General features: G+C 52.9%; 2 protein-coding genes across 3 annotated transcripts; both read right to left on the reverse strand.

Annotated features, from left to right (window-relative positions):
* Positions 1-14971: 14971 nt before the first annotated feature.
* ICOSLG (inducible T cell costimulator ligand) lies at positions 14972-26421 on the reverse strand. 2 transcript variants are annotated; one of them, XM_065943225.1, is made up of 7 exons: positions 26219-26418; positions 24847-24887; positions 23571-23933; positions 22289-22570; positions 19963-20133; positions 19020-19055; positions 14972-18169 (listed from the first exon to the last, which is right to left on the reverse strand). In XM_065943225.1, the coding sequence occupies exons 1-7, from the start codon at positions 26230-26232 to the stop codon at positions 18159-18161; spliced, it is 918 nt and encodes a 305-aa protein (XP_065799297.1). In that variant the 5' UTR covers positions 26233-26418; the 3' UTR covers positions 14972-18158. The 2 variants fall into 2 exon arrangements, with proteins under 2 accessions (XP_065799297.1, XP_065799296.1); XM_065943224.1 differs by lacking the exon at positions 14972-18169 and adding an exon at positions 18189-18426 and having other exon boundaries at positions 26219-26421.
* A 7821-nt stretch (positions 26422-34242) lies between these two features.
* DNMT3L (DNA methyltransferase 3 like) lies at positions 34243-48432 on the reverse strand. Its single transcript, XM_065942098.1, has 11 exons — positions 48264-48432; positions 47924-47968; positions 46965-47044; positions 46778-46890; positions 45577-45748; positions 43582-43669; positions 42385-42473; positions 40338-40413; positions 39723-39862; positions 36177-36262; positions 34243-34408 (listed from the first exon to the last, which is right to left on the reverse strand). The coding sequence occupies exons 1-11, from the start codon at positions 48430-48432 to the stop codon at positions 34243-34245; spliced, it is 1224 nt and encodes a 407-aa protein (XP_065798170.1).
* Between the last annotated feature and the right edge of the window lie 21465 nt (positions 48433-69897).

Raw genomic sequence — 69897 nt, forward strand, 5'->3', positions numbered from 1 at the left:
ACAGTTGTGGACAGTTCTTGGAATTACTTAGCTTGAAGCCACATCGCCTCAGTCTCTGCCTTCATGGTCACATGGCATCCTCTCTGTGTCTGTTTGTGTCTCTTCTTTTTATAAGTGTTATTCAGTTGTGTCTCACTCTTTGCAACCCCACAGACTTAAGCCCACCAGGCTTCTCTGTCCATGGGATGCTCCAGGCAAGAATACTGGAGTGGGTTGCCATCCCTTTCTCCAGTGGATCTTCCTGACCCAGAGATCAAACCCAGCTCTTCTGCACTGCAGGCAGATTTTTTACTGTCTGAGCACTTAATTTGATCATATCTGCAAAGACTCTATTTCCAAATAAAGTCACAGTTTCAGGTACCAGAGGTTAGGACTTACATACATCTCTCTAGGGGACACCACCCAGCCTCTTGGGTACCCTATCAGCTCCCATGGATTTCCTTCCAGCTCCTCCAGTCTGCTCCACATTGGGCTAGCTGCTCTCCAGACCTGCTTAAAAGGCCATTTTTAACTCCCCAACACTGTCCCTGTGGGTTGGAGAGACTGTTTTAGGGACCTGTGTCGTCTTCTTTCTTGATTTGTCTCTTCATTTTGTTGAAGTATGTCCTCAAGGAGTGTCTTACCAAAGGGCGCACAGGCAGTATATACCTAAAAACGGCTTCATCCTTTCTCACACTTAATGGTTCGTCTGGTCAGTGAACGAATTCTCAGCAAGGATAACTCCTGCCAGCATCTGGAGGAACCTCCCAGCTGCCTTCCAGCATCTCAAGCTGCAGACAGTACATCCTTGCTTTCTGTGGGTGACTTGTATTCTGTTTCATGAAACTCTTTCAGGATCTTCTTTCCCCCTTGAAATTCTAAAATTCATAGTAGTGCATATAATGAAGGTTTATGATTATTGTTCATTTTTTGGACACTCAAGGGGATTCTTGCCACCTGAAAACTCATATCCCTTCAGTGGGAGAAACTCTCCCCTTACATCTCTGACAACTTCCTCACTCGCATTTTCTCTGATTTCTCTCCCTAGAATTCTTAATCATCATGCATCTGACCCCTTCTATGGATCCTCACTGTCTCCTGCCGTTTCTTAGTTCCTGTCTGCTTTTTCTGCTTTCAGAGAGACTTCTTCATCTTTATCTCTTTATTAACTTCTTGAATTTCCAGTAGTGCTTTTCTATGAATATTTTAGAAGATTTTCTTGTACTCAGTCCTGGTTTGCAGAGGCAGGGTCTCCTCTGAGCATGTGAACGGCAGGGAGGCTCTATTGTGCTAAGTCCTCCTCCTGCCATGACTTACCTGTTGCCCTCAGCATCCTTATTTCCCTCTTTATCTTGGTCACTCCTTTCTGTCACCAGGTGGCCCTTGGTTGTCTTCTCTCTCCAGGAGAGATGTTCCTTTTCATCTGGGAGCGGGGGGGGGGAGGTTGTACTGACCTCATGTTGGGGGCCTCTAACTTCCAGAATGCAGACAGACTGTGTCCAGTGTTCATTTTGCTCCTGAGACAGCCACCTGCCCCCAGGCCAGGGCTGTCATCTCCCTGCCCCCTACAGCCCACCTTGGAGCCTGGGAGGGCAGGGGTCTGGGGGTGAAGATCCCTGGCGGGGAGGTGGGTTGTGCCTGAGTCCGCTGAGTGTCTCCTATTCCATGCGGCTGTGCTCTGGGTTCTTTTAACACTTTGGCAAAATTGGACAAAGCTTCTCCCCACAGCACAGGAGGCCAAAACTAGTGAGTATTTTCAAAACTCTAGGACATGTCAGGAAGAAGAAAGAGCAGGATGAGTCTGCAGCTGAGAAACTCTCAAGCAGGTCCCTCTTCCAGGGAGCCAGGCAGGCTGCACGTAAATACATGTAGAGAACAGGGAGGAAGGGGTCGCCGTCTTGGCCAGCCCTGCCTTGCGCTGACCCTTGCAGACCCTCCTCCCCTCCTCTAAGTGTGGGCAGGTCCTCCCTCAACTCATCCTCTACCTGTGGTGGCTCCACCCCTGGGCTGCTGCCCCCTGCCCGCCTGCTGACAGGGGCTGCGTCCTGCATGTCCCCCGAGGCCGTCCACTCCCCTCCTCCTCCCGCCCTGCCCCTCTCCACCCAGACCCCTTGGGCTCCTGCACATCCGTTCACGCATCAGATGCTCCAGGAAGCTCACTCTCCCCCTGGCTAAGGTCCTGCAGGTGTTATGTGCACCTGCTTCTGTTCCCAGAGCCCCGCTGTTTGAGGGGCTTCCCTGGAGGAGGGGAGCGATGGGCTGCCGCAGGAGGCCGAGACTTGGTCCTGTCTACCTTCTGTGCCCCTAGGCTGGCGCGGAGCAGCCCTCAGAAGACAGCCCAGAGGGATAGGTGGGCAGTGGTTTGCTCACCAGGGTGAGCTGGCCGGCCTGGAAGGGGAGGAGGCCAGGCGGTTCTGCCCTTGAGATGCACCCAGGTTGTAGGTAGGGGAGGTAGGGAGGGGGCCTCTCCCTATCCCAGGTTGAGAGAAAGGGTGGGCCCTTATCCTTTGACAGATATTCATGGTGATGGTTATGGGACAGGCACTGTTCTAGGCACTGGGGACTCAGGGTGGAGAGGACAGAGTCTTGGAGCTCGGGCCTGAGGCCAGTGCAGAGCCAATGGCCCTGGGTGCTGTGGGGGAGGATAAGTGAGCCTCTCTGAGCCCAAACAACTAAAGTGGGGGAGATGTGCCTGTGACCCTGGAGGAGAGGAAGCAGCGTGGCAAAGACCCCGAGGCAGGTGCCCTCTGCCTGCCAAAGGTCCTGTGGGGAGGGGGAGGGGAGGACAGAAGATCAGGGCTGCACGGTGGTGGTTTGGGTTTTCCAGGTGGGTTCCCCGGCCCCTCAGATGCCCTGTCCACATCACAGCTTATCAGGTCCCCCAGCTTATCCTAATTCCCAAAGGGCATAGAAAGACCTACCTGTCCTTCTGGGAGCCTAGAATCATTTCTGAGAATCAAGTGAAAGGAAATTAGAACAAGCTGAACCATAAAGAAGGTTGAGTACTGAAGAACTGAGGCTTTTGAACTGTGGTGTTGGAGAAGACTCTTGAGAGTTCCTTGGACTGCAAGGAGATCCAACCAGTCAACTCTAAAGGAAATCAGTCCTGAATATCCATTGGAAGGACTGATGCTGAAGCTGAAGCTCCAGTACTTTGGCCACCTGATATGAAGAGCTGACTCCTTGGAAAAGACTCTGATGCTGGGAAAGATTGAAGGCAGGAGGAGAAGGGGATGACAGAGTATGAGATGGTTGGATGGGATCACCGACTCAATGGACATGAGTTTGAGCAAGCTCCGGGAGACTGTGAAGGACAGGGAAGCTTGGGGTGCTGCAGTCCATGGGGTCACAGAGTCGGACATGACTGAGCGACTGAACAACAATATTCAGAGACAAGAGGCAAGGACTTCTCTGGAGTTCCTAGATATACTCTCTTACTGCCTCTGAGCACTTCCACATGCTGTAAAATCAGATAACTGCTGGCTCAGTCGGTAAAGAATCTGCCTGCAACACAGGAGACCTGGGTTTGATCCCTGGTAAGGAAGATTCCCTGGAGGAGGGCATGGCAACCCACTCTAGTATTCTTGTCTGGAGAATCTCATGGATGGAGGATCCTGGTGGGCTAAAGTCCATGGGGTTGTACAGAGTTGGACACGCTGAAGCGACTTAGCATGCACGCATGCTATGTGCCACCACTGGGGTCCTTCTAAGAGAAAGGAAAGGAGATTTGAGGCCCATGAACACAGAGGAGGAAGCCACGGGAAGGTGGAAGCAGCGACTGGAGTATTTACGGGACAAGGGATGCCAGGGATTACTGGTAACCGTGGTAACCATCAGATGCTGGAAGAGGGAGAAGCCTTCAGGAGGAATTGCCCTGTGACACCTTGACAGGACTCTGTTCTCTGGAACCGAGAGAGAGGAAGTCTCCACTGTTTAAGCTGCTGATCTTGCCCCAGAGAGCCACCAGTGACCAGTCAGAGTCAATCAACTTTCCTCAGCCACACCTATGGACCACCCAGCTGTATTCTTTCACTCCCTGTAAACTGATGCTTTCTCACCTTCCCCTGAATTGGCTGGAACATCTTACCAGCTCCCTCACTAAACTGAGTTCAATAAAATCTTTAACATGCATTCATTCTTTAAAATCTGCTCCAGAGTCCTGATTTTATCTCTTTTTGAGGATTATCTTCTTACATGAGTGGTTTTAGGATGGCAAAATAGAAGCTTCTGGATGTAATATGAGTCTCTTGGCTGTTCTCCTGAGCATCTGCCCCTTGTGATTGAAGAAAATAAAAAGCTAAGAAAAAGTGGCTTGAACCCTAGGAGGCACATCAGCTTTGGAACCAGAAGGACAGGACCCCCAAGCAGGTCTGTTTGGGTCAGGTGAGGCCCCGGATGTGGGGCCCTGGGGAGGAAACGAGAGCCTCGGGAACAGGCTGGGACAGCCATCAGGAGCTGGCTTGGTGGGACGGGTTGGCCTCCTGACCAGGCAACCTGGAAGGTGAGGTTGGGGAGGGGGGTCCTTGGTCTGCACCAGGGTGAGTGCTGAGGGCAGGTCTGTGTTCCCGGCCAGAACCCGGAGGCTCTGTGTCCCCTGGGCTGCCTCAGTGGCAGTGTGGGGCTGCTACAGCCGGTCAACCCAGGCCGAGCAGGCCACGGCCACCTCCAACCACTTCTACCTGCACCCCTTTGCCTGGCTGCATCTCCTCCCCTCCTTCTGCCCCTCCCACCCATGTGCCAGCTCCCCAGCCCAGGTTGTTGAAATCAATAAAGGCACGGACAACAATTAAGGCGGTAATAGTAACTCCAGTGGGCATCAGTGGCAGGCCAGGCTCAGGATGGCTCTGTGGGCCATGGGGACCTGCAGGTGACCTCTGACTGCTCCTGAGGCTGGCTCTGGTTCTGGGCTTGCCCCACTCACGCCCCAGCTGCAGGCCGGGGGACTCGGCTGTCCAGCACAGCACCCCGGGCACTAGGCTCTGAGCACCCCACCAGAGCAGAGAACGGTCCTTTCGCTCCACCACCATCTGCAGATGGCTACCCAAGCGTGAATGCATCACCCTTGTTTCCGGTTCCTCCCGAGCATGAACGCGCACCTGCTCTTGCCCTAGGTTTTTCTGGAGGGGTTTTCCAAAGCGGATGGCGACCTCACCTGCCAGGCAGGGGGGCGGGGAACGGGGTGACACAGCATCTCCTCTGCCTCCTTCCTTCCTCTGTTCCTTCTTCTTCCACTCCTTCACTCACTGTGTGCTTGTCCCCGACCATGTCACTGGATTGGGGAGGCAGTGTGTCTGCTCCACGCAGGGAGCAACCAGCATCACCCACACCAGGGGCCTGACCCTCGGTGGCAGGCAGCTCAGACATGGTCATTGTCTGAGGATGTGGCTCTGTCTGTCGACACCAGAGTTCTCCCCTGATGTGACTTTGACCTGCAAGGTCTGGAGACATTTTGGGATGTCACTGCTGGGCCGGCACTGCTGGTGAGCTGTGCGCAGGGCCAGGATGCCCCTCGGCACCCTGCAAGGCTCAGGACAGAGTGACGTGGCCCCAGAGATCCAGGCTGCCAAATGTGAGGCCTGCTCAGGACAGGAGCTTGCTGAATTCCTTGGACTGGGTTTGTCTTGTGTCTGCTGCCCAGTTTGTGCCATGATGGCCTTGTAGCATGTCCCCTCCAGGGCCTCACTGTTCTCTCTTCCCAACTCCCACTGTGGGCCCGCCGTCTGAGTGTGCCTCCTCCCTTCCCTGCAAACACAGCTCCCAGCCCCTCTGGGGGGCTCCTGCCCTCTCTCCTGGGATGCACAGCCTCCAAGGGGACCACAGAGGGAAAAGGTGTCAGCGTCTCCATCATCGGTGCAGCCCAGATCGGTCCGAGCTCTGCAGGAGCACCAGGACTGGGTAACCATGGAGCCCAAATGGCTGTTCTTCCTCCCATCATGTCAGACCCCACTGGAGCCATGGGGGAAGGCCCTGATGGGAGATGGGGCCTAGGAGCTGAGCAGGCAGGGGGATGGAGCCCTGCAGGTTTGGGATGGGGGCTTATAACGTAGGGCTTCCCCAGTGGTTCAGTGGTAAAGAATTCACCTGCAATGCAGGAGACACAGGCAACTTGGGTTCATTCCCTGGACTGGGAAGATCCCCTGGAGGAAGGCATGGCAACCCACTCCAGCATTCTTGTCTGGAGAATCCCATGAACAGGGGGGCCTGGTGAGCTACAGTTCATGGGGTCGAAAAAGAGTTGGACACAACTGGAGGGACTTAGCAGGCATACTCATAACATAGCTGTGTGGCTGGAAGATGTGTGAAGCTGAGCCTGGGAGGCAGGGATGAAGGCCCAGGCTCGGGGGCTGACCTGGACCATGTCCCTCAAGGATGTTTATCCACACGTTCCTCCCATCTGCTCCCATGGGTGCAAATACCCTGGGCGCCCAGGGGGACTGTTCTGAAGGGGTCATCCTGGGGTCCTTATTCTGAATCTTTCTTTCTCATGGGCCGCCAGGTCAGAGGGTAAAGGTCTAGGCTATCCATCACTACGGAGCAGGGCCCTGGGGCTAGGATGAGGATCACAGAGCAGGGCCCTGGGGGGTGTCAGGACCACAGAACAGGGCCCTGAGGGGGATAAGAACCGCAGAGCAGGACCACACTACTTTCACATGGACGTCTGAGGTGGCCACTGGGACTTCTGAAAGCCAAGGGCACTGTTGAGTCATTTCCAGGCTTTTCTGTCCCTGAAGCACAGGGGTATCAGCCATGTCATGAGTCACCACCTGGGAGCAGAGTCTGGAAGAAGGTTCCCCAAGCTCCTGAGCAGCCTGGAGAGGCTCAGAGCTCCCTCCTCCCTCCGCCCCCACCACTGACTCAGGGCTGTGCTAACAGCCTGCCGCCAGCAGTGGTTAGCCAGGTTAACCCTAACCCTCTGGGAGGCAGCGGGCAGGCCTCTCCAGGGCTAGGAACCTGAGTTCTGAGACCTTTCCAGCAGCGGGCCAGGGTGTCGGGAGAAAGTAGGCACCCTGCTCGTCCTGCAGCACCCCGGGGATCCCTATGCAGCCCTCACCCCATCCACCAGTGCTGGAATTCCCAAGATTTGGAGCCCCTGCAGACAGACTGTGCTGGGGTGGGGCAAAAACACGCAGTGGGGATGGTCGGGCAACATGATGTGCCCAGTTCGGTGACCGGATGACACAGGACCCCTATGTCAGGGACAGCCCTCTGTGGGCAGTGGGCTGAGGGTTCAGAGCCAGGACAGAACCTGGGAGCACGGGGTGGCGGGGGGCCGGAGTGTTCACATTCATGACTGAGCATCCCCATCAGCATGTACCAATTCCTCAAAAGAAACTCATCTGCCTCCAGACAAGACCCAATATCCCTTATCTTGGGGAAGGGGTCAGTGAGGCCCCTGCTAACCCCTGGGCAAGAGTAGCCCCAGGGCTGCTGCTCCCCTCTCCAAAGCCCCCTCTCCACAGGCCTCCCCAACCACCATGGGAAGAACATCCCTGGTTTCTCCATCAGCCCGGATCACCCCTTTAGGAGATGATTGATAACTGACTGTCACTTCTCAGGGGTCACCGTTCCTTGGTGGGGGATGTGTCAGGGGGCCCAGAATGAATGAATGAGGGATGGAGACGGGGGATAGGTTTGGACACACACCACCCCCTCAGAAACCTCTGCAGAACGTGAAGACAGGGTCCCCCCGACCCCCTCCTCTTATTCCCCCCAGAGCCCTGCTCCCTCCATGTCATCATGATCACCTGACTTCTGTGTGTCTCACCTGTGACCTGATGCCTGCCAGTTCCCAACCTCCACCTGGCTCTCCGTGAGCACACCCCTCCTGGGGGTAGGGGCGGGGGTGGGGGCGGAATCAGTGACCGCTGGGTGGACAAGTAAGTGAACAGAACCAGTGCCTGCCTGGAGTGCACAGCACTGCAGGTGACCAGCTGCCTGAGAAGGGAAATGTCTGGGATTGTAGACCCCACCAGACAGACGTGGGGCCTCAGCTGAGAAACCTCAGTGTTAAAAATAGAGGCCGTTAAAAAAAGTGTTTTTAACGAACGGATGGAAATTCCCTTTATCAAAAGGAGCTGCTGCATAGCAAGCCACAAAAGTGATGTCCAGGGGCTGAGGACTATTTCTTGAGCAAAGAATGCCATCTCTGGGGACTTCCCGGGGAGAGTCTGTGATCGAGGGTCTGTGTTCTAACGGGGTCCTGTGACAAGGAGTCTCTCAACAGTCATTAACAAAGAAAAGACACCGACATTTGTTCCTGGATTTGGGGAGTAAATGATGGGCTCCTCGCCCAGGACTGTTACTTAGGGAAAGTGCCCTTGGCCGGCTTTGTACTGGGATTTTTTTGGACAGAACAGAACTTCACCGGGTGGGATGTTAGGACAAGAAATGCCAGGACCTGGATCATTTGGGGAGGGTCCTGAGCTGAGAGCAGGCAACAGAGAAAAGGCAACCTACCCCAACCGAGCCTTCCCGTGTGCACATGTTACCAGCGCTGTGAGAAGGGCTGCAAATTTCCTGAATATTTAGTGGCTGTTTCCCACTGCCTGGGGTCCACAGTGCCCGGAGGGCCCAGCTTCAGGTAGAAGGCACGTACAGGTTCAAGTGTGCAGCCTTGGCTTGTGGGTGAGCCTGCCTGGGTCTTTATGTCCCTAGCGCCTTGCCTGTCTGGACTGTGGGCAGCCATGGTCCTGGGCCCAACTCGATCACCGCCTTGGTCACAGCCCCCATGGGCTTTGTCTTCTTTCTGTAAAATCAGGAGTCATGAGCTTGTTCTGTGGCCGTGGCCATGACCACCCCTGTTCCCCCATCCCAGGGGCTGGGCTCCCCAGACACCAGCTGCAGGATTCCCAACCCAGACCCTCCAGTGCAATTGGCCCACTTTGGAACATTGCTGAACACTCCCAGACAGCCCTGACGGAACCTGGGGTGTGCACCCGAGATCTAAGCTCTGAGGGACACCCAGAAGCCTGGGTGGTGGGGCAGGGGCATCTTGGGCACAGCGGGAGGAGGCTGGAATCTGGCCTTGGAGGATTCTGCCATCAGCACTGAGATAGGCAGTGGGTCACGCTCAGCCCCTCCCCCCGGGAAGTGGCAATCACGCGTGTCCCACCTGCGTGACAATGTTGTTAGGAAGCAGTGACTTCCGGCCATGCAAATGCTTGCAAGTCACGGCGTGGCTTTAGGAAGACACAGGCTGGGGGTGGTGTACACAGGTGACAGAGCGTGACCGGCTCTGCCCAGCGGGTGCGCACCTGCAGAGTGGCCACCTCCCTGATGGAGGCTTGGTCCCCGGGCAGCCTGCCTTCTCAGGCAGAAGCTGGGGCGGCAGCCCGTCTTTCTGCTCTCCTGCCCGCCCCCACCCCCACCAATACAGGCTGAACCCACGGGGAGGGAAGAGCTCCTTCTGCATGGTCCCATGGCCTGGGGCCCCTCCTGTGTGCTCTTGTCCGAGCAAAGGAGCCTGATCTCCTGCACTGCCAGGTAGATTCTTTACCACTGAGTAACCTGGGAAGCCCTCGATCTCTTCTTTACATGGTGAGACCAGGAGGTCAGCCCGAGAGTCTAGTGGAGGGAGTCCAGCTAGTTTGGAATTGTTTCAGAAAAAAAACTGCAGGTGTTTTGGAATTTGACACAAACAATTTAAAAGTAGTTTGTATGTAGGGAATTCCCTGGCGGTCCAGGGGTTAGGACTTCCATTGCAGGGAATGGGCTTGATCCCTGGTCCGAGGACTGAGACCTTGCAGGCTCTGTGGCACAGCTCCCCCTACTAAAAATGGATAAACCTAGTCTGTGTATGCATCTAATCACCCCCTTCTATCCACTATCATTTCCCTCTACACCTTAATCTCCATGTCTCTTTCATACCTGTACATGCCTCCCTGACCTACCTGCCTAGGACACACGTCTGAGTTGATCAGTGACCCACCCCTGCCGACATGCCCAGGGCTCGGGACCCTGTGGCTTGAGGGGTGGACCCTGGAGCATTCCAGGCTGCATGTCCTGATGGGCGGTCCCTTGGGCCAGACGCACCTCATCTGAAGGACCTCGGTAGGGGTCTGGGAGGAACGAGCCACCCCTTCCCCCAATCTCACGGTCCACCTGCTCATCAGACACCTTGCACCCTCCCTGGGAAGCCTCCAGGAGCAACGTCAAGGGGCAGCTGGACAACTTAGAGCTGGAACTGGCAGGTCTGGGCACAGGATTCGGGCAGCACTGAACCACACCTGTGTGACTGAGCCTGCCTGGCAGACAGGCCAGCCCCAGCTCTGACCAGAGGATCTGCCTCTGTGGCTGGGCCTGGAGGTTCCACCCCCAGGCTGGGGGCTGTCACAGCCCAGCCCAAGGACAGCTGGGCTCTGGGATGGATAGGCTCCTTCTCCCCCACCTCAGTATCTGACAATCCTGTCCCCCATAGGCAGGCCACCCCGACAGTCACAAAAGCAGATCTAGCATCCTAACCACATCCTGTCCCTTCCCCAAACATTGCAAGCCCTCTCTCCTTGGTCCTCACAGAGCCGTGGGCGGGAGTGGTGGGTGCGGGGGAGGATGGGGTGGGGAGGATGTGGGGGTGAGGCAGAGCACGACACCATCCCCTGTGGAGGGGCCTGGCCGACCCGTCTCAGCCCCAGGCTGGCACCGTGGCCTCCTAGCGGCCCTCACACCTGGGGGAAGCCAGGCCCGCCATCCTCCTGGCTCTCGAAGGAGTGCCAGGCTTGCTTCAGGAGTCCTGCAAGCATGAGAGGCTTTTCTCTGACTTGGCTTCTTGACTACAAAAGTGTCACTTCCTTTTTTAGGCCCTAAAGGCAGAGAGGAAGTTTGGGAGGTGATCTTAACTGAGTTCTTTGCTTCGCCTCTACCCCAGCTCAGCTTTACTGCGATTCTCCCAGCCTGTGGGCCCGCAGTCATCAGGGATGCCTCTGGCTCCTGCAGGGGTGCCTGATGGTTAAAGCGGGTGCAGAGCCACCCTGGTGACCCCCCACCAGTCAACCCCAGAGCCCAGGCCCTGCCCAGAGCAGACACCCTCACAGCACCCACTCCCCCCATGGACAGGACCACTGTCTCCTAGAGGAACAGTGGCGAATGCACTGCCAGGCCAGGGCACCAGTAAGCAGCTGCTTCACAGAGTCCTCCCAGGAATGTCCTGCTGAAGTCACAGTCACTCATTCTGATCCTGTGTCCAGAGTCACCCCCCCTCAGTGCCTGGTGGGTCCCCTCTGACCTTGGGGTGTCCTTCTGCCCTGGGGCTTCCCTCTGGCTGTGGGGTGCCCCCGACAGTGGGCCTCTCATCTACAGCCAGGAGCTCTTTCCAGACCTGGGTCCTTGTGGTTGACAGCTTTTTCTGTGCCCTTTGTCACAGTTCTACTTTTGGCTTTATCTTATTAGAGAAGGTGAGGGATTCCCGGGTTTATCCCATCATTAAATAAAGATTTATAAATAACCCCTGAAAGCTGGGGAGATTTTACTGTCCTCCGAAGCTAAACTTCAGGTTTTCCCATCATCAGACCCTGACCCTGGCCAGCCCAACCCCCTAATCCCCTTCAACGACTTTTCCCGCCTGCCTCAACCCCTGCCTGGGGATCCATCCACGAAATCCACTTGGTGACATGAAGCCTCTTCCTTCCCAAATGGGACAGGGTGGGGGTGGGGGGTGGGGGTCTGCTTAGACTCCCAGGAACAAAGTTTCATATTCTAATGTGGAGGTTTCATTGGAAGATAAACAGGGAGCCCAATCAGTTAACTAAAGTAGAAGGTTGTAAGAGGATGCTCGCAGACATGGGTGTAAACAGAAAACGGCTCTGCGGGTCAGGTGCTTCACGCCTCCGTGCACACAGCCCGGCGTGTCCAGCGGTTGAGGGCAGAGGTGGAAAGTCCCTGGCGACTCAGGTGCGAGGCGCCCGGGCGGGCTGAGCCGTTGGGACCTGTGCCTTCCTGTGCGCCGGCCACACAATGCGCTGTCCTGTGTCCTGCCAGGCTGTCCCAGTCCTGTGGGAGCGGCCCTTGAGCTGTTGGTGAGGGCGGGAGTCCCCCATGTCTCCAGGTCTGGACACACCAGCCCCAGTTTGCTCGGTGAGGCTGGCCTCTCCTGGAGGCTAGCTGTGCCTCCTCCCCCGACCCCACCCCAACCCGGCAATGCTTCACTCACAATTAAGTGAGCATTTGGTTAGAGTCCTTCCAATTAATATTCAGGACTGATTTCCTTTAGGAATGACTGGTTGAATCTCCTTGCAGTCCAAGGGACTCTCAAGAGTCTTCTACTACACAGTTCAAAAGCATCAATTCTTCAGTGCTCAGCTTTCTTTATAGTCCAACCCTCACATCCATACATAACCACTGGAAAAACCATAGCTTTGACTAGACAGACCTTTGTTGGCAAAGTAATGTCTCTGCTTTTTAATATGCTGTCTAGGTTGGTCATAGCTTTTCTTCCAAGGAGCAAGCTGCAAAACCCTAGCTCCGGGAGTCGGTGATGGACAGGGAAGCCTGGTATGCTGCAGTCCATGGGGTCGCAGAAAGTCAGACACGATTGAGCAACTGAACGTGGTTAGAGTCCAGGCTTGCCATTTCCCATCCACTCCTGTGTTTTAGGAAGTGGTTTTGGTTTTTATTTTTAAAGTAATTTTTACCTTAAAAAACTGAACTATGTCTGTGAAGCCTCTTGGATTTGGCATCTGGAGTGAAAATTCCAATGCTGGGGTTTCCACCTGAGTCAGCGTAGGGGCTGACCTCCCTGGGCACCAGGCCTTGTAGGGTGGGTGGTCTGTAGTGACCCTGGGTCTGGCCAAGCGGGGAGGGGTGGGAGACAGTGAGGAGGCAGTGCCTGGCATTCAGGGTTAAATGGGATCTGCTGGACCTCGTCCTCCTGAGCCTGAGCCCCTCACGTCGCCCTCACAACCCCTCCCCTGCAGCCTTGGCCACAGCTGTGTCTGTCCTGTCCCTCCTCCAAGCTCAGCTGCTTCTCCTCCCAAGGAGCCCCTTGCTGGCCTGGCTTCCAGCCTTGGTCCAGTCCACATGGCCTCCTGAGACCCAAGACTCTGATTCCCAGCATTCCTTGTAGCAGGGCCACGTCTGAGTGCACGTACTTGGGGAGGGGTGCTGCCCACACCCCCAAAGGGCTCTGACCCAGCGCGCAGGGGGCATGGGTCCCAGGGAAGGCCCAGAACAAGGTGGGGGCCTGTCCCTCCCCAGGCCACACGGCCTCTTTAGCTGCCCTGTGGGCTCGGTGCTGACTGCAGGCTGACCTGAGGTCCAGAGCTGGGTACCGGCCAGGATGGGGATCACGGCGAGGAGGACACGGGGCACCAGGGCCAGCTTCCTGCAGAGGGACTTGCGGGGCCCCCTGTGACACCCCACGAGGCACTCCTGCAGGGACAGAATTCCGATCGGCACAAGAGCGGGGGCCAGTGTTCACCCACTGGGCCCAGTTCCTGCAGGTGCTCCTTGCAGGGGAGGTGTGAAGAGGGCCTACCGGGTGCGGTCATCACAGGCGGAAAGGACGGCAGTCACTGGGTCGGACCTCAGCCCTCCCTTCTGCTCAGTCTCTGCCCTCTGCCAACCCCCCTGGCGTCCCCTCCCCATTGCTCCATCTTTCTCTCTCCTCCTCCTGAGAGCTGTAGTGAGTTGCTTGGAAATGTGCAGCTGCCTCAGCGGTGTCCGACTCTGTGACCCCACGGACTGTAGTCCGTCAGGCTCCTCTGTCCATGGGACATTCCAGGCAAGAATACTGGAGAGGGTTGCCGTGCCCTCCCCCAGGGGATCTTCCCTGGAGTCGCACAGGGTCCCCCAACTTCATGTCAGGGAACCTCACTGGGAAATGGTCTCAGCCAAAGTCACTAGTAAAGATGGGGTCACCCTGGGTAGGGTGGCCCTTAATGCAGTGACCCGTGTCCTTGTAAGGAGAGGAGAGCTCCAGAGACAGGGCTGTGGGCTGTGCCAGGGGTCACCTGCAGGCTCCGGAAGCTGCAGGAGACACAGAGAGGTCAGGGAATTCAGTCCTGCCCACACCTTCATCTTGGACTCTGGCCTCTAGACTCAGAGAGAGTGGACATCTGCTGTTCAAGACGCCCAGGGCCCCTCCGGGGAGCTCACTGACTCACAGCGTGGGTGAGTCCTGCCACCTTTGCCCCAGGGGAGGCAGATCCTGCACAGAGGTCCTGCCTATCGGGTCCCCTCGGTCTGGGCCCAGCAGCCCTCCTTAGACTGCATTTTAGCCAAATCGTGGTGTCACTTTCTGGGTTCGGGTGAGGGGTCCTGCCCTGGATCTGCCGGGAGCCCATGGGGAAGTGCATGGAGTACCTGAACCACACATGCCCAGCCGTGCTCTCTGTGGATTGGCTGTGCCCCGGATCCTCCCCTGCCTCTCTGATCACAGCCCTCTGCCTTGGGGAGACCACTGCCTCCCCCAGCCTGAGCCCTGGTTTGGCATTGCCCCCCACCTTCCTGGTCGGTCCACTCCCAGCAGCCTCGGGGGGCGGGGCGGGGTGAGCTCAGGCCCCAGGACACTGGAGCACGTGAGGAGGGAGGGCAGCAGGGCAGGGGAGGAGGATCCTGGCCAGTTCCTGCCCTGGGGTCACACCCACAAGACTCAGACCTATCTGAGTCCTTAGGCGACTTTGAAGGTGGTGTGGCTGTGGTTCTGTTCCTGACACGGGGGGGCTGTCCAGGGCCTGCACAGCTCCTGGGCATTGGGGCCTGCTCATTGGGGTCTCGTGGGGACCCAAGCCCCCACCCCCAGCCCCCAGGAAGTGTGCACTATGCCCTCCCAGCAGCGGCAGTGGCAGAAGCCCCCTCCCTGGAGCTCAGGCTGAGCCTGGGAGGCACTGAGACAAGCCCCTGAATTCCTGACATTAAAGACCCTGGACATGGTCCAGCCTTCCCCACACCCTCACTCCGCTGGAGCTGCCCTACGCTGCCCCTGTGACGAAAGCCCAGCTTCTCACTTCTCCCTGATGACCACAGGATCAACACGGATTCGAGGAAAGTATGACGTGTTTACTAGTAATGAAGGAGGCTCTCCCCATGGGACTCAGGAGTCAGGAAGGAGCCCTGGGCAGCTGGGGACTGTGTGGGGGCGGGTGCTGAGTCAAGGCTGGAGAACATTCAGGAATGCAGCAGACGGGTGGTTAGTGGTGGCCGGTGGGCCTGATGAGGGTGGGAAACACAGGGCTGGCCACGTTGGGAGGGTAAGACTGTCCCCTCCAGCCCCAGACCATCTTCGGGCTGACTGAGCCAGTGTGGGGATGGGGCATCAGTCACCAAGAACAGAATGGTCCCAGGTCAGTGCCTTCTGACTGGAAGCGGCCTCTTTCTGAGAAGCCAGGGCTTGGAAGGAGATGCAGACAGGATATGCCTGCTTGGCCCAGGCACTGTCCTGAGCCCCCTGCCAGCTTCCGGCCCAACCAGCGGCCAGCATCATAGCACCGGGGCCTCACGGGCACTGGCAGAGCAGGGTGGCCCTCTCCTGAGGGTCTCCAATGCCCCAGCTGCCCTCCCCAGGGTGGGGGCTGCAGTCATGGGAAGCGTCCGAGCTGCCGGGCCCAGGGAGGCAGAACCAGGCTCTAGCTGCCTACCTTCTGGGAAGGGAAACTGGGGCATGCTGGTGACGTGGCTTCCCTTCTGCCTCCTGCCCTCTCGATGAGCCTCCCCCTGCCAGCGGGCTCCACCTCCTTGACAGGTGTTCACTGCGCACCCACTGTGTGCAGGGAAGAGGGGGCAGGGGCCACAGGCTTCCAGAGACAGACTCCTGCAGCCTGTGGTCTCCACCCACGGCAACGCCAGCACCCTGGACTCTTGCCCAGCTCCTGACTTGGAATGTTCCCCGGTGAACCGTCAGTCACCTCTCCTGGACCCAGTGCAGGTAGGGACCCCGACAGCAGCTCTGCTGCCCTGCCATCCAGGGAAAGGTGACACGGGGATCCTCAATCTTGGCTACTGACCTCTGGGCAGGACCCCATCTGTGTGGGACGTTTAGAAGTGTCCCACCGTCAGTAGGAACCCCCAAGAGTGACCAAATGCCTCCACATTGATCCATGTTCCCCGGGAGATGGGGCCACTCTGGAGAGGCAGGGGCCGGGTCCCCCACCACAATCAGGACGGGCCAAGCAGACTGAGTCGGTCCAGATGCTGACCAAAGTGACTGAACCCAGGCATGCCAATAGCTTATATTCTCTGGAACCAGGCTTCCAAAAATGTCAAAACTCGGCACTCACATGCTATCCATAACACAGCATGAGACGCAAGCAAAGGCCCCAGGGTGAACTGGCCGGGGGTGACCTGTGCGAGCTGGACAGAGCAGGCACTGCTGTAGCCCCAGAGGTCCGGAAGAGGTCCAGCAGGAAGAGGACGACTCTGGCACGGAGCCTGGAGGGTGTGGCCTCAGCTTCGGGAAGGCCAGGGCCAAGGCAGAGCTCACAAGCAAGTCTCCCGGGCCAGGGTGTCAAGGGGGCCTGAGCCAGAGAGCCAGCCCTGCCGCTTCCCTGAGAAGGAAACTGCTTCTGATTGGAAAGCTGGAACCAGACTCGGTCCCCCTGCAGCTGCTGAGACAGCACCCCCACCCCCACCCCCAACCAGGAGCTGCTCAGGGTCTGCAGGCCGGGCCTCCGGCAGGGTGGTGGAGCAGCCCTCCTGGGTACCTGTCCTGGCATCATAGCACAGTCACTGCGGACGGGCCACGCCCACCTGCCCATATCCATTTGGCTGCTCCCACCTGCCCGCCCCCACCTGCCACTCGGGCTTCCTGCTCGAGATGTCATGAGTCACCTTTCTGTCATTCTCTGAGGAACCACACATGTCTTCTAATGCTTTCATATTAAAAGTCTGTGTGGATCCCACATCACACTCATATACAGGCCATGTGAGGGCTTTTGGTACAAACACACGCAGGATCCTTGAAACACTGTTGGCTCAGGATCCACCCCAAGCCGCCTTGTTGAGTTTTCTTCGAGTCTGGGTCTGGGAGGTGCAGGTCTCACATGCCCGTGGGTGCTGAATGATCACAGGGCGACAGGCCCGTTTCTTGTGGTGGGGGGAGGTGGCGCCCACCAGGCGATCTGGCAGACTCCATCACAGAACCTGCTGGGAACACTGAACTGCTGGATGCAATCCCGGAATTAACGTGGAAACCACGTGGGTGTGGGCAGGGCATCGGGCCACCCAGCAGGCCTGGTGGGCTCGGGGGACCCCCTGGGTGAGGCAAGGTTGCTGTCACGACCCTGCAGGTCCTCAGGGGAGGCAGGTGGGGGCACAGGTAATGGTGTGAGGCTGGCAGGGGTTGCCCAGCAAGATCTGAGGGAACCTGCTGTGTTTGAAGAAAAGCTGCCGTGGCCGGGAGGTCACCCTCTGTCCACTCGTGGCCCCACTGTGAAGGACCATGATGGTCACCTGTCCACACTGGTGTTCACCAGAAATGCTTATCCCAGATCTGCCCACGTGTCCCCTGCAGCAGAGTTCAAGCCCTGGGCAGCCGTGTCCAGCTGCTCCACTCAACACAGAGCTTCTAAAATTCCACGTGTTTTTGAGGAGGGAAACCTAGCTTCTGACCAAAACAAAGAAGGTCAGGTTTTCCTCCCAGTGAGCATCCTGGAGAGACGTGAATTCGGGTTTCCAGTGTTTCCTGTTTTGTGCTTCAGGACACGCACACAGATACGAGGCCATTGGGCTGGGAGCCTCACACGCAGACCCAGAGAGTGGCCACTGCACCTGGAGCGACCACTGCCCAGCACGGGACATCCGGAAGAGAGGACACCTGCACACCTCTTCCTGAACCAGACATTCTTCCTCCAGCCTCAGGAGTTCATCCCACAGCGAGTCGGGTCCAAGACTGGTGGCAGGAAGGAGCTGTCACGGCCCTTCTCTTATTCTGTGTTTGGCGGCAAAGGTGGGGGCCCCACCTACTTGGGGGCATGTGTAACCCCAGGGAGTCACCATGCCAAACTTGTGAAAGGTTCGTTGGGATCGGGTCAGCAGCTGGCACATGTTCCCGGGATCAGTGTGGTCCTTCCAGGAGTGCCTTTCATGTCCCCCCTATGCCAGGAGGCCAGCGTCCATGCAGCTCCGAGCTTCTGGCGCAGATGGTCCCCTCTGCCTGGCCTGTCCGAGTCAGTTCTCAAGCTGCCATCTGACATCCCAGCTGGGCATCTCCTGGGAGCCCTGGCCTCGTCCTGGGGTGGAGGGGTCCCTCATCACACGTGCTCTTGGAAGGAAAGAAGGGAGAGGGCATGAGCATGGAGTCCACTCATTCTCATTTTGGTGGCAGAGACTGGTCTTCTCAGGGCCCAGCACAGTGAAAACAGGGTTGAGAACGCCTGCAGGCAGTGCACACCGGACTCTCAGGTCTGCGGGCCCGGATTCCTTAGCAAGCTGTGTCCCGCATCCTCCAGGATGGGCCTCGGGGACAGGCCTCGGGAGTGAATCTGCTGCGGCACCAGGCAGCCGCGGGCCGGGAATCACCTGGGTGAACAGGTGGGCAGGCATGTCGTGTGGGTCATGGTCACCCTCCCCTGACAACCCTTCTCAAGGGCGGTGGGGGCAATGGGGTTCAGAGAGGTGAGGACACTGGCTTCAGGCATGGAGCTGGCTGGCGGGACCCCAAAGGCCCTGGCAGCCTGAGGCATCTGCCAGTGGGAAACCTAAACCAAAGGCCCTGTGTGTGATACTTTCCCAAAGTGGGGAGGGAATCATGTGACGTTTGCATGGGAACTGTAAGGTGTTCGTCTGCGCAAAGGGTCTGGACTTGCTGGAGAGCCCCACCCCGAGGGCTGTGATGGAGGGAGATCAGGGGAATGGAGACAGGGTGTGTGGGGGTGGGCATCATGCTCCAGGCTCTCTGCTTCTGCGGACATTTGGAAAATCCCAGAGTCAGCAGAGGGCAGGGCAGCACACCAGGAGGGAAGGCCTCCACTCGGGGTTTCACCAGCTGTGTGCTGGAAGCACCTGTTTCCTGGTCATTGAGCCACGCTCGTGCAGAGAGCCAAGTGCCCAGCCACCCTGCCTGCGTGACCCGAGCTTCCTCCATGCTTCTCCTTCCCTCCCGGCAAACTCACCCGTGAGCGCCAGCTCCGGCCTTGCAACCTGGGCACCTGTGGGAATTAATCATAAATGCTCAGGTTGGGGTAGTGAAGCAAAGCCTCTTTGAAGACTCCAGGGGGCCCATGCTCAGCAGCCCACAACTCAACCCTCCTCCGGCTTCCTGAGGGGCTCCTCAGGCCACCCTGAGTCCCAGGACGAGACTTTGTAGGAGGTCAGGTGGGAAGCACCTGGAGAGGCTTGAGGGCTTTCCTGGCCTGGGTTCCAGGGCGCCAGGCGACGTCTCTAGGAGCTGGAAGGTGGCAGTCGGGGGGACACCCAAGGGCCGCAGGTGGAAACCCCTCTCGTCAGGCGGGCCTCCCACCATGGGCTGGGTCCTGAGTCCAGCCACGCTCCCCTTCCTCACTCTCCTGGGGGGTCTCGGCGAGTCCCAACTCTTAATAGGACCTTAGGGGATGTCCGCTGACCTCCACCTCCAGGCTGCCCTGGGGAGACTGTGCTGCGCCTAGGCCAGCCTTCAGCCCCTCTCTGACCCCTGGGTTCTTCCAAGGTCCACACTCTTGGCTTTCCTGCTCCCACTGTGAGCTCTGCTTCTTTGTTTTATGTAGTCAAACCCCAGACTTTCTGTATCTGTCTGAGTTTGGCCAGAATTGGACAGAAGGCCTTGAAGGGACTGGAAGGCAGTTCCTTCCACCTGACCTCCACATTAGTAGAGTCCACCATCCTCCCCCAAACCCAGGAGACTGGCCTTCTCTTCGGGGGTGGGCAGTGTCAGGATCTCAGAGGCTGAGATCACACCCAGGAGCGTGCTGCGGTTACCATGCTCACGCTCGTTAGCAAGGTTAAACTGCATGTTCCGTGAAAGTGACACCTCTCGGAGCTTGTAAACATCTTGGGAAAGGCGGCCCCACACCCCAACAACACAAATGTGCGCTGTCCACAGCACAGGCTTCCCCATACCTGTGTAGCTTCTGGGCGGACACCTGCTCCTACACAGCCAGCCTATGGCTAGAGCCAGGGCCACGATCACGGCCAGCACGACAAGGACGCTAAGAACCGGCCGGGGCTCCCCCCCGTGGCTGCCATCGATTGGGTCTTCTGTGATGCTGTCCTTGGTTCCCGTGAACGTTTCTGCAGGAGAGGAAAATCACGCAGGGCTTATAGATGGGGAGGAAAAGGGCGTTTTTTCATCCTGAAGGACTGGGCTCCATCCAGAAGCACTGATCCAATAAGACTTCCTAGAGGTACTTCGTGGTTTTTAAGCTATAAAGCTGATGGAGACAAAGGTTTCCTCTTTCAAGTGAGTCTTCATCTCTTCTTGGGATGCCCCTTCTCCTCAGCCCATCTGTGAGACCTGTAACCCCAGTGATTCTAGAGGTTCACACCTGCAGATGGTGTGGAGGGAAGCATAATCTTCCTGGCTTTTTAAACTTTAATTCTTTCTAGCTTAATTGCTGGCTTAAAAAAAAGATGGTGAAATTCACATAACATAAAATTAACCATTTTATAACCATTCAGTAGTGTTTACTAATTTACAAGTTCATGAAGCCATGACTGTTATCTGATTCCAGAACTTTTCACGCCACAAAGGGAAACCCTCTGCCCACCAGCAGTCACTCCCCACCCCCTCCCCTGGGCACACATGCGTGTTCAGTCACTAATTGTGTCTGACTTTTTGCAACCCCGTGGACTATAGCCTGCAGGCTCCTCTGTCCATGAAATTCTCTAGGCAAGAATACCGGAGTGGGTTGCCATTTCCTTTTTCAAGGGATCTTCCTGACCCAGGGGTTGAACCTGAGTCTTCTGGGTCTGTAGCATTAGCACTGCACCACCTGGGAAGCCCTTCCCTCCCCCAGCCCCTGGCAAACTCTAATCTACTTCCTGTCCATTTGGGTTTACCTACTCTGGACATTTTGTATTAGTGGAATCATTCGCTATAAGGACTGTCGTGTGTGACTTCTCCCACTGAGCATCATTTGCATGGCTTATCCATGCTGTAGCATGCTCAGAGCTTCACTCCTTTTCATGGCTAAGTAACACTATATCTTGTGGTTGGACACTCTGTGCTCACCCCTTTGCCACCTATGGACTCTTGGGCGTCCCCACCTTTTGGTTACTGTGAATAAACTCCTGTGAACATTCACGTACAACTATTTGTTTGAGTCTCGCTTCCAGAGCTCTTGGAACTGCTGGGTCACATTCTAATCCTGTGTTTAGCTTCTTGAGGAACCAACAGACTGTTTTCCATGGCGGTTGGACCACTCTGAATCTGCTGGAAGTGCAGGAGGGGACCAGTCCCCTGTCCCAGTGTCCCACCATGGTGCCTCCTGGGGAGCGGTTCTCAGGGGCAGACAAGCAACACCCTCCCCAGGCAGCTTGTGACTAGTGCCCCGTGTTTCCCCAAACCTGGAGAAGCTACAAACCCAGACGGTGGCGAGGCCCCCCATGTGCCTTAGAACTACCCAGAAGCTTTTCGACACATCCTGACGCCCAGTTAGCCCAGAGATGCTGATTCAGTGGTTGTGGGCAAGCGGTGAGGGGGGACAGGGGTTCCCAGGTGTTCCCCAGAGCAGCCAGGCTGAGACCACGACCCCAGGAGACCCTCCTGCTCTCCTCCCATCCCCCCTCCCCTGCCTCCGACTATCCTGCTGGGACGCAGAGTCAGAGGAGGCCTTTGGTGCAGCCAGAGGACCGTGACTGCTGAGTCACAGGGCTGCACCTGTATTCCAGGAGAATGCCCGGGCCAGACCCTCCCGGCAGCCAGGGTGCTTCTCGGTACCAGGCAGGCCTGGACCCCATCCCCCAGCTCCCGCCGTCCTTCTCCAGTATCTCAACCCTGCTGACAGGGACTCACAGACCCAGAGAGCCTATGGCTTCTACAAAGGAGTCACCCTCCCTCACCCTTCCACGGTGGGCTGTGTGTGGTGGCTGGGCCCAGCCGGACCCGCTGGTGGAGGAGTTGTTCTTGCTTCTTAGGGGGCACACGTCCAAAGAGTGTGGAAGGGGGCCATGCTGGATGGGGCTCCCATCCCAGTGCTGCTGCTGCCTCATTCTGAGATTTTCAGAGCCTCAGTCCCCTATCTGTGACATGGGTCACCAACACTGACCCCGAGCACCAGCCAGCTCCTGCCCTCAGCGTGGTGACACTCTCACCTCCCCTCCCTGCCCCACCTCTGACGCCGCTGCCCAACCTCCTCACAGGGGCTCTGTCTCCTGCCCAGTCACTCCCGGCCCGGACTTAGGGTGGGGTCAGCATGCAGCCCCGTGGGGGCCCCTGGGACCTCACCTGTCTGGCCGCTCGTCAGGTTCTGGTGCAGCAGCACATTCTCAATGCAGCAGCCCACGTTGACATGGGGGGTTCGCCCGATTCTCAGGACACTGACCACATCATACAGGCCCCGTGCATTCAGGGACACTGTGCTGTTGTGCAGGGCGTCATCCAGCACGCTGTTGTCCGTCTTGTTAATCCAGTACACATTGGGCCGCGGGTAGCCATTGGTGGACGTGCACGTGAAGGTGAGCTCCTCGTCCTGGGATGGGCCACTGACCACAGGCATGCTGTAGTTTGCTGCAGGGAGAGAAATGGGCTGAGGGGTGCCAGGTCCTGAAGGTCAGAAAAGGGGGGACACATGCCAAGGGCCAGGGCAGGGAGGAGGCAGCCATTGAGCCTGTGATGCTGGAGCAGGGGCAGTACCAAAACTGTGGTCTCGTCAGCAGCAAGGCTTCGTTCTGCCCAAGAGCCACCCCCCAGGTCAGTAAGAGGGCTACTGAGTCTGGTGAGCAGTGACCGGTGCCCACTTCCTGCCCCAATAGGGCTGGCCTCGTTTGGGTCCTGATCCCCCATGTCCACTGAATGATGCCCCGAGCAGCCTGCTGAAGACGCTTTCATCTTCTGGCTCTCCTGACCTCATTTAGTGCCTTACAGCACTGGTTCATCAAAAAACCTAGTTTGGGGGGCTTCCTTGGCAGCTCAGTGGTAAAGAATCTGCCTGCCATTGCAGGAGACGCAGGCTCAATCCCTGATCAGGGAGGATCCCACATGCTGCACAGTAACTCAGCCTGTGAACCACAGCTACTAAGCCTGTGCTCGCGAGCTTGAAGCCTCAACTACTGAGCCCACCATTGAGCTGCAACTACTGGGCCCACATGCCCTAGAACCCGTGTTCCACAACAGGAGAAGCCACCAAAATGAGAAGCTGCATACCGCATCTAGAGAGTACGCTGTTTGCCACAACTACAGAAAGTTTGCATGCAGCGATGGAGACCTAGTGCAGCCAAAAACAAAATAAGTGAATAATGTAAGAGTCTAGATTGGATTGAGCTAGAGAGTTCAAGGCAAAGACAGCAAGATGGGGAGCTCCCGTTGGATACTGGAAAACAGTCTCAGGAGTTGAATGATCTTTGCTCCCCTCAGCTGTACACACAGTTACACACCAGACCACAGAGGGATCAGGGTTTTCTTTAAGGGAACACACAGGTGAAAGAGTCACAGGAAACAGGTCTCACTGGCACTTCTTCCTGGACATAAGGCTGGGATGAAATCAGCTCGGCAGCCTCTTCTGTCTTACCTGCCACGTGCAGCGTGACCGTAACTTCCAAAATCTTTTTTAATTGCAAGGATATCTGAAACACCAGGCAGATGAACTTCTGCTCATCCTGGGGGGTGATGTTGCGCAGATGCAGAGAGAAGTCGCCCCGCTTCATGCTGTCCAAGGACAGCTGGGCCCGGTCCTTGTAGTGGTTGTCGCTGTGGTCGGCAGAGCGGTTTCCGGACAGGTAGTAGGTCACCACGGAGTCGGCATTCCCTTTGCCCGCCATGCTGATTTGCCAGTAAACGTAAAGGTCGTTTAAATCGAAGCTGTTTTCTTTAGGGTAAATGCAGCGGAGCCGGACGTCGCTGCCCACCATCGCTCGCACTTCTTCTTGACTCTCTGCAACCACCCATAGAGAACAGAAGTCATCTTCCGCACCTGGTCCCCAACTTTGAGGGCACCCTATGGGGGACGGGGGGGGGGGGGAGCTGCTGAGTTGCAAGACTCAGATTCCAATTATGACTCATGTCAGTAAGAAAAGAATGTGTTAATAGGAAGCACATAAGGAAGCCGAAGATTCTTAAACATTTGGACCCTGGCGGTGAACTGGAGGGCCGGGCCTGGTTTCCTGTGATCACGTGGGAGGCCAGCCTTGGGAGGATCAGGCCCTGGGGCGCCGGGACTGCTCCTCACGGTTTCTGCTAGTTCTTGGGATTTTTATAACGAATTCAAAATAAAAAGGTTAAAAAAAAATTTAGACATTTTGGAAAGAAAGCATCAGCTTCTCAAATCACTGTGATGCTGCTCATGCTCCATCAGTGAAAGCCCAGCAAGGCTCCGGGGTGTTCCAACCATAGGAACGCCAGCAGGGAAAGTGGTCATGTGCCCTGACCTGTTCCTCTGTGGGCTGGAAGACTGGACAAGGCCTCGGTCTCCACTGGGGTGCCGCACCCCGTCTCGTGCTCTCCTGGATGCTGGTGGCTTTGGGGAGCACAGGGACTGTAAGAAACAGGAAGCCCAGCTCCTGGCTCCTCTGGGAAGTGGAGGTTCTGAAACACTTGGGGGGAACTGCACAGTGCCTGCCCCAAACATGAAACAAAACGAAACTTTGGGGGCTGGTGGAGCGCTCCCCTTAGTGGCGGTCAGTCCCACACATTACTCCAGGCTTGGGGGCCCAGCTTTCTCATAAGGACCCCTGGAAAAGCAGGCAGGCCTGTGGCGAGGACCCCACTGACACCTGCCTCCACCCCCGGTCCTACTGCACCGCGCTGAAGAGCTGGGAAGCCTCCCCAAGAGTGCCTCCTGCACTTACCGGCTTGCAGACCCCAGAGCAGCAGCAGGAGCAGTCCAGGACTGGGAAGAAACAACCAGAAAGCCAGGTGAGTCCCGCTTCTTCCAGACTAGGCGAGAGCCGGTTACACATCATCCAAATGGGAATACATCCACAACCAGCCAGCCCATCAGCCCAGGGTCCCGGGGGCAGCCAGGAACTCAGGGAGAGGAGCCAGGGCTGCAGCCTCCCTGCCCAGCACGGCAACCCCCTGCCAGATACCAGCTCTGTGTTAACAGAACGCCCCTCAGAGCAATTTTGAGAGTGTGATAAAGGCTACCGAGAGGGGTCACCAGACCCTGGGGAGTGTGACTTCACATGGATGGGGTCCAAGAATCTGTATAAAATCAGAAAAAAAAAACTTTCCCGGCATTTGAGATTTGAGAGACAGAGAGGATGCAAGATGCTTGCCTCCAGGCAAGGTCAGAGCAGCCCCAGGACAACCTTCTTAAGGAACACAGTCAATCTGGAACCAGATCTGGTGGCTCCACCCCAGCCTGTGGGCAGCTCAGCCCTGGGGGCCAGCAGATGCGTCTCAGTGCTCCCAGGCTCCTGGCACCTTCAGTCTGGGAGCCTCTGCACCCTGCACACCCCAGCTGCGTCCCCTGCCTCACCTGTCACCTCCCTGCCCCTGCCCCAGCTCACAGCTCCCTGGGTCAGATAAGAGAAAGCACACACAGGGCTACCTGCTCAGCGGCATGGTGGCTGGTGGCTGTGACATCCCAGTACTTTTACTTTCCTTTCTTGAGGGAATAATCTTTACCTGCATTTCTAACTAGGGAGACGGGAAGGGGGGGGGGGCGCTGGGGGGTCTTCTGGGTTGTGTGGTGGGACACCTGAGGATGGGGTACCGCACCAGTTCATCGAGTGGGGCGCAGGCTGCCTTCCCTAAGACTTCCCTGAAGGCAGCGTTTTGGCCAAAGGCGGGGGGGGGGCGGTGGGAGCAGGGGGCGGGTGGTGGGGGGCAACCCAGGCTTCGGGGGGCGGTGGGCACCAGCCCGCATTGGAGGTAAATGAGCGACTTTGGCACAGCGCGGTCACGCCCTTCTTTCCTCTGGGTAACCGCTGGGACAGGGGAGGGCAAGGGGGGAAGTGAGCGTGGGTCGCTGCGCCTTCTCAGCTCTCCGCTCTCCCTCCCTCGGCGGGGACCCGGCCCGAGCACACACCGCGCAAGGCCACCGTCTTTCGCGGCCCTCCCGCCCGCGCGTAACCGCACCTGCCGCGGCCCAGCCCAAGGCCGCCCCGCCTCCGCTGCCCCGCCAGGCGACCGGTCCCCGGCGAGAACTTAGCTCCCCGGCGCCGCGCCTCCGCTCCGTCCCGCGAACCTACAGGACGCGGCCGCGGACACACTCACCTCCTCGGCCGCATGGTGGGGGCGGAGATCCTGGCCCGCCCCGGAGATTTCGGGGCGCTAGAGACCGCGGCCAGAGGGAGGTCTCGGGCGGCGGGAGAACTCCGAGCACGGGCGACCTCGGGCCGCGGGAGCCCTCGGAGCGGCCGGCCAGCACTAGCCGAGCTCCCGCCGCGCCTCGGAGGCTCTGAGCGCTGAGCCGGTCGTGGGATGAGCACCAGGCAGAGATCAGCCTGGCCCCGCCCCTGGCCCCTCCCACTGACTCGGCCAGGAGCTGTGGGAACCGAAGCGTGGACACTGACTCACCAAAGTTAAGCCCTTCCCAGGCAAGGGTGCAAGTCGGACCCCGAGGGTAGCAGGCCGGGGGCTCCAGGCCCGGCAAATTGAGGACAGGGAAGGCCCCATGGAGGAGGGCAGCTAAGGCCGCTGCGGGAGCGCTTGCCTGGCTGAAGGGAGGCTAAATGCTGTCCCCAAAAGTCGCGCAGAACGTCCGCGCCCCCAAGCGCCTGGCTTCCGCCTACGCCGGCCGCCCCACCCCTGCGTTCTGAGAGCCTGGCGGGGCGGGGCGGGCTGGGTGTCAGTCTCCTGTCCTCCTTCCCCTTCTCGGGACCCAGTCAGCTCCTCCAGGGCGAGGTGAATTGAGAGCCCCATGACTGTTCAGGAACGAATGAATGAGTGGCCGGAAGGCGGGAAGGCAGAGGGGCAGGCTCCATCTTCCAGTCCAGTCCTAGGTCACCCCCTGCCCCCGGCCCCCAGTCTGGCTCCTCTGTCCTTCCTCCATCCTGGGCCACCTGCCGCAGCACTCAGTTCAGTTCAGTTCAGTCTTTGTCCGACCCTTTGCGGTCCTGTGGATTGTAGCACACCAGGCTTACCTGTCCATCACCAACGCCTGGAGCTTGCTCAAACTCATGTCCATCCAGTCGGTGATGGCATCCAACCATCTCATCATTTGTCATCCCCTTCTCCTCCTGCGTTCAATCTTTCCCAGCATCAGGGTCTTTTCTAACGAACCAGTTCTTCCCATCAGGTGGTCAAAGTATTGGAGCTTCAGCTTCACCATCAGTCCTTCCAATGAATATTCAGGACTGATTTCCTTTAGAATTGACTGGTTTTATCTACTTGCTGTCCAAGAGATTCTCAAGAGTCTTCTTCAACACCACAGTTCAAAAGCATCAGTTCTTCAGCACTCAGCTTTCTTTATAGTACAACTCTCACATCCATACATGACCACTGGAAAAACCATAGCTTTGACTAGACAGACCTTTGTTGGTACAGTAATGTCTCTACTTTTTAATATGCTGTCTAGGTTGGTCATAGCTTTTCTTCCAAGAAGCAAGCATCTTTTAATTTCATGACTGCAGTCACCATCTGCAGTGATTTTGGAGCCCAAGGAAATAAAGTCTCTTACTGTTTCGACTGTTTCCCCACATTTGCCATGAAGTGATGGGCACAGATGCCATAATCTTAGTTTTTTGAATGTTGAGTTTTCAGTCAGGTTTTTCACTCTCCTCTTTCACTTTCATCAAGAGGCTCTTTAGTTCCTCTTCACTTGCTGCCATAAGGGTGGTGTAATCTGCATATCTGAGGTTATTGATATGTCCCCCAGCAATCTTGATTCCAACTTGTGCTCTATCCAGCCTGGCATTTCGCATGATGTCCTCTGCGTAGAAGGCAAATAAGCAGGTGACGATAAACAGCCTTGTCATACTCCTTTCTCAATTTGGAACCAGTTTGTTGTTCCACATCCAGTTCTAACTCTTGCTTCTTGACCTGCATACAAATTTCTCAGGAGGCAGGTAAGGTGGTCTGGTATTCCAATCTCTTGAAGAATTTTCCACAGTTTTTTTGTGCTCTACATAGTCAAAGGCTTTATTTAGCATAGTCAATAAAGCAGAAGTAAATGTTTTTCTGGAATTCTCTTGCTTTTTCTATGATCCAATGGATGTTGGCAACTTGATCTCTGGTTCCTCTGCCTTTTCTAAATCCAGCTTGAACATCTGGAAGTTCTCAGTTCACGTACTGTTGAAGCCTAGCTTGGAGAATTTTAAGCATTATTTTGCTAGGGTGTGAGATGAGTGCAATTGTGTGGTAGTTTGAACATTCTTTGGCATTGCCTTTCTTTGGGTTGGAATGAAAACTGACCTTTTCCAGTCTTGTGGCCATTGCTGAGTTTTCCAAATTTGCTGGCGTATTGACTGCAGCACTTTCACAGCATCATCTTTTAGGATTTGAAATAGCTCAACAGGAATTCCATCACCTCCACTAACTTTGTTCATAGTGATGCTTCCCAAAGCCCATTAGACTTCACCCTCCAGGATGTCTGGCTCTAGGTGAGTGATGGTGGTTTTCTGGGTCATTAAGATCTTTCTTGTATTGTTCTTTGTGTATTCTTGCCACCTCTTCTTAATATCTTCAGCTTCTGTTAGGTCCATACCATTTCTGTCCTTTATTAAGCTCATCTTAGCATGAAAAGTTTCCTTGCTATCTTTAATTTTCTTGAAGAGATCTCTAGTCTTTCCTATTCTATTGCTTTCCTCTATTTCTTTGCATTGATCATTTAGAAAGGGTTTCTTATCTCTCCTTGCTATTCTTTGGAACTCTGCATTCAGATGGATATATCTTTCCTTTTCTCCTTTGCCTTTCACGTCTCTTCTTTTCTCAGCTATTTGTAAGGCCTCCTCAGACAGCCATTTTGCCTTTTTGCCTTTTTTTCCCTTGGGGATGGTTTTCATCTTGGACTATTGTACAATGTTATTAACCTCCATCCATAGTTCTTCAGGCACTCTATATAGCAGATCCAATCCCTTGAATTATTTGTCATTTCCACTGTATAATTGTAAGGGATTTGATTTAGGTCATACCTGAATAGTTTAGTGGTTTTCTTTACTTTCTTCAATTTAAGTCTGAATTAAATACTTATTTGCATAGTCACACATTAAAGGCTCTGAGAAGCCCACCTTGTGGAAAGTTGTTCAGTCTTTGCTCCTCCAAGCCTGTGGGACTTGATGCTCTTGTTTTCTGGTCTGGTAACACTAGGGGAACCCCAGAGCCCCACGCTAAGGACAAACACTCTGTTTATTCCTTCCCTACCCCTCCCAGTCAATTTGGCCTCTCTCCCGGAGTCCCAGCTAAGTCAGTGCTCCCCCTACCCCCTTCTGCACTGGGCAGGTAGGTGCCAATGAGGTGAGGGGATGGAGCCATGAGGGAGCAGGTGCCCTCTCTGCTGGGCATCTCTGGAAGGACCTGAGCTCCTGGGCACCCGCCTCAAGTCTGGAGGGTCATGTCTTGGGTGGAGCCGGCAGGAGGGGTGTGTCCTGCTGCCCTGGCTGATGGGGATGCTGAGGCTTGCCTTTGGAGGGGGGTAGGAGAGGGAGGGTGTAAGGTGAGAGTGGAACCAAGGAGGCTGCCCTGACCCCCGCCACCTCCGTCATGCTATCATTCTTTCAACTAAGGTTTAGTGCCCACCTACCACGGCCTGTGTGAGCACTAACAATAAAAGCTTAAAATAAGAAGATCTCTGCCTGGTGGAAATGATCACTTCTGTAGAGACAAGAACAAGCAAGATAAAGAAGTAAAAGAGATGGGCTGGGAGGTGGGATGAGAGGGTGGGGGTTGCAGGTGGCCATGGAAAGAGGCCTGCAGTCCTAAAGCCCAGGGTCTTCACTCCTCTCAGGTCAGGCTGGGAGACTGGGGTGGAGGATTTAAAGAGTCCAAGGAGGATTTACCTTCCCTTTTCTGTGGTCAGGAGTGAAGAAGGGGCAGGGGTCCTGGTCAGGGCTCCTGGTCAGGTGTCCAGTGAGGGCACAGACAGTCTGAACTTGGGTGGGGGACGTCCTGAGGGGGCTGGAAGTGGGAGCCAGGAGGAAAGGTAAGATTTGACCAGGAGAGCTGGCCATGGGCATTAATCAAATCAGAAACGGGGTCTCAGGTCGCTTCCCATTGCCAGAGCCAGAAAACCAGCGCTGCATCTAGAACACACTTAGCGGGGACACTTGATGATGGGAGTGAGCACCGCATCAGGCCTAGCGGGGCTGGAGCGGGCATGATATCGGGGGCCTCTGATCCTCTCCCCCAACAACTGGCAGCGGAGGACCGCGTTTGCGGAGAGCCAGCCCCAGCATCACCCACAGGTGAGGAGGAAGAGACAAGGGACCGTCTGCGGTGATGCTTCTCACCTTCCCGGGTCCAGCCCCGCCCGCAAATCCCGAGGTTCTGTCTGATTGGATAGGCGGAGGGCTGCGCTGCACTGATTGGCAGACGGCTGGGTTCTCCGCCCCCCACCTGGCTCCCCAGGAGAAAGCCGCCTCTTCCCGCAGGGAGCCGGAGCGGAGAGCGAGCGGTGGACCCCATTGCAACCTCAGATTGTTGGAGAGTACCAGGTCGAGCCCCCCTCGGTTAAGTCTCCCTCGGAGCGTGCCGGCTCACGTGGACCCGGGAAGTGAAGGTGCCCAGTCGGTGTCTGGAGAGCAGCCCTTCAGTGCTGCCCGGTTACTGCCCCAGGGCAGCGGAGGAGGGAGCTGACACTCTCTCAAGGGGCTGACACTCTCGAGTTGGCGCCTGGGCACTGGCGCCAGGCTCTGGCATGCTCTGGCTGCCCTCCATGCCAGACCCCAGAAGACCAAGTGTGGCTGCCAGGCCCACCAGAGTGTGGGGACCCCAGGCCCAAGGAACGCGCTGTTGGTTGAGCAGGCAGACAAGGGTAGGGAGTGCAGCCAGGTTGGAAGGGGGCATCCAAGCTTCTCAGGGCAGTGGGGCAGGGGTACCCCTGGAGTGGGCAGAAGACCAGCTCCAGGAACCTTAGACTGGCAAGTGCTCCTCTGGAGCAGAGTGATGTTCGGCAAGTTACTTAACCCCGCTGTGCCTGTGATTGCCATTTGTGAGGTGGGGATAGCCTTGATGTGAGGTCATCATGAATGAATACACATAGAACATACACACCAAGACCCGCACATGGGTTATGTATGGAGGATTTCAAGACAAATGGACACACACAAATGGCCCTCAGGAGGCTTCCTGTGGGTGAAGTAAGGTTTTCCTCTCTTCCCCTTTACTGTGACTGTTCCTCAGGCAATCGGGGTGGGAGTTAGGAGTTGCAGAGGGAAGCCCCCAGAAGGTTGTCTATGCATAGGAACCAAGACTGATCCGAGGCTCTGGGGGCAGTCTCAGAAGCAGGACCCCACTTCCACCAAGTAGGGTAAAACAACAGAAATGCAGCCTCCTATCCAGTTCTGGGGGCTGGTTGCTCTAAATAGCCATCCTCAAGGGGCTCCAGGCCCATTAGGCTTTCAGCTTCCTCTGCCCCCGAGGCCACGGCCTTGTCCTCTGAACCGGGTCAGATCTCCTCTGCCTCCCCTGACCAGGACCTTCGGGATCACACATATTTCACCCTGATCTCCCTGTCTCCACCTCCTCACCTTGGCCAAGTCCCCTTTTGCCATATAAGTTGATATTCACAGGTTCTGAACTTTAGGACAGGACATCTTTTGGGGGTCATTGTTCAGTTGACCATGGTGGGGGGTGGGGGGGATCACAAAGGGCCCCTGTAATTAGGATTAAATATTTGGAGAATTTCAAGGTGTTTGAGAAAAAGCCAAAGAGGTAAAGCTGCTTTGAGAAGCTCTGGGCCCCTGTCTGGCAGCAGGTGAAGGAGAGCAGACACCGGCAGATCAGCTTTCTCAGCACTGGCTGCCATGGGTGAAAGCAGCTGGAGTCAGCCCGCTGGCAAACAGCTGTCACCAGACCTGTCCTGGCTTGGACCCAGAGCTTGACCTCCCCAAGGGTCTCACCTGTGCTCGATGTTCCTGTCCCCACTGGCCCTTCATGTTTTCTGGGGCTGCATGACCTGAGTTTCATTACAAATCTTCAGCCCCTAGACAGGAGACCTGTGACATCAGAGTCCAGGATTGTCCTCCTGCCAGCTTGGAGAGAAGGTCTTCATGAAGACGAGAATGTCTGTGTCAGCTAGGGCTGTGTGTGTGTGTGTGTGTGTGTGTGTGTGTGTGTGTGTGTAGAGAGAGAGAGAGAGAGAAAATAGATTTCAAGGAATTGGCTCCTGTAATTATGAAGGCCTGATGAACCCTGAATCTGCAGGGTGAGCTAGCCAGCCTTCTTGCTCAGGGGAGGTTAGGCCTTTGATGGCTCAGGAGTTGCCCCCTGTCCCAGTCTGATGGGGCCATTATGGTGAAATCCCACATACTGGGCAGCTTGCAAACAATGGAAACATCCTGCTCACAGTGCTGGGGGCTGGAAGCGGTGGATCAGGTGCCTGCAGGATCAGGTGTGGGCCCTTTCCCTGGTCACACACTTCTTGGGTGACCTCACACGGGCAGGGGTGAGTGAGAGAGCTCCCTGGGGCCTCATTTGTAAGGGCCCTAACCCCATCTTGGGGGATCCCCTGGTAGCTCAGACCGAGAAGAGTCTGCCTGCAATGCAAGAGATCTGAGTTGGATCCCTGGGTCAGGAAGATCCCCTGGAGAAGGAAATGGCAACTCAGTCTAGAGTTCTTGCCTGGAAAATCCCATGGATGGAGGAGCCTGGCGAGCTGCAGTCCATAGGGTCTCAAAGAGTTGTACATCACTGAGCAACTTCACTTCACAAATCCTATCTTAGGGTTACCTCTCAAAGACCCCACCTCCTAACACCATCACCTCGGAGGCCAACTTGGGTTAGGGTCAACAGGTGAATTCTGGGTCACAGACATTCAGACCACAGCGCCCACCTGCCTTGTGAAGGGTTACCCGCTTTACTTCAAGTCCACCGGTTTGTCAACCTAACCCAGAAATCCTTTCACAGAAACCTCCAGGTTAACGTCTGAACAAATGTCTGGGTGCTGTAGCCAAGTCAACACTGAAATTAACCATCACAATTTCCATTCTATTTCAAATTATTTTAAAAACACCCTTCAGAAGTCCAATTTTAACCACCCCCCCCTTTCTTCCACAAGTCTCTATCAGCACAAGCTGATCCCGAGCATACCCCCAGTTGCAGGGTCACGCCCAGGACAAGCGGAACCTGGGTACTTATCTGAGTCTAGGTCTCTTTGGGGGGGTTTTCTGGTTAATCTGGAAAGATCCCTTGTGGGTTTATCACATGTGGTTTGGAGCCAGCTGTGTCAGGACTGCAAAGTCCTCACCAGAGCCCAGGGCAGATGGGGACCCTGCCTCCACAAGCAAGTCCCTCTGGGTTAAGGAGGACCGAGGTCACACACTTCATGAGTGGACCTGGCCTTGGCCTCCACTCCTTCCCTTCAGCCTGTCCTCCCTTTGCTGACCAAGCAGATGCTCCACGCTTTGCAAAGGTTTGGGATGTTTCATGTGCCTCTCACCAGGATGGGTGGTTTTAACCATCACGGCACATGGCAGTTTTGACGGCATCGGCTACATGTAAGAATAACACAGGTGCAGCGGGGGGCTTATAGCCACGTGTCCTGCTTGTCTTACACATATGCCCCACGTCCTACAGGATAAAGTGGTGCTAGTGGTAAAGAACACACCTGAGACATAAGAGACGTGGGTTGGGGAAATCTCTTGGTTTCCCAGGTTTCCCCTGGGTTGGGAAAATCTCTTGAAGAAGTACATGCCAGCTTGCTCTAGTATTCTTGTCTGGAGAAATCCATGGATAGGACAGCCTGGCCGGCTACAGTCCATAGGGTCACAAAGAGTCGGACATGCCTGAGCGACTTAGCACCTAGCACCACACACAAAAACACCAACAAAGGGCCTGTGATGATCGTAATAAATATATTTGTAACTTCTCAACTGAACAGAAATGCTTCCAGCAGCACAAGGTGCATGACAACGTCTGGGTGTCGTCCACCATGAGGCCCCGGGCTTCACCTCCTCCCACCAAAGGTCACAGTGGGGGCAGGACCACCGGATCCAAAGGGTGATGGTGGGTCTTTAGCAACCATGGGAAACCGAAAGTTAAGCAAATAAAATAATAATTTGAAAAGGAAAATAGGGACAATGTAAGGAAAGTTGCCTTTGTTCTAGGAAAAGTCTTTTTTTTTTCACGGTATAATGACTCATTTATAAAGAGGAAGTGAGTTCTGTTGAAAAATATTTGAAATACTCTCTCAGGGGGAGAAAGCAGTTCTTCACCAGGGTGGCCGGACCCTGGGCAGGGGGCTTCATTCGCTGCCTGTCCTGAGCCAATAGGAAGAGTTCCTCCTGGGACACCAGAGCCGAGTGCCTGCTGTGAGGAGAAAGGGACTCGGTGCCCACCCGAGGACCCCACAGGCACCCTGGAAGCCAGGGGGATACAGCCTCGCCAGGCTCCCCGAGGCCTCTGAGATAAACACGCTTATAAGAGCCCCCACCCTCTGTGAGTGTTTCACCCAGTCAGGGGAGGTGATAGGTGTGTCCTGGGCAGTAGAGGACAACGGCCCCCTCACCTCCCACCTCCCCCAGGGAGGAGCCCGTCCCTGGAGACGGGGGCACACAGGGCTCCCAAGGACAGACTATGGCCCAGCTCAGCAGGTCCCACTTTGCACGCGGAGAGGCCACCACAGAGCAGACACACAGAGGCGGGAGGGTGGACTCGTGGGCAAGGCCGGTCCAACAGCATCCCACGGCCTCCCCGTGGGCTCGACTGCACCCGAGCTGATCATGGCCACCTGCAGGCCCTGGACTGCCTGGTCAGAGGCCACGCAGCAGGGACCCTGCTCACCATGTGATGCAACCCAAGGACTCAAGGCTGCCGGATGTGGCGCTGGGCACCTCACTGGACTTGGGGAACATTTTCCAGCTCACTTTGGGGGTGAAGGCCACCCCAGCTCGCCCTCTCCATCTTGGCTCCATAGTCCAAGGGAGTCTGGGACTGTCCAGAGGCAGCTGCTCGTCACCTGGGCAGAGAGGTCCCTACGTCCAGTGAGGCAGGTCTCGCTCACTACTGAGGCAGCGCGGGTCTAAGAGGAAGCACCTGCTGTGTTTCTGGGGCCCAGGTGTGCCCCCAGGCCCCACCACCTCCCTCCAGGGGCCAGAAGTGGGGGGAGATGCCATAGATGAGTCTGGGTGACACTCGAGTCTTCAAAAAAACAGTGTTTTAGGAACCTGCTCCACCTTGCTGCCCACCTCCCTCCACTACGGTCCTGGGTGGGGGCCTGGCGGCCACCACAATGTAAACATAGAGAAGGCTGGCATGGGAGGTGGCAAAGAGAAGTTTCCAGAAACTGTCAGGAGGAGGGCACATGACTTACTGCCCTGGAAGATGCAGGCAAGACAAGGGCAAAGGCCAGAGGCATGAGGTTTGGGGGAGGAGATGGCCTTCTCCTCTAGGGCCCTGGGGGGGGGGCATGTGGCAGGGTCAGGAGGGGAGGGCAGTGTCCCCGGAGCAGTGGGGTGGCTGGGCCAGGGCTAGGGGTGTGCAGGGGCAGCGAGGGGGTGTTCCTGCGGATCAACAGTACTGAGAGTGTTCTGGGAGCAGAGAGGGGGCTGTGTGTGTCTTCATGAGCACGTGTGTGTGTGTGTGTGCATGTGCATGTGTGTGAAGGCCCTAGGCAGACCTGTTTGAGGAGCTAGAAGAAGCTCAGTGTGGCCCAAAAGTGCATGGCGAAACATGAGTGAGAATGTGGGTCTGAGTGAGTATGTGCTCTGTGTGTGTATGATGAGTGTGAGCTTATGAGAGACTGGGTGAGTTCGTGTGGGGTTGGGGGTGTGCAGGGTGAGGCAGGTGCCTGGAGCTTGGGGACAGGGGACTGGGGCACACACGCCGGGTGGCTCACGTCCAGGAGTTCGCCCAGAGGTGAATTGCTCAGAAAGGACCAGTGTGAAAGCAGGGAGGAGGGCCCTGAAGTGGAAAGGCGGCCCGCTGGCCTTGAGCTTGTCCAGAACTTGTGGGGTGCCCCAAGGTGGCCACAGAGGCTGCCTGGGCACGGCTCCCTCAGCCACCCTGGGTTCCCTGGTGATGGGCCCAAGCCGGTGTGCTTCAAGGCCTCCAGGGCCCTGGTTGTACACAGGGATACCTCTTCACAGCAGGGATGTTGCTCCACACATGCACGGCGTTCTGGACAGTCCTGCCACGGACATCCTGGATGGTCACCGGGTCAGTCTGAGGGATGAGAACACGGGCTATAAGCTGGGGGCACCCACAGGCCTCAGCCACCGCGGGCAGCCTGTCAGCCCAGAGCACAGTCCGCAGCCCTCCTGGACGGAAGCTGTCTCCCATTCGACACTGTTCCCATGGCACGTCTGTTTTCTTATCAATCACCTTATAAGGATAAAACTGAGTTACTATTTTAGACCTTTTAACTGGCAGATTTTTCATTTCCAAAGGTCACATGCCCAGGGACTCCCCGTCTGCTCCACAGCAGAGGTGGATTCCGTGAAGGACAAAGAATTCCTTGATCTTTGAGCCAAGAGCTGTGTCATCTCCGGCAGATAAGAAGCTTTGCGGGCAAACAGCAGACTTCCAGAAGGGCTGATGCCTTTCGATCCAAGGGAGCACCTGGATCCTGGGGCCACAGTCTCCCTAGAAAGGTCAGGGGAGGAGGGGCTGGGGGAACCATGGCAGGAGAAACGGGGCCTCGAGACCATCCAATTCCTGGCACGCGACAAGGCGGCCTGGACTCCACCTCCCCAGACTCAGAGTGGGGGTGGCAGAACCATTCTGGGCATGTCGGCCTCCTGCCGTGTCTACACCCCTGGCGGGGAGGAGAGCTCACAGCTGGATGTACCATCACGTACGGGGCAGAGACAGGCAGGCTTGTGTTTGGCACGTCTAGTTGTTCCCTGCCATCAGCAGAAATGTGAATCCACAGCAAAGTGGGCGCAGTCACAGGACACACGGTGAGTTCTCTTTCCCGCCTGCTTTCCATTCAGGACTGATTCCAAGCGACCAAATGTGCTCACTAAACGGTCAAGAGCCAGCATCTTTGCTGTCCTCCACGTCTGCTGACAGCTGCTGCCCAGGTTTGGAGACTGGCTTTGGCTGGACTCAGGATCACATATTCATAGACTTTTCAATAATCAGAGAATCTTACAAGCCTTGTCCTGACTGCTCGTATGTGGTTAACAGGGGTGCCAGTATTTAAAAATTCCAGGCTCCCTAAAAAGGAGAAATAACCACAGACGGCGGAAGAAGGTAAGAGAATCATGAGGACACTTTTCTCAACCCTATGAAAATGATTTTAAATTTTACTTAAATGGGTGGCATTCTGGGAAAACATAACTTACCAAAGTGATCTCAGAAAAGATTGAAAATCTTAACAGATTAGTTTCTACATTAGAATTGCTCCCATTTAAAACCTGTGCAACAATGACCAATCCAGACAATTTCACCGTTGTCAAATCATTAAATATTTTTACAAAGCAAGCTTAACATTGGCATCCAAGCCAATAAAAATAGCACAAAGCCAATAAAAACCTCACACGCACCTCTCTTGCGCTTGTCAAAGCAAAGATCCTACATAAAAATGTTGTTCACCAGAATTCAGCGATCCGTCAAAAGAGCCGCACACACAGCTAAGTGGGTGAGTTCAGGAACGCAAGGACAGTTGACTACTAGAAAATCTATTAGCATACTCTATTGTATAAAGGGCTTCCCCAGTGGCTCAGACAGTGCAGAATCTGCCTGCAATTCGAGAGACCCAGGTTTGATCCCTGGGTCTGGAAGATCCCCTGGAGAAGGAAATGACAACCCACTCTAGAAGGCTTGCCTGGAAAATCCCATGGACCGAGGAGCCTGGCAGGCTACGGTCCATGGGGTCGCAAAGAGTCGGACACAACTGAGTGACTAACACTTTCACAACAAATCTAAAGAATAAATTTAACTATCTCCATGAACATTAAGAAGAACATTTGACAGAATCCAACAATTATTCTTAATTAAAATGGATCAGAGGGTGGGATGTTTTGAAAGAACAGCATGTATATTGTCTATGGTGAAACAGACCACCAGCCCAGGTGGGATGCATGAGTCAAGTGCTCGGGCCTGGTGCACTGGGAGGACCCTGAGGAGTCGGGTGGAGAGGGAGGTGGGAGGGGGGATCGGGATGGGGAATACGTGTAACTATATGGCTGATTCATGTCAATGTATGACAAAACCCACTTAAATGTTGTGAAGTGATTGGCCTCCAACTAATAAAATAATATTAAAAAAAAATAATAATAAAATAAAATGGATCAGAGAAGTAGAAGTCAAGGGAAATGACTAGAAATTTCCTTAACATAGTGCAATTTATCAACTGTGACCTCAAAATCAGCATCAGCCTAGGAGAGAAACACTGGGAACATTTCCGTGACAGTCAGGAGCCAGGCAGGCATGTCCCGCCCCTACTGTGATCCAATGTGAGACCAGAGAAATTCGAGAACGGCGAAATTCGAGGTACAAAATCGGAAAGAAAAAACTGTCACAGCTTGCAGATAATCTGCTCAAACACCTAGGAAATCTACCTGAATCAACTGCAAACGACTGTCATCCACAAAGTAGTCCAATAAGGTGACGGGAGCTAAATTAGTCTAGACAGATCAATAGTTTCTTGAATACAAATCAAAACCAGTAAGATACAGAATGGAAAAATCCCAACTGCATAGGAGGGAAGAAGAGCAGAAGGACACTTGGGGCCACGGAAGGAAGGCAGAGGGCTGGGGACACCCTGTGGGCGGGCAGGGGAAAGAGCAACTCTGCCGTCAGAGGGGCTATGCAGACATCCTGGGGTGGAGGGCAGCATCTCTGAAAACGGCACATGGATCCCGCAACCTCTCTTCCCGAATCCACCCCACAGACATCCCCCCTCATATCCCTGCCTCGTAGCAATGTTTTTAAGAGCAAGAGATTAGAAACCACCCAACTGGGTGTTCACGGAAACAGGTTGAAGGAAATTTTTATGTCTATATAAATAGAACAAAACAACAACACATAAATTAAAGAAGGAGAAAGGCACTTTTCCAACAGAAGGATTTCCAGGGTAACAGTGAGTGAGAAAAGCCTGTGGGCAGATTTGCAAGTTTGTGGAGAAGTCCTGGAGGTGACAGGGACCTAAAGACAAATGCAGTGGGAGTGGTGGGAGAGGGGCGGCCAGGAGGTCTTTGCTGTCAATTTATAAACACCAGAACACAGCAGGGGGATGTCCTGAGATGAGGGGACACCCGGCATGGCCTGGGGCTGCCCTGTGTTGGGGGGCGAAGCGAGCTGGGAGAGATGGGCCGGGTCAGGCCTGGACAGAGGGTCACTGAGTTCAGAAGTGGCCTTTAGGCCAGGACTTGGGCCTGAGGACAAAAAGAGCAAGGCTGCTGGTTCCCCAGGATGGGTGTGAGTGTGAGTGTGTGTGCACACGTGTGTGCACGCGTGTGTGCAGATGGAGCTGGATGGGGGGAGAAAGATGTGACCCCCAGGGGCAGCTTCCTGAATCCAGAGCAAAGCATCGAGAAGGCAGCGCTGGGGCCTCAGTGTACGACAGCCCTCGTGGGCCCCGTGAATTCTGAAAACCCAGTCGTCAGGGCCGGGACCTAAGTGGTGCTCCTGCCAAGGGGCCACAGTGTCCCCTGGAGAGGCCCCGACCTGCACGCACCTCCAGGAAGCGAGTGGCCACATCCAGGTCCTCCTCCGTCAGCACCAGGTTGTCCACGAACATCCAGAAGAAGGGCTGGGGGCTGCCGGGCGGGGGCCTCGCGTACTGCAGGATGCGGTGGAACTGGTACACGTACCACCCTGGGGAGGGGCCTCCAGGTGAGTCTGGGCTCCACCCACAGGGAGGGGCCTGGGACAGGGGGGCGGGGCTCCGGTGGGAGCAGGGAGGGGAGGCCTCAGCTGCCTGTAGCTGCTTGGAGGGCACAGATGTGCCTGACGCTAAGACAGCGCAGGAGAGTGGCTGGTAACGCCCCTGCGGGACACGCAGCCCAGCAGACGGGGTGGGAGGGGCGCCAGGCCGCCCTGGGGTGACAGACCCGCTCATGTTGAGGTTACGGTGGTGGCTTCACAGGGTGCACACTTCAAGACCCACCAGGACGTGCTCACTGAATACGGACACTGACACAGGTCTCTGATGCCCAGTAAAGCTGTTTTTTTTTTTTTTTTTTTTTTTTTTAAGTTGCAGACAATTTGCAATTCCTGCCCTCCCTGAAGAGTGCTAGGGGTGTGTGGGGGCCAAGAGGCCCTGGAGTCCCCACAGATGGCGGTTTCTTACCAGGGGGATGGTCGCAGGTGTGGCCAAGGGCAGGCGTGGAGCCATAGGTGAGGTCGAAGGGGCCCCACTCGTCTACCTGCAGGAGGACAGGGGAGACTCAGGAGGGCAGCGTGGTCCCCGGGTCGGGCACCTCGTTCATCTAATCATGTGATTCAGGCTGACCCTCACGGAAGGGGTGGCGGGGCAGTGAAACCCACTGGGTCAGACCCACCTCTGTAAGTCAGGGGGTGCGGGAAACCTCACTTCCTTCATCTGGAGGAGGCAGCCTGGGAATCTGAGCATCATGATTCCTTTGTGCCCTCAAAGACCCTCCCGGGAGGTTGACACATGGGCCCCCCAGATTCATGCGTATTTCCTGTGTTGCTGGAAAATACACATCGAGCCCCTGATGGGTCAGTGGACAGCGGGAGCATGAACTGCTCCTGCCCCTGCGGCAACACGCCCACTCCAAGGCCCCCAACCCCTCCTGAATGGAGGACGTGCTCTCACCACCAGGGGCCCGAGTGCCCCTCCCACGTGACCCAGGGCCCCAGTTAGAGACACTGGCCCAAGTTATTCTTAAAAAGAAAATAAATGAGACCCGAACACTGGATGCCTGGTTCTGTGACAGCAACCCATCCAGAGCAGACTTGGCTTCCCTGGACCCTCACCAAACCAGGGGACAGAAGCCTGCACCAGACGCCAGCTCCCCACCTCGCAACCTCACATGCCCTGTTGCAGCCAGCCCTGCCTCTGCTCCTGCCCCTGCCAAGTGCACTACTGCAGGCTGCAGACTGAGATGAGCACAGAGGGGTGTCTGGATGGGGAGGAGGCAAGGGGGCTAGGAGAGGTGAGCTTGAGCTGGGGGGCCAGGGTCTGCAGGCTGGTGGCTGCTGTGACAACCCAAGAAACGCCGTGAAGGAAGCAAGGTCTTACAGGGACACCCTGATCTCCCCAAGAATCTGCCAGCAAGCACTCTGAATCCCCTGAGACCCACAGAGATGGACAGCCAGATGTGGCCGTGCAGACATGGGAGTGGGTGGCAGCCAGATGCCCCTTCTCCAGGGTAGTGGCAGTGCAGGAAGGCCTGGGTCACGAGCCCCATGAAAAGGACTGGACACTGGCGGAACCGAGCGATGACAACACACATGGGCATCGCTGTCACCACGGAGACTCAGAGCTCATCATGGGACGGGTCTAGACCCTCCACTGCACCAGCAAGAGCCCCTCCACATCTGCTCTGTTCTGCAGCTCCGCAGTGTGAGGGGAGAGGCCTCGTATCACTGTCCAGCCCTGCCTGGACCATCCTGCCCTTCAAGGGAGGACCCCGCCTGGGGAACCTAGGACGAGTGTGATGACCAGAAATGCCCCAGAAACGCTCCCTGGTGGGACATCTGATGGGGCCAGTGGGGCAAGAAGACACTGTTCTGGGCTTCAAGGCAGGGCAGACCCCAGGGGGATGGACCGGTGGTGGGGGAGTCTCCACGCTCAGCCAGAGAGGAGGGCTGGCCCCTGGACACACCCTTGGGTCAGGCCAGGATGGGAGGGGAGTGTGGAATGGAGCTGCAAGGCTCTGGCTGGCACCCCGGGGGCAGAGTGGACTCTCGACGCTGGCCGTTACCTTGCTGCCGCGTGCAATGGCCAGCGCTCCAGCCTTTCAGGCCCTGTGCCTGGGGTAGGGCTGGGCTCCAGGGATGATGGGCTTTAATCCTGATGTGGGGGGCTGTGTGGGCCTCGGGCGAGGGCCCAGGTCCTCCTGTAGAGGCCTCCGGAGGAGGCTTCCCGTCCCTTTCCCACCCCAGGATGCTCTTGACCGAGTTGGCTGAGTCACTTTTAGGCCCTCCCTCCCAGGCCATGTTCAGGACAGCAGGAACAGGCAGTGTGGGGGCCACAAAGATGCCCCTCTCACCTCCCCCATTGTGGGGGCGATCTCCGTGAGACCCCACCCCAGGTCGGCCCTGCAGGGGGCAGAGCATGGGCTGCGCCTCCCCCTCTCTCTGCCTGGTCTCCTGTCCCCTTCCCCCCAGTCTGCTCTCACCAGGGGCCTGGAGGAGCCTGCAGTACTTACATCCCTCCTCACTACGTTGGTGACGTCATCCAAATGTTTCAATCTTCCCGGCTTAGAACCATCTTCCAAAAAGCCCAGACTCGTCAGCTCTGGGTGGGGAGCCGAGAGGACACAGAAAGTTGGCACTGGGTTTTGACCCGACGTGGAATCAAAGGCCAACAGCTGATCAGAAAGTAAGGCTATCATATGGAGAGCAGACTTTATCTTTCCAGCGACATGACGGGGTGAGCAATCACTGATTTCAGAAAGTCAAGCCACACGTTGCAAAACCAGTGCTCCAGGCTGCACCACTCTCTGGGTTAGGAGACCGCTGGCTGGTGGCGATGCATGCTGACGTCACCCGGTCAGGCTGGGTGACAGGGCTGGCTACAGGAGAGTATGCAGCCGAGGCACTGCAAGACGAGCCCAGAAAGGATCTTGCAAATTCAGTAACGCACTGTCTGGGCAGGGACTGGAAGGCTGAGTGGCCGTGGGCTGTGACTCCTGGGTTCCTTCAGGGGAGGCCATGCCCACTCTGTGTGTCTCGGCCCCCAGATCCTTAACACGAATGTGCACGGGGCCACTGTGATCACACTACCTGGCACTTGGCTAGCACCAGGAGCAGGGCAGAGGGCCCCATTCCACTTGGCCAGAGACCGATTCCTCTTACATCTGCTGGGCCCACAAGAATCCACGGGATTTCCAAAGGTACCAGCAGGTGGGGGTCTGCTTGGGGCTTGCAAGGGCAGAACACCCAGGCAGCCTGTGACTGCCTGGGTGATAGGGGCGTCTGGGAAGAGACGGAGGGTGCAGTGAGCCTGGCAACGGTTGGGGCAGGTAAGGGGGCCAGGTGTGTGGAGGTGTGTGAGGCTCAGGGGCTCTGGGCAGGGCTGTCCTAGCAGAGAACTGGCCCCACGGCCCTCACTGTGGCATTTCACACCCACCGTCTTGCTACGTGAATTTTCTTTCCAAGGCAGCCCAGCTAAAGGAAGGAGTCCCAGGGGTTCCTGCACAGCACCCCCCCCACACACACCTCACCTCCTGGAAATGGCCCTCAGGCTGTCCTCTTGCCCTGTCCCTGGTCCCAGACATGCAGTGAATGTGATGCTGGGGACCTTCGCACCCCCCACCCTCATGCACACACCCTGGGGCCCCTGTGGGTCTCGCTCCAAGCAGACCCCTCTTCTAGCATGAGTCCTCAGGTGTCACTGCACCCACCTTTCTTGATGTTCCCAAAAAGGGACAGCACCCGGATGGGCTCTCTCTTCCACACAGGCACAGTTTTGTACATCTCAAGGGGACTCTCCTGTTTATTAAAAAAAAAACACCCAGAACATTCTGATGACTACCTAGTCGTAGAGCCCATGAATGTCAAGACAAGTTCTTTCTGGCCTTGCACACCTGCTGAGGGGGCTGGCCCTGCCTTGATCGCACTGACCCCCAGGCCTTCATGAAGATCTGGCCCATCCCCTAGGCTGAGGGTCTTGCCCTCCCCCACCAGCCACATCTCCAGCAAAGGGGAGGCAGGTGTTCGGGACTTCATTGCTTGTGAGAGGAGATAACTCTATCCCTAGAGAAACCACTTCCCTGTATTTCTTGGCAAGAGTCTCTGACCTGGGGCATTCTGAATGCCCATAGCCATAGGAAACAACAGGTCCCTCTCCATCCCCTCTACAGGCTCTGAACCCAGGCCCCAAGTCACCCGGCACCACTCGTGAAGGCTACCAGCACAAGGCCTCTCCCAGGCCAGGCCTGAGCCAGCACCTGTCTCTGCGTGAAGGGGCTGGGCTGAGGACAGGAGCCGAGAAGGCGTCCGGTAACACCCACCCCCCCATGCATGGCACCGGCTGGCAGAGATGCGGTGGATCTATCCACGGAACAAGCACTCCTGAGCCCCCGACCCCCAGGAGGCTTCCTGGCCTCCTATGAGCATGACATCGAGCTGTGAATGGAAGACCAGGCCTGGGCAGGAAGTGCTGTCTGCAAACAGTGGAGGGTGGGGGTCCCAGGAGACCCTGAGCCCAGGACTGGAGCAGGTGGACTGCACCCAATGCAGGCAAAAAGTGAAGCAGAGGGAGAGGGCAGGTGGTCCTGGGCTTCCTGGGGGCATGGGGAGGGCAGGGTATATCCAGTGTAAGTGCAGCCCTGACAGACACTTGGGGACACACGTCCTGGTTCCCCGTGGCAGCTGCAGGAGCCTTGCCTCCTTCCCCTACTCCCCTGGGGCAGTAACCGAGGTTCAGAGCATCTACCCCTTTTCCCTTGGATGAGAAACCCCTCCTGCAGTTTGCTGGCTCGGGGTCTTTTACACAGAGATGGGTGGCTTCTGCCACAAGATGGACCTGAAGAAGGCTCTACTGGGAGGGCAGGCGCCTAGTTTAGAAAAGCACCTTGAAGGCTGCTCCATCCAGGGTCAGGGAGCACAGGGCGGTGGGGCCACCACATGCCCCCATGGTTGGCCCAGCAATGCCGGGTGGGCAGCGACTCCCCAGAACTGGCCAGCCTTGAACAGCAGAGAAGGAACCTGAGGCTCCAGGCTGTCCCAGTCAGTGCCCACCCTGCCCCCTCACTCAGTCCCCACACCCCCACCCTCCTGTGTCTCTATCCCACTCCTTCCTGTTAGATGACACCAATCACTGCATTTCATGTCACCCTAATCCAGGATGACCTCACCTCGAGATCCTTCTCTAAACTACATCTGCAAAGACCTTATTTCCAAAGTAGGTCACATTCACAGGTACCAGGAGTTAGGACTTGGGTGTACCTTTGAGGATCAGAGCTCAAACTACTGTGATGAATCCACCCTACTGGGATGAACCCACACTCCTGCCTGGCTCATGGCCCTGACTTTGATCCCAGAGAGGACCCACATCTGTGCCAGCTGTCTGGGCTGGACTAGGAGATCCTGCTCAGGCGTTTGTTCCCACTTGCCGAGCTCAGAGGCCCACATTTGCTGGGCCCTCTCCTACAAATGCCTGGCTCCCAGGCTTGGGAGAAACAAAGCTGCTGTGCTGAAGGGATCTGTGGAAGACAGACACCTAGCGGACACTGCTGTCAAAGAGGAAGGTGAGAAAAGTACATTTGCTCAAAAGCCTTTAACTTCATCACATAAGCAGAGCGGATGGGTGTTTTGCAACCAGTCAACAGAGGAAACGAGCCAAGTTAGGGCTGGCCGTTTGCCCGTTCTGTCCTCCAGCCCCAACTGCCACTCACCGCCTCCCGGTCATAGAAGGCCTTCAGCCCTGACCGCCACTTCCTCCGCCTCTGCAGCAGCCCGCTCCGGGGGAAGGGCAAGCAAAGGAAGCAGACCCAGTTGCTCATGGCGTGAACCTTCTCCGAGGTCCCGGGGCCAACCAGGGTGTCAACGCACTCGAAACAGTAGCATCTGGAGTCAAACAGAAAACCACAGCGGCAGAAATGACGATGCCTCGTCACCAGGTGAAACCCCGGTGGTCCAGCAGGCAGCAGAGAGCCTGCTCCTTGTTCTGGAGTGAGTGAAAAGACAGGTGGAGAGACAAAGCCAGCAGGGCGAGGAGGCAAGGCTGTGGCTGAGGGAGGGTGTCAGTCCCTCTCAGGCACCTAGAGCCACAGGGCCCCAGTCATCTGCAGAGGACTAGGGAACCTGTGGACTGTGGCAGATTTTCAAGACTCCCCCAAGGCAGCTGTCCTCCTCCTCCCAACTTTAGCATCTAAGAAAGCAGGTGAGATCTCCCCATGAACTCAAGTGCAGAAGCACCCACTGAGGGGACAGGGGCACAGGTTTGGGGTGGGGAGCTGCAAATACAAGGATGGCCCAGAGGGGCTGGAGGGAGGGACTGCAAGGAAAGCTCAGGTGGGCACACAGTAGGGAAGAATGAAGGCACCCGCTTGACCCTGGCCATGAGGGTGTCCTGTCACTGTCCTACTTAACCATCGAGGGAGCAGCTGTGCCTGGGTGATAAAAACAGAAAAATCACAAGCACACAGCTTCTGACACCCCTTCCCATAGGTCAAGCGTACATGCTTGCTAAGTCACTTTGGTCGTGTCTGACTCTTTGTGACCCCACAGATCATAGCCTGCCAGGCTCCTCTGTGTGTGGGATTCTCCAGGCAAGTATTCTGGAGTGAGTTGCCATTCCCTTCTCCAGGGGATCTTCCCCACCCAGGGATCGAACCAGCATCTCTTACTTCTCTTTCACAGGCAGGCTCTTTACTACTGGTGCCACCTGGGAAGCCCCTCCCCATAGGTCAAGGCTTTTCAGCAAATGAAATACTTGAGATGGAAATTGAAAGCTTTGGAGAAAGTCATCCTTTGGGGAGGGGGGTGGGAAAGTCCCTTGCACTCCAGGATGCAGAGCCCAGAAGGATGGGCGTTCCCCAGGTTTATGGGCAACAGTCCTTCAAAACTCCGCATCCCCAGCTCCCCTGGCCTCACCGGGTGCAGTCGGGATTCTCGCAGATGAGTAGCGTCTCCCCGGCGCAGCAGATGGAGCAGTAGGACTGGTACCCGTCATCGTCATACAGGAAGAGGCACTCCAGGAACTTGTCCTTGGCGAGGGCAAAGCCAGGCTGCTCACTCTGCCCTGAGGCCGCCAGGAAGCCACCCTCACCTCCCTGCTTACCTTGCAGGGAGCACACATCCCCCCTTCAAACAGAGGGTGCTGTGTGTGCACCTGGAGACTTCCACAGCAGATACACACATCTGAGGCAGAAACCCACAGTCAACATGCGTCATGACTCCTTCAGACAGAGCAACAGACTTAGCAACAACAGAAAAAGTGCAAGACCTGTACACTGAAAACCGCAAACTGCTCTTGAAAGAAAGTTCAAACAGATGGAAGGGCAACCCATGTTTGTGGATCAGAAGACTAATGAGTGTTAAAATGCTGTGTGTCCTCAGTCACTCAATCACGTCTGACTCTTTGCGACCCCACAGACTGTAGCCCACCAGGCTCCTCTGTCCGTGGGATTTCCCAGGCAAGAATACTGGAGTGGGTTGCCATTTCCTTCTCCGGGGGATCTTCCCGACCCACAGATCAAACCCACATCTCCTGCATTAGCAGGCAGATTCTTTACCACTGAGCTACCAGGGAAGCCCATTAAAATGGCAAGCCTCCCCAAATTGGTCTACAGATCTCTCTCAAAATTCCAGCTGGTTTTTTTTTTTTTCCTTTTCTTTTTTTCAGAAATTGCTAACCTGATCCAAAAATGCATGTGTAAATGCAGGGGATCCAGGCTAGGCAAACCCATAGGGAAAAAAAGTAGATTCGTGGTTGCCTAGAGGTGAAAGAGGGGAGGGATGAGGAAGGAGTTACTGTGGGTACCAGTTTCTTGTGCAGGTAATGAAAATGCCCTAAAATTAGATTGTAGTGGTGGCAGCACATTATGTATGATTATACTAAAAGACACTGAAGTGTACACCTTCAAGGATGGGTCAGGGTCTTTAGGGCAGGTGGAGGGGATACAAGCTGGGCACCAGCGGTATCCACTGCCCTCCTCCAGGGATGGACAACTGAGTGAGGCTGCAAGCCTTCTTGATCGGGCTGACATCCCTTGGCCTGGGTGGGTAAGTGATGCTCACCTTCTATATCTCGCTGGTTGACCTTGACTTCGTATGCAATAAGATCTGGAAAAGAAAGATGACTCTGCCTGTCTCCTACATCACACAGGTCAAGAGACAAGCCTCAGAGTCGATCTTTTGAAGTCACAGGACCCAGAGGGCCAGCACCACCCTCCCTCCTCTGCCTTTCACCTTGACATTTAAACATCCCAGCTGGTCGCTGGGATGGGGGAGGCTTGGAGTGGGGCCCTCCTGCTCCTGAGTGAGGCGTGGTTTTTCCAGAAACTGGGAACCCTGGACAGTGCTCAGGCCTGGAGCTGGCATCCCAAGCAATGGGCCCAGTACTCAAATGAACCCTCACCTCTGCGGGGCCCAGGTGATGGTGGGGATGACAGTTCGCTGGAACCCACTAGAATGATGTCTGGACTGTGCTCTGCCTCTGGGTCCAGGACTAGGGTAGCGGCCAAGGGGACACCAACCAGGAGACAGGACAGACAGCGAGAGCGAGAAGGTGCCCCATCAGCCTCCATCTCGGAGACTCGGGGTCCTTGTTCAGCCCCGACCCGCCTCCCACAGTGACACTCACCCCTCCCAACCCAGGGCGGGGATGGTGTTGAGGGGCAGGAATGCTGGTAGTGAGTGCCAGCCTCACAGGGGAATTCAGGTGGGCCCAGCAGGTGGGCCACTTGGGCCTCACAGGGCCCGAGGCTCTCCGTGGCACCTCCTACATCTGCATCCCCCCAGCTGTGGGCCCCTCAGCCACCCCATGTTCCTGTCACCCCAGGGTCTCCCAGACGCCACCCAGCCTTGGTCTCTCCCAAGAACCCTTGAAGGCAGGGGGGGTCCTGAGAAGAAGAAAGGGCCTCACGGATTTCACAGGGCGGGGGCCATTGCTCCCCATCCAGCGGCAAGGCTGAGTCAGGGTCCGAGCCATCCAGGGTCTCCAGGTTCAGGGTCCCGCGGGGGGAGAGGGCCATGGAATCTAGGAAAGGACCTTTTCCAGAATCAGTAGGAAACCAGGGTGCTGGACTCGCAGCAGGGCACGCAGTGGGGTGGGGGCACGCAGGAGGACGTATGGATGGGGGCAGGGGAGAGCGGGGACCCCTCAGTGCCACTGGGTGTTGGGTAGAAGGGTGGAGGGCTCCTGTGGGGGTGCTCCTGCTGGGTGGGGCATTAGGGAGTCCCGGGATGGGGAGGAGGAGGGGGAGGAGAGTCCTCACAGTGGGGAGGGATGAGAAGACCCGTGGGGGGGGGAAGGTTCAGGGGCGGAGTGACCAGGCTCAGTGATGGGGCCTGAGTGCGGGGGTGGGGGACTCAGGGGCGGGGCTTAGGGCTTTCAGGATTCTTGGCTGGGGGCGGGCGCAGGGGGGCAGGACAGGCTGGGAGGGAGTTCAGTGGGGTCTAGGGATCTAAGGGGGTCGTGCCTAATGAGGGCGAAGGTTCTGGGTGGGATGAATGGGAGTGGGGCGTTTGCCGCGGTGGGAGGGGCCAAGGGACCATGAGTGGGAGGAAGCTCAGTTGGCCTGGGGAGGGCTCATGGCTCCCTCCTTTCAGCTTGGGTGTGGTCTGGGTGGCCTGACTTTCCTGTGTAAAGCTCAATGAGTGCTTTCCTGGCGGTCCAGGGGCCCAGGCTGTATCCCTAGTCAGGGAACTAGATCCCACATGCCCCAACTAAGACCTGGTGTAGCCAAATAAATAAATAAATTATATATATATATATACACTTTTAAAAGCTCAGGAGGATGTCTGGCAGTAGCTCTGCAGTGAGAAACCTACCAAGGTCAAGGTCGACAGCACAGTGGTCAGTGGAGTGGACAGTTCTGCTCCTGATGGGGTGAGACGAGGATGGGGTGTCACCTCTATGGGCTCCCTCCCCACCTGTGACTCAGCCTCCACCCGTGAGAAAAGCACCGGAAGATTCCAGGAGCGGGACAGCCTGCAACGTACCTGCCTGGGACTCTTCACAACTGCTCATCAGAAAAAAATCCGAGAAACTGTCACACCCAAGAGGAGCCTAAGGAGGCATGACGATTAGACTAAATGCAACAGAAAAACGACATTAGAGGAAAACCAAGGGCATCTAGTAAACTATGGCTCATTAGCTTCCAGAATATTGTATCAGTAGTGATTGACTAATTGTTACAATGTATCACACTGAAGCAAGATGTTGATCACAGGGGTATGGGTTTGCAGGAGCTTGGTCCTAGCTTCAGAGATTTTCTGTAGATACAAAGCATTCTAAAATACTTTCTTTTTTAACCACACTGTATTATTACTGACTAAACTCCCCAGGTGGCTCAGAGGTAAAGAATCCCCTGCCAGGGCAGAAAATGAGAGTTTAATCCCTGAGTAGGGAAAATCCCCTTGAGAAGGAAATGATAACTTGTTGCAGGAAGGGGGACCCCTTCCAGGGTCTGAAACTGAGCTCTTATAAATGAATTGTCAGAGCAGACACATGTGCCGACAAAGCAAGAGATCTCATTGGAAAGAGCACTGGGGTGGAGAGCAGGAGGATAAGGGAACTCAGGAGAATTGCTCTCTTCTGGAAAACAAGGACATTGCTCTTGGACAAAGGTAGAAAAGGACTGAACACTGGTCTTTTTAGCTTTAATTTCTCTGGGGTTAAGGAGTTACATTATGATTCCAATAAAAAGCTATCTTTCTTTTGACTCACTTTTACCCATTTTTGTTACTAATTAGAAGAAGAAAAAAAGAGAAAAAAGGAAGAGGCTTAATTTAGAGAAGAAGGAAAGAACCTGAAACGTACCCACCTTTCTTACCCTATGTTTCTTATGTAGGGGGGCCTGTAGCGCCCTAGTGGGGTTCTAAAACCTAAAGCCTACCCACTTTCCTCACCCTACCTATCTTATGCAGGGGGGCCCGCGGCGCCCTAGTGGGGTCCTAGCCATCCCGAAGACTGAACAATGGGGGGGATTACCTTTGGGTTCCCTGTTCATGGCGCCACTTGCTGGGGTCCAGCCTCGGCAGGATCCAGGGGGTACCCTCAGGATGAATGGCGTCGGCGAGAGATAGAAGACACGTGAGACCAGCCTTGATAGGGCCCAGTCTGCGAGGGAGAGAGAGAGAGAAAGAGAGAGAGAGAGAGAGAGAGAGAGAGAGAGAGAGAGAGAGAGAGAGAGAATGACCAGACGGGGGTGCAGAGAGTCTGGCAGAGTCTGGCAATCCTTTATTTTTTACCATAGCTTTTATACCCTAAGTTAGTACATTTCTAAGGGGAAGATAGTTTAACATTACGTCAGCTTGTCCTTCATGAAACCAGGGTGTTTTCTGCATACTTCTTTGTTTATGAGGGTCTTGTACATTATCTTCTGGCCTTGGGGCCTATTAACATTTTATGCAAGTCAGGTGAATGTAAACCTATTTTCTGTTTCTCTGGTGACCTTAACTGAAAGGTAGCAGTCTTATAGGGCAACAGTACAGAGTAGAAGTATAGCCTTGTTAACACAAAAATTAATCCTTCTGCAGAAGTTGTCAGTTGCATTTATCTAAGATAGTTTACCCCACACAGACTCTGCGGCTTCAGTGAGGCAGCCTCTGCCTAGCACTCCTGGCTGACAATTAGCAACCATCTCATTGTTACCACACTAGAGCTAAGTTCTTATTTCTCTAGATCTTTAACTATATTAACAATGGTTTCTATAACACAACCTTAGCACATTAAGAGCAAAACCACAGCAAGCAAATCTCAACCCAATAACCACCTATAGAATAATTTTTCTTATGTTTTCTAATAGAACTCATTCACCCCTTAAAAATGCTCTATGTCTCTTAGGGCCTTTATAAGATCAGATCCTTTATGTTATTTTATGATTAGGGTATTATAAGCAGTCGTGCATATTAGTACTAAGGGCATAAATGCATTTGCCAAACAAACTAAAGTACCAGCAAAGGAGTTTAAATTAAAACTCTCCTTTCACCCTGGATAATTTCATAAAATACCACCACCTGGGAAACTTATTGATTAAAGTTCTAAATTGATTCTTATTTGGAAAGAGATCGGGGAAGGCCTTCTGCCTATGTTACAGAAATTAGGGAGTAGTCTATTAAAGCAAGCATCAGAAGAACAGATATCATCTTTAAGGTGAGCTCCGGGAGCAGCTTTGGGGCAGCTTTTCGGAATCCCTGAAAACCTGATCCGCCTTGCCCGTCAGGCTTTCTCCCCATGACCTTGTCATGGGTGGGATCTCATGAGCTAGCCTTTTCGGAATCCTTGAAAACCTGATCCGCCTTGCCCGTCAGGTTTTCTCCCTCATGACCTTGTCATAGGTAGGATCTCGTGTGCTGGCTCCTGGCAACAACTCACTCCAGTATTCTTGCTTGGAAAATCCTACGGAGCTTGGCGGGCTACAGTCCAATGGGTTGCAAACAATCAGACACAATTTAGAAACTAAACAACAAATTATTGACTAGTCATCATGCAATACTTTAAATATCTATTTGTGAGTTATTATCTTTCACTGAAAGTTTATACCTTTTGCCCCTCTTCATCCATTTATCTGGGCTTCCCTGGTGGCTCAGAGGGTAAAGTGTCAGGCTGCAATGTGGGAGACCCAGACCCATTTCTCCACCGCTCAGTCTCCACCTTTGGCACCCACCTTCTCTGTATCTGTGAGTTTGGATTTTTTGTTTGTTTTTAACCCCACAGTGTAAGTGAGGTCATATGGTATTTGTCTTTGTCTGGTTTATTTCACTTGGCATAATGCCCTCAAGGTCAATCCATGTTGTCACAAATGGCAAAATTTCATCCGTTTTTTATGACAGAGTAGCATTCCATTGTATATATACATTGTATTTTCTTGAGGCATTCACCCATTGATGGGCACTTCAGTTGTTTCTGTGCCTTGGATTTTGTAAGTAATGCTGCAATGAATATGAGGGTGCAGATATCTTCGCAAATTAGTGTTTTCATTGTTGTTGGATACATACCCAGAAATGGTGTTGATAGATTGTGTGGTAGTTCTCTTTTTTATTTTTTGAGAAAGCTCCTTGGTGTTTTCCATGGCAGCTGCACCAATTTACATTCTCACAACAGGGTACAAGGGTGTCCTTTTCTCCACATCCTTTCCAGCATTTGTTATTCTTGTGTTTTTGATAACAGACACTCTGACAGGTGTGAGATGATAACTTGCTGTGGGTCTGATTTGCATTTCCCTGATGGTTTGTCATGTAGAGCATGTTTTCATGTACCTGTTTGTTGGAAGACATACAGAAGACATCTATATATCTTCTTTGGAAAACATCTATTTAGATTCTTTGCCTAGATTTTGCATCAAATTGCCTTTTGCTATTGAGCTGTATAAATTCTTTATATATTTTGGATATTAAGCTTTTATTAGATATATGATTTCCAAATATTTTCTCTCATTCAGTATGTTGCCTTTTCATTTTGTTAATGGTTTCTTTTGTAGTAAAGATTTTTGGTGTGAATATAGTCTCATTTGTTTGTTTTTGCCTTCATTGCCTTTGCTTTTGTCATCAAATCCAAAAAACTGTTGCCAAGACCCATGTCAAGGAGTTTACCACCTATATTCTCTTCTAGGGGTTTATGGTTTCAGGTTATCTGTTCAAGTCTTAAATCCGTTTTGAGTTAATTTTTGTGTATGCTGTAAGATAGAGGTCCAGTTTCATTCTTTTGCATGTGACTGCCCAGTTTTCCCAGAACCATTAATTAAAGAGACTGTTCTTTCCCCATTGTATATTCCTGGCTTTTTTTGTCATAAATTAATTGTACTTCTATACATGGATTTACTTCTGGGCTTTTTATTCTCTTCTATTGATCTATTGTGCCTGTTTTTATGTCAGTACCATACTGTTTTAATTAGAGTATCTTTGTAATATAATTCGAAATTAGGATGTGTGATACCTCTAGCTTTGTTCTTCTTTCTCAAGATCGCTTTGGCAATTTGGGGTCTTTGTGGTTCCACACAAATTCTAAGATTTTTTCCCCCCCTTTCTGTGAAACATGCCATTGGAATTTTGACAGTGGTTTTGTCAAATCTATAGATTATGTTGGATAGTATTATCATTTTAATAATATTAGTTCTTTCAACTCATGAGCATATATTTCTCAATATTTTTTAATATTTATTCTAAAAGAGTTTATTAAGACTATTTTTTAGTGGAGGGAAGAGAATGATGAAACTGACAATGATGATGAAATATTTTCCCTGTGTCTGAGTACACTGTCTTGATTGCTTTCTCCTCTTTTTATTTATTTTAGTTTTTAAACTGGGACACCAGATTTAAAGAGATTACAAGGGCCAGAAAGGATTGGGGTGTAGCTGTCACCTGACCACACACCGCTGCTCCCCCCTCCGCCCTGTTCATGCGTGTTGTTCCTGTGGCAGAAGGGGAATGTGGGGGTTCCAGGGGCCCATTCTAGCCCCATGGAAGGGACAAACTTCTTGTTGTTGGACCTGAGCAGCAGGGAGGGCATCCTGGGGCAGTAGCAGTTGACCTAGTGGTGAGGAGCAGAGGCTGCTGAAAGGTTCCACCCAGAGTGTGTGGACAGGTACAGGTGGAGCCCCCAGACACTCCTGGGCAGGTGCTTTTCTCTCAGGGTATCGGGTCACCGTGCACCCCGAGGCAGCTTGGCAGAGACAGTGCCATCTGAAGGGGAGCATGGGGTCATGGGGAGCCTAGTAGATTGGAAATAGGCCTCAGAGGAGCTGGCCTCTGGTTGACCAGCTCCATCTCTGGGGACACCACCAGCCTCAGACTCTGACACGTCAGGCGCCTCTGGTCAAGGGCACACTGTCCTCACCCATGGACACCCCAGGAAGCCTGGAGATCATGTGTGTGGGAGCAAAGGGCAGGACACAATGCAGGTCTCCATCTCCAAGAGGACCGCCTGCCAGCTGCACCTCTCCCCATGGCCTCACACCCAGCAGTGGATGGGCCCTGCTGGGGTGGTTCTGAAGATTCCTGGGTAAACCGCCCAACCCTGCCCCGCCCAGTCCAAGCTGCCTGACACCCTACTTTCCCCAGTTAGGATATCTGTGAGGCTGGCATGGGTGCAGTGAGGGCCTGCTGGCGCCCCTGCATGGAGCCCCCACCCCTCAGAGCCGCAGTGGGCCTGTGGTTGGTCGGTCCTGCCTGACCTGGTGGCCACCCTTTGGGTGCTGGCCAGATAGGACGACCCACAGCTTGCTCCCAGTTTAGTTCAGAGGCTTTGGGGCCCAAGGGCATCCTGAACGGCACCTGACTCCAGTCAGGCTCAGCCCTGCACCCAAGGCTGGTCCAAGTATGGGAGGTGGAGGTGGGGACATACAGCCTGGGGGGATCTTGTCCCAGTGACAGAGCACCGACCAGGTTTCCTGGGAAAGGGAAGGGACCCCACCCTGCTGCTCTCATGTTGTCCTTCTGCACTCCTGTGAGGCCCCCAGAGCAGCAGGGGCTCAGGTCACACCACAGGCATCTGGAGAGGATATTCAGGCACATGAAACAAAGAGGGGGCCTGGCAGAGGTGTAGCTTCACCTTTCCTGGAGTGCACGCTGACCAGGGCTTACTGACAGGACTGCTGTCCTGCATCAGGGAAGCAACAGTCATGCGAGCATCCATCGGGGACTGGGATTCAGGGGTTCTCCTTTGTCTCAGGTGCCAGGTGTGGGCTCCTGGCCACTCATAGGTCATTCAGGAGGAGATGCAGAGACCACCTCTCCCAGACTATGGGTCTGGATGAGGGGGAGGAGATAGGAGCCCAGCACTGACCCCCCACCACAGCGTGGGCTTGCTGACTGCAGAACTTTGTGCTTTCACTAGACAAAACTCCTGGGGAAATGGGATCAGGGAGACGGGCTCCTGGGGAGATGGCCTGGGAGCAGTCATGTCACGTATCGGGAGCTGATTCCCTAACTTTTGCTTCACACATATAGTGTTTTTCAGTGTCCTGAGAAGGAAACAGTCTCTGTGGAAACAGGGTTGGGGGAAGTGGAAGATGAAGTGGGCAGGACTTAATCCTGCAGGAGTTTTCAGACCTTTATGCAGTGATGGAAACTGTGAAGTTCTAAGCAGTTCTAAGCAGCTCTGAGTGGTACACAGCCAGATCGAGACCCATCCTGTTCCCCAGGCTGCCCATGACCATGCTTCTGGAAGGTGGGAGGAGGGGCCGGCTGCTGCTCAGGCTCCGGCCCATGTGCCCATGTACCCCTCCTCCAGCCTCCAGCCTGCAGGTGCAGTGTTAGTCACTCAGTCGTGTCTGACTCTTCGTGGCCCTGTGGGCTGTAGCCTGCCAGACTCCTCTGTCCATGGAATCCTCCAGGCCAAAATACTGGAGTAGGTTGCCATTCCCTTCTTCAGGGAATCTTCCCAACTCAGGGATTAAACCTGCATCTCCTGAATGGCAGGCAGATTGTTTACTGTCTGCGCCACCAGGGGAGCCTGACTTGGCCATTAGGGATGCTTTCCGTATGCAGAGAGAGGAGACCCATGGACAGATTGACTAGGGTTGGGTTTGCAGCCTAACAGCTTGGACTCCTGGTACTCCTGGTGGATGCCTGCGGCCACAAAGAGCAGAGCCTGAGGCCCACCAATTGGTGCCCTGATGAGGGGAGTGGAAAAGACAAGACCCCTTCCCAGTCGCTGTGAGCACAAAAGCAAAGGCCTCCAAAAGTGACCAGGCATCCCCCTCTTCTGGCCAAAACTGTGACTGCACATCTTCCCTGCTGCTGGAAGAGGTCCCCTAAGATGCTCTGTCCCTGCACCTCCACTCCCCAACGGCACCCCGTCTGGAGCCGCCACCTGCCTCAGGGAGGCTTGAGAGCAGGGCTGTGTCCAGACCCACTCAAGGTGTCATCCCTGAAGACATGGCAGTGACCACCCGCTTACTGGGTTTAACCTGCTGCTCCTCCAAGCTCACGTACACAAAGATAGTCCTCTCATGGTACATTTATAAACACTAGTTATATTTTCTGTGCACAGACTATATGTTTTTATAGACTAATATCCAAAATTCTCAACATTTTCAAATTGTAGCTTTGAAACATTTTAATACATGAAAAATAGATAACCAGTGGGAATTTGCTGTATGATGCAGGGAGCTGAAACCTGGTGCTCTGTGACAACCTAGACAGGTGGGACGGGGAGGCTCAGAGTGAGGGGGCATATGTATACCTATGACTGATTCATGTTGATATATGGCAGAAACCAACACAATATTGTAAAGCAATTATTCTCCAATTTTAAAAAAATAATTTTTAAAGAAGTCCCAAAGTAGACAGTGAAAAAGTGCTGGAGTCTGACCCATTATTGCTACTGGGCTGTGGAATAAAACTTGAAGGTCAAATCTCTTTTCTTGTTAAACTCTTGAGTATTTGTCTTTTTCTTACTGATTTGAGAACTCTCTATATGAAAGATATTAACTTTTAGCTAATCCTCACATATGTGTCACCAATATTTTCTTCAGCTTGTTCTATTGATTTAAATTTTTAAAAATATTTTAACACACAAATATCTTTGTCTTTTCTGTAATGGTTTTCACTTTTCCTATAATACTTAAAGAGTTCTTCTCCACTCCAAAGTGATGTTAGCATTCGTCTTTATTATTTTATTTCAGGATTTTTTTTTTTTTTTTTTTTTTTTTTGGTGTTTGGTAGGAGTTTTGCACTGATTAGCTGGTCTGACAGATTTATTGAGGGGTCCATCTACCCCTCCCCCCATGTATTCCAGGCAATGCAGTTATCACCCATAATTCACAGGTATGTTTGGGTCTTGCTCTGAGCTTTGCCATTCACTCAGCCATCTGCATCTCTGCACCAGCCCTCCTGTCCTCCTCTCTGCAACTTTTTAATGTTTTTTCTAGGCAGCTTGATCCTCTTCCAAAGTGTCTTGTCCCTGGCTCACTCATGTGCCAAAAGAACAGGAGACTCAAGTTCTAAACTCCGTTTAGTAAGTTGATTGGAATTGTATTCGTTTTTGAGATTAAGGGCCACTTTTCAAAGCAATTTTTTATTGAAGTGTAGTTGATTTAAAATGTTGTGTTAATTTCTGCTGTAAAGCAAAGTGATTCCGTTATACACTTCTTTTTCCACATATATCCTTTGTACATATTCTTTCTATATATATGTTCTTTTTCATATTCTTTTTCATTACGGCTTATCCTGGGATACTGAATACAGTTGCTTGTGCTATACAGTAGGTCCTTGTTGTTTCTCCAGTCTAGATGGAACAGTTTGCACTGCTCACCCCAGCCTGCCAATCCCTCCCTCTCCCACCCCACCTCCCTCTTGGCAACCACAAGTCTCCTCTCGATGTCTGTGAGTCTGTTTCTGTTTTGTAGATATGAAGAATTGCCTTTTAAAATGCAATTAGGAAATTAAATCCAGGAACATGGTGCATCTTCCTGTTCCTTTCTTCTTTTAGAAATATTATATATGCCAATTACACCTTAATAAAAAAGATACAAGCAAATAAATAAATAATAAAAATAAATGAAATGTGGGCACAGCACAGTTCTTACTATCTTTATTTCCAATTATCTGATATTTTGACTGATATTGTGACTATTTCCCATGACATTCTATTTCCTACTTTTCATGTAAAAATAAACCTGTGCAGACGAACCATATTTAAGTGTATGGATTAAGTCCCAAAGTCCCTCTCACTGTCCCCCTCCCCACCCAGGGCTCACACCTGCTAAGTCTCTTCCCAGATGGAGACATTTTCTTTTTCCTTCTCTTGTTTTCTTCACAATAACGAGTCACCCTGCACATACCGCACTGCTATTTGCAGCAGATAGTAAACACAGTGTGGGCCTGGACTCACCCCGCCTTCCCCTGGTTTGGCCGTCCACAGAGGGGTGGCCTTGACATGCGCCAGTCTCCACTGAGGGACATTTTGGGGCTTTCCCTTCCTTCAACTTCACACACAATCTGCAGGGGACTCCCGTCTGACCCTGGAGCAGGTGGCCTTTCTGCTTTGTTCCCTGCACACTCAGGGGGACAGGAACTGCTGGGACCTTCCAGAAGGGATGTCCCCAGAGAACACTGGTGTCGGTGCACTTTCCCTGCCCGCTTGGGCCTGGGTCCCAGCCCACTGGACTCCCAGAGGCACCAGAGAATGGCTTGCGTCTGCCTGGGAGCCTTGGGGCCACAGGGGGAGGCTGAAGACCCTGGTGTGGGGGTGCCCACCACCGGCCCTTTGACCTGGAAGCTCACTCCATGCCCTCTGCTCCTGCACTGTGGGGGCCAGGTCCCCATCCTGTTAGTCCAGGCTCACACTCTTCCCAGTGCCAGGCCATTGGCACTTCCCTGGCTGGCTCCCTTGTCCCCAGAAAGCGGGGGCTCATTCTCTTGTTCACTCAACATGTCCTGAACCTGCAGACGATGGACCTGGTGGGGACTGGGCAGGGCCACAGCCTGTGGCCAGGAGATTCTAAAATCTAAGATGATGTGGCCACTACCAGACTTAGAGGAAATATGCAAAACACTTTTGCAACATCTGACAAAAATCTGTGTCTACACTGCTATATTTAAAATGGATAACCAACAAGGACCTACTGTACAGCTCAGAGAACTCTGTCAATGTCATATGGCAGCCTGGATGGGAGGGAAGTTTAGGGGAGAATGGATACATGTATATGAATGGCTGAGTCCCCTCCCTGTTTGCCTGAAACTATCACAATGTTGTTAATCTGTTATAACCCAATACAAAATAAAAAGTTGAAAAAATTTGTGTCTAGAGTATGTAAAGAATTACAAATCAATGATGCAAACTAACCAGTTTTTTAAAACAGGCAAGAGACTTGGACAGATAGTTGTCCAGGAAGATACGCTGATGGCCAATTCACACAAGAACATCAGTCATCAGGGAAACGTGAATCAAAGCTGCAGTGAGACGCCACCACTCATGCAGCAAAATGGTTGTAACCAGACGTCACCAGGTGTTCTGAGGGCGTGGAGCAACTGGAACCCTCACACGTTGCTGGTGGGAACACAAAATGGTGCAGTCGCTTTGGAAAACTGTGTCCCTGAATTCACATTGATGCAAAGGCCCAGGAATTCCTCTTCTGGCTAATAACTTTTCCATGAGAAATGAAAACCTTGGCCCAACAAGAGCTTGGATGAGAAAGTTCACGTTAGCCCAGATGTCCTCCAACAGGTGAGCAGATGAACGAGCTCGGGGGTCCAGGCAGTACTGGAATGAAGTACCGGTGCTTGCAGCCTTGCGGAGGAGCTCAGACGCACCTGGAGTGGAAAGAAGTCAAACCCGTGGAGGGTTCAGACCAGATAGCTCCCTTTATAGAAAGTTCCAGAACAGGCACAATGAACCCACAGTGACCCAGACTTGGTCAGAGGTTACTTCCAGGAGGTGGCACGAGGGAGCTTTGTGGGGAGATGGACATGTTCTGTCTGGTGACAGGGTATGAGTTACATGGAGTGGGTGAGGGGGCCAGCTCAGACAGACACTCAGATCTGTGCACATCACAGCAGAAATTATATCTCATGTGAAGTGCCAGACTGGATGATGCACAAGCTGGAAGCAAGATTGCCAGGAGAGATCTCAATAACCTCAGATATGCAGATGACACCACCCTAATGGCAAAAAGCAAGAGGAAATAAAGAGCCTCTTGATGAAAGTTAAAGAGAAGAGTGAAAAAGCTGGCTTAAAGGTCAACATTCAAAAAACTAAGATCATGGCATCTGGCCCTTTACTTCATAGTAAATAGATAGGGAAACAATGGAAACAGCGACAGACTTTATTTCCTTGGGCTCCAAAATCACTGCAGACGGTGACTGCAGCCCTGAAATGAAGACACCTGTTCTTTGGAAGAAAAGTCATGACCAACCTAGACAGCATATTAAAAAGCAGAGACTTTATTTTGCTGACAAAGGTCTATCTAGTCAAAGCTGTGGTTTTTCCAGTAGTCATGTATAGATGGGAGAGCTAGACCATAAAGAAGACTGATAACTGAAGAATGAATGCTTTTGAACCGTGGAGTTGGAGAAAACTCTTGAGAGTCCCTTGGACTGCAAGAAGATCAAACCAGTCAATCCTAAAGGAAATCAGCCCTGAGTATTCATTGGAAGGACTGAGGCTGAAGTTGAAGATCCAATTCTTTGACCACCTGATGGGAAGAACTGACTCACTGGAAAAGACCCTGATGCTGGGAAAGATTGAAGGCAGGAGAAGAAGGGGACGACAGAGGATGAGATGGTTGGATGGCACCACTGATTCAGTGGACATGAGCTTGAGCAAGCTCCGGGAGTTGGTGATGGACAGGGAAGCCTGGCGTGCTGCAGCCCATGGGGTCACAAAGAGTTGGAAATGACTGAGCAACTGAACTGATGAAAGGCAAAACAAGACACACCCACGAAAGGAGCCTGCAGGCTCATCTTGTCATGGCTGTGGTGCTTTAGAATTTCTACCTAAAGTCAAAGTGGGTTTTACAGAACCAGACATCTAAGAGTACGACAAGAGAGGGTCCCTGCTGATGCCTTTCCCGGCTGTTCCCTCCCAGGCTCAAAGCCCCCTCTCCAGCTTCAGCACCCAGCCTTGTCTCCCACCCCCAAAGGCCTTGTAGAACCATAGGTTGCTAGACCCTCCTCAGGCTGTCTGACTCTGCAGACCCCTAGCCTCTGCATTTCTAGGTCCCAGGTAATGCGGATGCTCCAGGGCCCACATTTTGAATTGGAGGCTTGAGCCAGACTGAGAGGTGGGCAATGAGCCGGCCGTGTTACCAGCCAGGCCTGCCTGGGGCTGTCTAAGGCCATTGCTGGCTCCAGGCCTCCCTCTCTCCTCCACCATGTGACTCCCCTCTGGGCCGAGTCCCTCCCCAGGTGCACACGTGTTGGGCTTCCCCCAGTGCTGCTACACTTTCCTGGGGTGTGTACCTCGCAGCCTCCTCTCCTGGGCTGCACCCCAGTTCCCAAAGGGCTCTAACGCCAGCAAGCTCATCAGTGACCCGTGATGGGCCAATGCTCTGTCCCACATCACATGGTTCCCCCGCCAGCCTGGCCCTCTCAAGCCTCCCTCATCTCAGTGGACCATGCCTATGTCCCTCGGTTGCCAGGGTCCTCCCTGCGTCTCACACCCACAGCCAACATTTCTCTCTCTCCCTCTCTCTCAGCATTTAATTTTAAAATTTTTATTGGAGTATAGCCGATTTACAGTGTTGTGTTAGTTTCAGATGTACAGCAAAATGAATCAGTTATACATGTACATATACCCACTCTCTTTTACATTCTTTCCCCATATTGGCCATTGCAAAGTATTGAGTAGAGTTCCCTGTGCTGTATAGTAGGTCCTTATTAGGTATCTATTTTATGTATGGTATTGTGTCTATGGCAATTCCAATCTCCCAATTTATCCCTCCACCTCTTATCCCGTTGGCAACCATAAGAATATTTTCTACTTTCAGCAAATCCATCCCCAGACACACCCGGCGTCAGACCATGCGCCCCTCCTCCGCCTGGGCCTGGCCGCCGTGGCTCCCTGGTCACTGGGGTGACTTCCTGTTGAGCCTCGCAGTCTGGTTTCACTCTGAGGGGTGTCCGAATCCCAAGCTCAAGTCCACGGCTCTCACCACCTGCCTCTCCCCTTGGTCCCTCCCGCACACACAGCTGCTCGTGCACACTGGTCTCCACGCCAGGCTGGCTCCTCCAGAGGGCTTTGCCCCTGCCCCCCGAGAGCACATCCACAGGCTTTCAGCTCAGGGGCTTTCTCTCAGGCTGCCTCCCCTCCTGTTGCCGCAAAACCTGACCCCCAGCCCCAGCCTACCTCCCCTCTTCCTTCCTGCCCTACTTTCTCATCTGCACTTTCCCCTCTGGCACACTCAGGCCTCTTTTCTCGTCTGTGGGTTGTCAGTCTCCTCCCACTAGACTAGGATCCTCTTGGGCAGGGAGCTTGAATTGTTTTGTTCTCCTGGAACACTGGCTAGCACACAGGAGGTGCTAAATAAATGCTTCCTGTGGATCAAGGAGTCACATTCACATCACTCCCGGGGCTCCTTCATGTTCCAGCCACCGTGGGCATGGGCCAAGCTGGGCGTGTCTGCCCGGTCCTTGTCCACCTGCCACCCTCACCCCTGCCCCAACCTGCACCCCTGGGATACAGGGAAGGGTGTGCCCGCTGTCTTCTCACTGACACATTTTATTCAAAGGAGGACATGAAGAAACCCTAGAACCTTCTGTCGTGGCAATACCACCTGAGCAGGGGGGCACAGCCTGGACAAGCGTGTGCCTAACCCAGACTTGAAAACAGCTGTGTCACATGCCTTCTCTCCATCGTCAAGAGATGTGTAGTTATTCAGAGAGTCCTTCCTGGCTTCACTGACCCTATACACTTGGCTTTGTTGGACTATATGTTTAGACTACATAGACTAAACATATACTATACTAGACATATAATATATACTAGACACTAGACATATATAGACATATATACTAGACATATACTATATTTTTTTAAAAAAAAAGAAGAAGAAAAGAGGTATATAATTAAGCACCCACCTCAAGGACCTGCATGAAGGAGAGCAGAATGAACCCAAAGCAAGCAGAAGGAATAGAATGGTAAAGATAAGAGCAGAAATCAATAAAATTGAAAATGGAAAAACAATAGGGAAAACCAATGAAATGAAGAACTGGTTCTTTGGGATTTTTTTTTAAACCAACAAACTTCCAGAAAAACTGACCAAAAAAGAGATAGAGAAGACATAAATGTCCAGTCTTAAAACTGACATAGAAAGTGTCACTACAGACTCTAAGGACATCAAAAGGGAAATGAGGGGAGATTATGAACAACTGTGCATTCATAAATTTGACAACTTACAGGAAATGAACCAATTCCTAAAGAAGCACAACCTGCCACAACTTACCTGTAGAAAATCATTGGAACAGCCTATAACTATTAAGGAGATTAAGTTCTTAACTTATCCCTTCCCCTAAATCTCTAAACCCAGATGGTTTCATTGGGGTTTCTATCAAACAGTTAAAAAAGTATTAACACTAATTCTACATATCTCTTCCAGAAAAACAAGGATGGAATATTCCCTGATTCATTGTACGAAATTAACATCATCCTAATGCCAAAACCAAACAGTCACAAAAAGAAAACTACAGGTCAATATATTAATACTTTGTGAATATAAATACAGAAATCCTTAACAAAATTTTGGAAAATTAGATTCAATAAGATATACTATGGCCAAGTGGAGTCTATCCCAGGGATTCAAGGGTGGTTCAAAATTCAAAAAAATCAATCCATGTAATTTGCCATATTAACAGGCTAATGACAAAAAATCATCTGGTCATATCAATCAATCCCAAAAAGGCATTTAACAAAACTTAATACCCATTCGTGATTAAAAAACAAAAACAAAAACCTCTCATAAACATAGGAATGGAAGGGACTTCCTGAACATGATAAAGAATGTCACAAATAACCTACAGCTTTCCCTCTAGGGTTGGGAACAAGGCAAGGACATCTACTTTCCTGATTTTTATTCAGCATAGTTCTGGAAGTTCTGGCCTGGGCAGTAAGACAAAAAAAGGGAACAAAAAGCATACAGACTGGGAAGGAAGACATCAAATGGTTCCTATTTATAGATGACACAGTTTTCTTTGTAGAAAATCTCAGATTCTGTAACAAAACAAAACACTCCTAGAACAAATGAATCCAGCAAGCCTGCAGGATATAACATGAACACTCAAAAAAGAAAAAAAAAATCACTGATATTTCTAAATACTAACAATGAATATCAGTTCAGTTCAGTTCAGTTCAGTCGCTCAGTCGTGTCCAACTCTTTGCGACCCCATGAATCGCAGCACACCAGGCCTCCCTGTCCATCACTAACTCCCAGAGTTTACCCAAACCCATGTCCATCGAGTCGGTGATGCCATTCAGCCATCTCATCCTCTGTCATCCTCTTCTCCTCCTACCCCCAATCCCTCCCAGAATCAGGGTCTTTTCCAATGAGTCAACTCTTCGCATGAAGTGGCCAAACTATTGGAGTTTCAGCTTCAGCATCAGTCCTTCCAATGAATATAGAGACACCAAAATTAAAATTAAAGGCACAAAACTATGTATACTTGCACAAAAAAATTAAATCTTAGGTGTAAATATAACAAAACAGGTATAGAACTTTTTGAAACTACAACTTTTTGAAAGTTTTTGAAAACTACAAGACACGCATGCAAGAAATTAATGAAGTCCTGAATAAATGGAGAAACAGGCATACATGAATTGGAAGACTCAATAAATATATCAGTTTCCCCCAAGTTGTAATTTCTATCAACATCCCAGCAAGAATTTTGTAGATAGAGAGAAGATTATTCTAAAACTTGCATGGAAAATCAAAGGAACTAGAGAATAGCTAAAACTATTTTGAAAAAGAATACAATTGGAGGAGTTGGCCGACTGGCTTTCAAGATTTATCATATATTAAGAGTTACAGTCAGTTCACCTCAGTCGCTCAGTCGTGTCCGACTCTGTGACCCCATGGACTGCAGCACACCAGACTTCCTTGTCCATCACCAACTCTCAGAGCTTGCTCAAACTCATGTCCATTGAGTCGGTGATGCTATCCAACTATCTCATCCTCTGTTGTCCCCTTCTCCTCCTGCCTTCAATCTTTCCCAGCATCAGGGTCTTTTCCAATGAGTCAGTTCTTCACATCACTGGAGCTTTAGCTTAAGCATCAGTCCTTTCAATGAATATTCAGGACTGACTCTCTTTAGGATTGACTGGTTTGATCTCCTTGCAGTCCAAGGGACTCTCAAGAGTCTTCTCCAACACCACAGTTCAAAAGCATCAGTTCTATGGTGCTCGGCTTTCTTTATAGTCCAATTCTCACATCCATACATGACTATTAGAAAAAGCTTAGCTTTGACTAGATGGACCTTTGTTGACAAAGTAATGTCTCTGCTTTTTAATATGCAGTCTAGGTTGGCCATAGCTTTTCTTCCAAGGTACAAACATCTTCTAATTTCATGGCTGCATTCACCATCTGCAGTGATTTTGGAGCCCAAGGAAATGAAGTCTGTAACTGTTTCCATTGTTTCCCCATCTATTTACCATGAAGTGATGAGACTGAATGCCATGTTTTTTGAATGTTGAGTTTTAAGTCAGGTTTTTCACTCTCCTCTTTCACTTTCATCAAGAGGTTGTTTAGTTACTCTTTGCTTTCTGCCATAAGGGTGGTATCATCTGCATATCTGAGGTTACTGACATATCTCCTGGCAATCTTGATTCTAGCTTGTGCTTCATCCAGCCTGGCATTTCACATGAGATACTCTGCATATAAGTTAAATAAGCAGAGTGACAATATACAGCTTTGTTGTACTCCTTTCCCAATTTGGAACCCGTCTGTTGTTCCATGTCCAGTTCTAACTGCTGCTTCTTGACCTGCATTTAGATTTCTCAGGAGGCAGGTAAGGTGGTCTGGTATTCCAATCTCTTGAAGAATTTTCCACAGTTTTTTGTGATCCACACAGTCAAAGGCTTTAGCATAGTCAATGAAGCAGAAGTAGATATTTTTCTGGAATTCTGCTTTTTCTATGATCCAATGGATGTTGGCAATTTGATCTCTGGTTCTTCTGCCTTTTCTAAATCCAGCTTGAACATCTGGAAGTTCTCAGTTCACATACTAGTGAAGCCTAGTTTGGAGAATTTTCAGCCTTACCTTGCTAGCATGTGAGATGAGTGCAATTGTGTGGTAGTTTGAACATTCTTCGGCATTGCCTTTCTTTGGGATTGGAATGAAAACTGACTTTTTCCAGTCTTGTGGCCACTGCTGAGTTTTCCAAATTTGCTGGTATATTGTGTGCAACACTTTCACAGCATCATCTTTTAGGATTTGAAATAGCTCAACTGGAATTCCATCACCTTCACTAGCTTTGTTCATAATGATGCTTCCTAAGGCCCACCCCAGGATGTCTGGTTTTAGGTGAGTGATCACACCATCGTGACTATCTGGGTCATGGAGATCTTTTTTGTACAGTTCTTCTGTGTGTTCTTGCCACCTCTTCTTGGTATATTCTGCTTCTGTTAGATCCATGCCATTTTTGTCCTTTATTGTGCCCATCTTTGCATGAAATGTTCCCTTGGTACCTCTAATTTTCTTGAAGAGATCTCTCATCTATCCCATTCTATTGTTTTCCTCTATTTCTTTGCACTGATCACTAAGGAAGGTTATCTTATCTCTCCTTGCTATTCTTTGGAACTCTGAATTCAGATGGATATATCTTTCCTTTTGCCTTTTGTTTCTCTTCTTTTCTCAGCTATTTGTAAGTCCTCCTCAGACTATCATCTTGCTTTTTTTGCATTTCTTTTTCTTGGGGATGGTTTTGATCATGGCTTCCTGTACAATGTTATGAACCTCCATCCATAGTTCTTCAGGCACTCTGTCTATCAGATCTAATGCCTTGAATCGACTTGTCACTTCCCCTATATAATTGTTAGGAATTTGATTTAGGTCATACCTGAATGGTCTAGTGGTTTTCCCTACTTTCTTCAATTTAAGTCTGAATTTGGCAACAAGGAGTTCATAATAGGACCTATAAGTCAGTTCATGGTCTTGTTTCTGCTGACTGTGTATAGCTTTTCTATCTTCAGCTGCAAAGAATATAATCAGTCTGATTTTGGTATTGACCATCTGGTGATGTCCATATGTAGAGTCGTCTCTTTGTTGTTGGAAGAGAGTGTTTGCTATGACCAGTGCATTCTCTTGGCAAAACTCTGTTAGCCTTTGCCCTGCTTCATTTTGTACTCCAAAGCCAAAGTTGCTTGTTACTCCAGGTATCTCTTGACTTTCTACATTTGCATTCCAGTCCCATATGATGAAAAGGACATCTTTTTTTTTGGTGTTAGTTCTAGAAGGTCTAGAAGAGTTGGACATGACTGAATAACTGAACTGAACTAGAAGGTCTTGTAAGTCTTCACAGAACCGTTCAACTTCAGTCTCTTCAGCATTAGTGGTTGGGTCATAGACTTGGATTACTGTGATATTGAATGGTTTGGAAATGAACAGAGATTATTCTATCATTTTTGAGGTTGCACCAAAGTGTGCATTTTGGACTTTTTTGTTGGCTATGAGGGCTACTCCATTTCTTCCAAGGAATTCTTGCCCACAGTAGTAGATGTAATGGTCATCTGAATTAAATTCACCTGTTCTAATGCATTTTAGTTCACTGATTCCTAAAATGTCAATGTTCACTCTTGCCATCTCCTGCTTGACCACTTCCAATTTGCCTTGATTCATGGACCTAGCATTCCAGGTTCCTATGCAATATTGCTCTTTACAGCATCAGACTTTACTTCCATCACCAGTCACATCCACAACTGGGCACTGCTTTTGCTTTGGGTCTGCTTCTTCATTCTTTCTGAAGTTATTTCTCCATTCTTCTCCAGTAGCATATTGGGCACCTACCAACCTAGGGAGTTCATCTTTCAGTGTCATATCTTTTTCCCTTTTCATACTGTACATGGGATTCTCAAGCAAGAATGCTGAAGTGGTTTGCCATTCCCTTCTCCAGTGGACCACATTTTGTCAGAACTCTCCACCATGACCCATCCATCTTTGGTGGCCCTACATGGCATGGCTCATAGTTTCATTGAGTTAGACAAGGCTGTTATCTATGTGATTAGTTTGATTAGTTTTCTGTGACTGTGGTTTTCATTCTGTATGCCCTCTGATTAACAAGCATAAGAGGCTTGTGGAAGCTTCCTGATAGGAGGAACTGGCTGTGGGGGAATCTGGGTCTTGTTCTGATGGGCTGGGCCATGCTCAGTAAATCTTTAATCTAATTTTCTATCAATGGGTGGAGCTGTGTTCCCTCCCTGTAGTTTGGCCTCCTTCAAAAGGACTTACAGTAGTCAACTATTTGGGGTACGGATGGATGGACAAACACAGAGATGAATGAAACAGAATACAGAACCCAGAAATAGGTCCACACAAATATGTCCAATTGATTTTTTAAAAATTAAATAATTTTTATTTTGCTAAAATATATATAACCACTTGAGAGTTTAAAATTCAGGAGCAATTAATACATCACAGTGTTGTATTAATCATCACCATTGTCTATTTTCAGAACTTTTTCATCACCCAAAATAGAAACTGCATATTATTAAGCTTTAGTCTTCCTTCCTACCTCACCTCACACCCTGGAAATCTGCTTTCTGTCTCTATGATAATTTGCCTCTTCTGGGTATTTCACATGCGTGAAATCATACACTAGGTGGCCTCCTACGTCTGGCTTATTTCACTTAGTGTAGGATTCTCAAAGTTCACGCATGCTGCAACTGAGTAGTGTTTTATTGTATGAATGAACCCCACTTTATCCATTCTTCTGTAGATGGACATCTGGGTTGTTTCCGTACTTCAGCTGTTGTGAATAGCGCTGTTATAAACATTTGTGTATACAAACTTTTTTTGAGTATCTGTTTTTGACTCTTTTGGGTATACACCTAAGAGTGGAATTTCTGGGTCACACGGTAGTGCTATGTTGAACTCATTAGAAAGTGAAAGCATTAGTTACTCAGTCGTGTCCAACTCTTTGCAACTCCAAGGACTGTAGCCCACCAGGCTCCTCTGCCCATGGAATTCTCCAGGCAAGAATACTGGAGTAGGTAGCCATTTCCTTCTCTAGGGGATCTCCCGATCCAGGGAGCAAATCCAGTTCTCATGCATTGCAGTGTCTTTACCATCTGAGCCACTGGGGAAGCCCTGGACTCATTAAGGAGAGGCCAAAGGTACTTCCAGAGTGGCTGCACCATTTTACACTCCCACCGTGAATGTGTGAGGGCTCCAATTTCTCCACATCTTCTCTAACATTTGATATTTTCTGCTTTTGATACTAGCCATCCTTGTGGGGGTGAAGTGGTATCTCACTTGGCTTTAATAAGCATTTTTGGAATGAATAACAATGTTGAACAGCTTTTCTCAGGAAGACAGGCCCAGAAGAGGTCACACAGCTAGCTGGAGGACAAGAGGGTGCTAAAGTCCTGGTAGAGAGTCAGCAGGAGACCCACCACCCAG

The sequence above is a fragment of the Muntiacus reevesi genome, chromosome 8 (assembly GCF_963930625.1).
Source record: "Muntiacus reevesi chromosome 8, mMunRee1.1, whole genome shotgun sequence".
NCBI classification, from domain to species: Eukaryota; Metazoa; Chordata; class Mammalia; order Artiodactyla; family Cervidae; genus Muntiacus; species Muntiacus reevesi.

Coding starts and splice junctions, on each gene's coding strand:
- DNMT3L (XM_065942098.1), bottom strand. CDS start 48,432: ATGGAGGCTGATGGGGCACCTTCTCGCTCTCGCTGTCTGTCCTGTCTC. Junction 42,474..43,581: donor TTTTGGGAACATCAAGAAAG/GTGGGTGCAGTG, acceptor CTCCCCACCCAG/AGCTGACGAGTCTGGGCTTT. Junction 34,409..36,176: donor AACATCCCTGCTGTGAAGAG/GTATCCCTGTGT, acceptor TTCTCCTCACAG/CAGGCACTCGGCTCTGGTGT.
- ICOSLG (XM_065943224.1), bottom strand. Junction 22,571..23,570: donor GGTCACGCTGCACGTGGCAG/GTAAGACAGAAG, acceptor CTCTCCCTGCAG/CAAACTACAGCATGCCTGTG. Junction 18,427..19,019: donor GCCGGAGCTGGCGCTCACGG/GTGAGTTTGCCG, acceptor CTGTTCACCCAG/GTGATTCCCGGCCCGCGGCT.